We start from the raw sequence: 71,853 nt of genomic DNA, 5'->3' as shown, positions 1-71,853 counted from the left end.
ATAAATTTTTAAGCATAGTCATTTCTTATAATTAACATATGTGAATTTACAAATAAAGTATTAAATATCTGATCACATTTTTTAGTATGCACTTGCAACTAGTTAACTGTGCAATAATTTATGTATTTATAGTAACTGATATTTTTTTTAATTTAATATTAAAAATAACGACAGTTAATCAATGATATATTGGGATTGTATAATTATTGCATAGTTTCTCTGTTATAGTCATTTTTAATCTTAAATTTTAATTAGCGTTAAACAAAAAGTTTTTGTTTGATACTTACTTTTTAATATTTACTTGAAACCACATTATTTACAGAAAAAAAAAAAAAAAAAAAAAAAGCGAACTGCTACACAAGAGGCTTGAAAGAAAAGGCAAAACACAAGGCGACGTGCGAGTTTTTAACTCTGACCACGCCGCTTTTTTTTTTTTTTTTTAAAGAACGTTTTATTCAAACATAGATACAATGGTAAGTAAAATAAAAAGCGTAGAATATGACGTACAAAGAAACGTCTTACAAGGTTGGTTCTTATATACTAATTGGCATAAGTTTATGCTCTACAAGTATTTCTTAGAGTGTTATTAGCTTAATATTTACACTATTACATAGTATGATTTTCTTTATTATATTTAGCTTCTTACTCAAAGGTCAAAAAATTCCAGCTGTAAATGAAAAAATACCTTAACATCAACTTGCACTAGGCAGCTTTTTCGGATTGTGTGAGAAATAGTAACTAAAAATAAAAATAATGAAAGATTTTTTTTTTTTTTTTTTTTTTTTTTTTTATATTAGGTACATATGTATTTACAGAGTTCCTTCCAAACAAGCAAGCACCACACTACGTGAGCTTTGATTATGTATTATGAATCCACCAGTATGCTTTGTTTTTAAAAGTCTTTTCCTTGCTATCTGCATCAGACAGTGCGGTGCTGTACTTGATTGGGGGAGTGTGATCGATATCCCTAGGGATTTTTTTGTTTCTTTGGTGTCTAGACCAATGATAAATTATCGGTATATTGCTGTTGGTTTGTATCAATCTTTGCTTATCTAATAATAGGAACGTTTCTGGCGAGACTATTCCATTAGCTTTGCCTTTTTCTAATAGGTTTATGTCTAAGTTAATTAGTGATTCGGAAATAATAGTGTTATTTGCAACTTTTTTTGCATTGACGAAATAATTTCTACATAACTTTAACATATGTATGTCTATCCGAGGTATCCTGGACAAGTTATAGATGACTTTATTACTAAAATATTTTTGATAATTATGCACTCGATTCCTGTATGTATTTAGACAGGCTCTCAAACATTTTCTTTCGAATGATCTAATTCTTTCCATTGTGGAGGCACTTTGATTAAACCAAACCGGGATTGCATATGTGATTATTGGCCTGATTAATAGACAATAACATATGACCTTGGCTCTTTTATTTAGATGTTTATTGTAAAATAGATTTCCTAAAGATTGGAACGCAAGGTTAGCTTTGTGTAATTGTGTGATGGGGTGTTCATGTAACCTTAACAAGTAGTCAATTTGAACCCCCAGGTATTTTACCGATTTATTGTGAGGTATGTCTGTTTTTTGACCATTATCCCCTTTTATTTGAATCTTAAAATCTCTCCAGTCCCGTCTTTCAGATCTACTGAGTCTACTGTGGTCGAGTCTGATTAAGATCGATTCACACTTAGGTGCACTTATTTTTAGGAACCATTTTTTGTAATAACTATTTACATTATTAACTAGGTTTTCTAGTTTATCTTTTGCCTCAGACGGCTTTTTTGCATTTGTATATAATATTAGATCGTCAGCAAAGAATACTGCATGTTTTCCCAAGTTTTGGTTTAACTCAAATAATTTGGCTAGTCCACTAATATATATGTTGAATAGTATTGGGGCGTTGACAGTGCCCTGCTGGAGACCCTCGAATAGGTCTAATGTATGGGATTTCTTACCGTTCATGTTGACAGTGTAGAGACTTCTATTTTGGAAAGCACTGTAAAGAATTTTGACTATGTGGTCAGGAAATTTTTTTTGTGACAGCTTAAATAGTAAGCCTTCTACCCAGATGGTGTCAAAGGCTTTCTCTAAATCTACAAGGCAAGCTGCTACCATGTTATGGTCGTTTAGGTGTTTGCAAGTGTCTTTTAAAACTTTGTGGAGAGCGTGTACAGTGGAGTGATTGTGTTTGAAGCCGAATTGTTCGTCTGGTATTATACGCTCTGTTCTACAATGTTAATGTATTTGCTGATTAATTAACGCTTCAAATATTTTGCTGATACCGGTAAGAAGGTAAATGGGTCGGTAGCTTTTTGGCTCTTTTGGATTTTTATCTTTTTTAAGGATCGGGACTATCTTAGCTCTTTTCCATGAATTTGGGTAGTACGAATTGTTAACGATATTATTAAGTATGATTTTGTAGTTTATTATTGTTTCTTTGTTTATATGTTTGAGTACAATATTGGGGATTCCGTCTATTCCAGATGACGTCTTGTTATTCAGATTTTTGAAGATGAAGTGAGCTTCGGTTATGTTAAAGAATATTTTTTGATCGTGGTTATTAGGATAGTTTGATAGGTTAGTATCATTAAATGTTGTTATTGATTCGTTATTTTCGTGTATTCTTTCGATTTTATTTTTGATTTCTCTGTATTTATTATTAACAATTTGAGTCAATCTGTCGTTTAAATCTTCCGGTTTTCTTTTACTTACTTGTTGATAATTGCTAGCTAGCGCATTCAGAATGTCTATTTCATTCTTTAGTATATATTTATTATCGTTTGTTTTTTCGAATTTGTTTATATCTGAGGGGGACCTAGCAATGTGCTGTATTTCTTCGTTATTTACATGTAATGTTTCGATTTTGTTAATATTATTTTTCCTGAAAATTTTGTTTATTTGCGGGAAGAAAGAGCCCGAATCCTTATAGTTAATGAGTTTGGCCTTATCAGCCCAAAATTTGTTATAATTTATGGAGTATTGCTTTTTAATCTCATATTTTAGAAGGTTGATATATTTTTTTGTGATTCTTATTTCGTTAGTGATTAGATAATTATTTACGTTATGTTTTTTGTATAATTTTTTAAGGTGTGAAACTAGTAAGTTTTTTTTCCCTAATAATTTGTTTATCAGGTGGTTATTGTATTTTTGCATACTATTATTAGGTTCAAAATTAGGAACAATTTTATCAATCACGTTTGTAATTTGAAGATTAATAGAGTGTAAGTAATTATCTATTTCATTGTTGGTGAGGTTTTTGTTATTTGGTATTATTATTTTGTTTTTTTCTAGTTCTTTTGTGAATTTTCTCCATTTTGTTTGTTTATAATTTTTAACATGCTCGGCTGTAGCCTGTGTAATAAAGTTTTTAATGCTATTTAAATCAAGATTTATTTCTAAAGCCTGATGGTCGCTCTCGTATTCTACTACTGGTAATTTATTGTATGCTGCCTGTATTGTAAGACGGGAGTCGGCTATGCAAAGGTCTGGCCTGGACTGGCCTCTGTCGAAAGTTGCTTCTATTGGGGGGTATATTGAACTTTTATTTTTGATAGAGTTAAATGTGTTCCAATTATCAATGTAGGTGCCCCTAGGATTAGTAAAATGATCGCCCCAATTTTTGTGTCTGGCATTTAGGTCACCTGCCAGGATATAGTAGTTGCTCTGATGGGACAGGTTAAGTTGAGAATAAAGGTGATCTAATTCCTCGATAAAATTGATCCTATTATGACTGTGTGCATAGGTACTGATTATTATTAGATTTTTATTGTTTTGTAGGTTAATATTAATAGCGCAATATTCTAAAGAGTTGATATTTTCTAGGAAGGTTACAGCTACAAGGTCATATGGTATCGATCTCTTGATTAGTATGGCAGTGCCTCCACCTAGGATGGAGTTAGGTCTATCTCTTCTTATTAGGTTATAATCTTTGAACATTATTTTGTGTTTATCATTCAATTTTGTCTCGCTTAGTAACACTATGTCTGGCTGATGCCTGTTTACAAAGTTAAGTAATATGTTTATTTTTTCGTTAGAAATGAGAGAGTTAACATTGACAGAGATTATTTTTAGGTTATTTAATCGTGAGTCCATTGAATGTTGAGTTGTTTGGATATATAATCGATTATTGCTTCTTGTTCTGAAAGTTTATTGCTGAAGACTACAATCTTTTCATCAAAATTACTGAAATGGATAGATAAAGAGCTATTTATGTCTTTTTGCATTTCTTTTAAAAGAGATTTAACTCCTTCCAAATCATTGTTGTCGTTTCTTATTTTTACATCTGTGGGAGCTCCACCACTCAACATGTGTGCTCGGTTGGTTGCATCCACTGCAGGAGGATGGATAAGGCCTGTTTGAATTTTGTTTACTACTTGGGCGTATGACCTTTTTGTGGGGGGGGGGGGGGGTCCCCTTATCAATAAGCCCTTTTGTATTTGTTCTGTAATTTTTTCATTTCTTTTATTTTTAATCATCTCGTCCGCACTCCTGAGGTAGGTGCAACCACGGTAATTAGCTGGGTGGTTCTCGTTACAATTGGCGCATTTGACCTTGTCTTTATTAAGAAGCTTATCTCTAGTGAGAGTACATTTACCTGGTTCATGTTGTTCGCTACATTTTACACATCTGTGAGGTAGGAAGCAATTTCTGCTAGAATGTCCCACTCTTTGACAGTTATAACATTGAAATGCGAAACTTTTTTTGAAATTTTGCCATGTTATCTTTTGGTGAGCAATCAGCTTAATTTTAAATAGTTCGCTTGTATCGCTATTGTTGGTTAGGTGTACTAAAAGGATGTTGTGTTTATTATTTTTTGTTTTTAGTTTTTCTACTTTGTTTATTTCAACATTAGTATAATTCAAACTATTTAGTTCATCAAATATTTCTTTTTCTGTAAAAACATCATTGATGCCTTTTAGTACTACTAACTTGTTTTTATCAGAAGTTGGTGTGTACGTATAATAATTTATTATATTTTCTTTTAGGACTGTTTTTATTTTTTCGAAAGAATCAATGTTATTGGGGTGAATGAGTTGCTCACCATTCCGGTAATGAGAAATGCTAAAATCTTTGATTTGATTTTCTACTAATAGGTTAATTATTTTTTTCGGGTTATCATCATAAACATAAATAGGTGGCATTTTGTCACGTTTAGTTTTGTTATTACTTTTTTTCGCTTTTGTAATATTGTTATTTCTACCTTGGTTGTTGTATAGCTCCTCATCATCATCAGAGCAGGATTGTGAGTTGGCGTCTATTTTTACCTCGAATTGACCATCGATGCGCAACTGACCACGCCGCCGTCTATGTGTACGAGGCGGAAAAGTTCTATAAGCTTAAGTATACCATGTAACCGTACCACGTAGTGCATTAAAAAAAAAACTCTTACCTAAACGAAAAGTATAATCATAATCGTAAAAGTTTAAACAAATTTTTTTTTATATTCAATATGAGCACTATTACTTCGGTTTTTGGCTATTTGTGTGAATCGAGGTGTGAATTTTCAATGTCCAGACCGTAACAATCACATTTTGAATTCAAATATGTATTCTGCGAAATGTAACACAGGATCTTAAATTTTCTGTGGCCATACATAAATCTAAAACATAAGCTGTGGCCAAAAATACTGATTTTTTGACCTGCTAAAGTACTTCCTTCATTTTTCAGAGCATCAAAATAGTTTTTAAAAAATATACAAAAATTTCGAAAGTTTGTATTTTTTTGAGATCTACAACTGTAGTATTCACAACTTGATGTAATTATGTCAACTTTTTACTATACTCTCCAGAAATAAATTTTCAAATTATTTTTAAATATTTATTGCCTTTACGTATACATCAGGATTGTAATTTGAATAAAAGTTAAAGATATAAAAAAGTTATACTTTGATGAGACTTGCATTTTTTCTTACTACTTATACAGTAACACACACCATTAATACAAACTAAAAGATATAGCAAAAAAATGATTTAATTAATGTTTTTCAATGTTTTTAATTTTTCAAACATGAAGATGGTTCTGAAAAAAAATAACTTTAACTTATCAGAATTGTGCAAATCCTGGGGCTGGTAACATTTTTCCCTTCGACGAAATTTTAAACTGTCGGGTTTTGGTATGAATACGAAACTACAAACCAAATCTAAGCACCATCTTTTCAGATAGTTGATTTACATGTCTTTATAAGTGGCGGTTACATTTTTTACTCTGGCAAAAATACAGGGCACTTGTGTGAATCAGTTGTGCTTAAAAACGTGAGGTAATTCTTTTTATCTATTTAATGTATATTTCTTATGTAGTACTTGGCTAAATCATTATTGGTAAGTAACTTTTTTATGTATGAGTATAAGACAATATAGAACTACGAGTGCCATACAAACTGTATATGTTGCGCCTAAAAAACAAGAAAAAACTTGACCGATTTTGAATTGTTATCCGACAACTTTGTGAGGCTGACGATGTATCAAGAAAAATAAAATTTATTGTCACTATTCGATGTAACACGTCTTTGTGTGAGATATCGAGGAAAAAATTATTTATGAAGTACTACCAACGTGTCGCTATTTTTACAAATAAATTAATATATGTTTTTAAAAAATGTTAGATTAGAAAATTTTACAAAAATATAAGAACCAGAAAGAGCTAAACCTATAAAATATTTCGCAAATAATACACCTAACGTGCAAAATTTAAAAAAGCATGCGTCAAGGCTTGTTTTCCCCAACCAGCTAGAGAGAAGTTTTTTTTTTAAATTTAACTACACTAAACAAATCAGGACCATATTTCCTTAAAAAAAAAGAAGTCATATACCATGTTTTTATTACCCACTGATAATGTCACACCTGTGGTGTTCCTCAGTTGGGCCATACGCGTTTAGCGTCAATTTGTATGCTTAAAAACTCGCTTAACATGCGTAAAAAAGTATTTAATGCCAAGGACATTGATAAACATTATCTTAAAGTAAAAATAGAAAAAAAAAGACAAAAGTTGGCAAGAGTTAGGTCCAAGTGTCTACGTATAGACACAAGGATTACTAACTCCTGCACCTTCAAGCTGGTCAAGACGACAGAGATACAGTTAACCGGTCCTCGAAACGAACACATCACGGGCGAAACGAAGAGCACCGAACGGTCACCCATCCAAGTACTAACCGCAGCAAATGATGCTTAACTCCGGAGACCGGCGGAACTGCATTTCTACAATCGAGCCACCGAGAAGGTATTCGTTCACTGATATTTTTGAAAGTTACAATGCCTTGGCTATGCGTTGACAAAACCTCTGTTTTTCTCTCCTCCCCCCCCCCTCCCACATCGTTTCTATCGTTATCTCTTCGGTTTGTCATCGATAATTAGATGTACACTGGCCGGACATTGATTCGTTACGCGCGAAATTTAAAAAGTTTTAGAAAATTTTCAGCACCGCTGTCCCGTAAATACTATCATATATTGTATTATTTGTACTTACTACATACCTATTTATGTAACGGTATAAGTAGGATTATGTAAACCTTTGTTATTTTTTTTAGCATGACGATTCGTCCAGAGTATTTCAGAGTTTTCGTAGTGCAAAACAAACAAAAATTTAGAGTTAGCTAGAGCATGGTCACGGATTTAAAGAGATATCAAAGAAATGTTCTTCTCTCTCGCATTGTCTCTCCATTTATAATTTTAAATAAGATATGCGACAGAAAACTGCGTGGAATGTCACTGTACTGACAATGCAAGAAAAACTTTAAAAACAATTTTTTCTTTTTTTTTAACATGCAGTCATCATTAAAAATTTTGAAAATTTCAAAAAAAAAGAAAAAAAAAAAAAATAATAATAATAATAATAATAATGTCATAAAACCATGGTACATAAGTATAATAAAACGGTACTTGAATTGTTTGTTTTTCAATTACATCACAAAACTGAAGTAGGTAAAGTAAATCATTATATTATATAGCTTCTACATATTTCGAGACGTATCATGTCTTCCGAAATGCACGCAACATAATGAAAATACACATTTTTACGTGACACTTCTTAAATGTGATACATAATTTTTTTATGTCTTTTTGTTTTTAACGTATCAATTGGATTAGTCTTAATTAGATACATTTTTTATAAAAATGTTGTGTATTCATGTGTAATGTTGTGTAATTGTATATGTCATAAGTTACCTGAAATACAATTATAATTTAAAGAAAGTATTTTATGAAAAGGCAAGCACTAAGAAAGTAATTATTAAGAAATTGTAATTTCTGTACACTGGAGGCGCTCTAATTTTGTACATTATATTGTATTATTTAAGTATAGATGATATTCTGTTCTTAAATTGCTTAAAATTAAAATGAGAATTGAAGAACCGAGTTACATGGTTTTTAAGTATATCTGATGAAGTGTGATATTATAAATGTGGTGTGGAAAGGGAGAGAGTCCGCGAGATTCATCGATATAGCGTATTATTGGATGCGATGTATTAGATCGTTATCGATCGTCGAGTCAATGTTGATTCCGCTGTTTGCTGTACCTGGTGAGGATTTAAATAAGTTATTGTGAACTACTACGGCAACGGTAGTGTTCTATATTATCGACTGTATGGTCATAATTTTACACAATATTGTATTAGTATACCTATACCATGTATGTATATGACGGTATGGGTACTGATGATGGAAATCTTCGTTATTTATTAAGCATGACCATTATTCCAGAGTACTTCACAGTTTTACTAGGGCAAAAAACATGCAAATATACAGAGTGAGAGGATGATCACGGATTGAGACAGACAATGGAATGCGAGATGGAACGTTTATCTCTCTTGCATTGTCTCTCTATTATTTTATGATTTCAAAGAAGGTATAAGTGACAGAAAACTGAAGAATGTGACTACTTATAAGTAATAAAATGTACAGCAAAAAAACTTTAAAAAGTAATTTTTGTTTTTCAAACATGTAATCACTATTAAAAATCTAAATATTTTATTGAAAAAAAAAAAATAAATAAATAAATAATGTCATAGAAACATGGGACATAAGTATAATAAAATGGTATCTTTAAAATAAATTGCATCGTTTGTTTTTCAATTACATTGTAAAACTGAAGTAGTTCATTAAAGTACAATATTATATAGCTTCCGCATGTTTCGAGACGTATCATGTCTTCTGAAATACACGTAACTTAATGAAAACACTCGTTTCTGCGTGACACTTCAAAAATGTTATACAGAATGTTCTTATATTTTTTTAAATGTATCAATTTAACTAGTCATAGTTCTATAAATTTAAAAGTTTCTTGAATCTTGTAAAAGAGCATTTAGCTGAACCGTTAGATATTACGATTTATGAAAATTATTTAATATATAAATCCATAAGCGTACGTGTATGCGAAACGCTTGTTCTACGAACATCGCTGACTAAACATTTATAGTCGAAGGGTGATCATTCTCATAAGTTCATCCCTCTGTGGTTCAGAATCGTCAGCTGTTCAGCCGTGCACCCTCTTGAGAGTAGCCGATGGACTACTCTCGAGATTCCCCCGAAGCCGTATCCTTATTAGGTTTCGACCTCAGGGATTAGATCTCCAACTCTATCGAGCGGAGGTCAATTATTTACGGATGACTTTCAATTCAAAATTTCATCTAAAAAACTACGAGTATGAAACAAATACACAAGTCTCGAATTAGTAAACGAAAAAAAATATGCTCAACTAGTTATGAGAGCACAAAAAAAAAACATCTCAAACATGATTCAATTACTGACACAACCACTACATGCTTTGTAGCCCATTAAAAATAGCCACGTAAATAACAACCTTACGCATGTATAATATTAAAGTTAGTACAAGCATTCTATGAAATAAAGTCCGTCATGAATGAAGAAAAATTTTCAACAAGTTAAGCAATAGTCTCAGTAAGAGAAATACAAAATGTAATCAGTAAAAGTAGTCAATATAATAAGCGTTGTACTTTGTGACCTAATTTTATTACCCAAAGACATTGTGTTTTTCTGTAGAAGTGTGGTATGCTCACTGGATAAAAGTAATCACAATAACTCAGATCGTGCAAAACACGATAACCATAACTAGTACTGTTAGAAATATTAATTTACTCACAGCGAACTTTAATTATAACTCCATAATTGTTTTGTCAATAATAAAAGTTAATCGTTTTTTTTTCTTTTTTTATTTTTTTATTTTTGGACGTTCACTGCATCTTCAGCAGAAAAAAGAGAACTCGTACCTCATGGGCAATACAGTGCAGGCGAGTTAGTTAATTTATTGAAAACATCCTTCGTCCACTTTCATGACGTGATAATTATAAAAAAATAGCAGAAATAGCTAAGTACATTTTGGCAAAGTAAATTATAACAGAACATACGGGGATGAAGGTCAAAAAAGTCCGTAAACCACGTTCTTTGCCATTTTCGGTGGGGAGAAAAAATTAATTGGCACAAACAAATAATAGTATGTAGAAGCGTTTAAAAAAAGAAACAATACGAGGTGTTATGCGTCTCAATCGGTCTACAACTTTTTTCATAAAAAATAAAAAACGCTTAAAATGGCCATTTTTTTGCATTTAATTACAGCTACTTAAATGGTCTTATAAACGTTTGTTGAGCTCAAACTGTAGGTATTTGTGTAATACTTTTCTCTCTCTGGTAAAAATTTTGTTAAAAATGTTTTTTAAGTTTTGTCACTATTTGCAAAAATGTAAAAAAGCTGTTTTGTTAAAATGGCGGAGAAGTTGCCAAAATATATAGCTATTTCTGCGATTTGTTAGTAATTTTTCCGTCAAAAAAGTGGACAGAGGACCTTTTTAAAAAAACTAACTCTCCTGCACTCAAACAGAGCAAGCACAAGGTACTTTTTCTATTAATAAAAAAATTATAATTGTCCTATCCACCTACCAAGGAAGAATAAACTTAAATAAGAGTCTTTGTCCACATCAGCTTTTAAAATATGCCGTTTTTTATCGAATGACTTACCTAAAAAGCGCGCAACAACTATGTGAATATTTTCATTCCATACTTGGATGTATAAACATTTTTTTCCTCTTTATTTACGTAAAATCAGATCTTATCCCTCTGCTCCTGTATAAATTTTTAAGCATAGTCATTTCTTATAATTAACATATGTGAATTTACAAATAAAGTATTAAATATCTGATCACATTTTTTAGTATGCACTTGCAACTAGTTAACTGTGCAATAATTTATGTATTTATAGTAACTGATATTTTTTTTAATTTAATATTAAAAATAACGACAGTTAATCAATGATATATTGGGATTGTATAATTATTGCATAGTTTCTCTGTTATAGTCATTTTTAATCTTAAATTTTAATTAGCGTTAAACAAAAAGTTTTTGTTTGATACTTACTTTTTAATATTTACTTGAAACCACATTATTTACAGAAAAAAAAAAAAAAAAAAAAAAAGCGAACTGCTACACAAGAGGCTTGAAAGAAAAGGCAAAACACAAGGCGACGTGCGAGTTTTTAACTCTGACCACGCCGCTTTTTTTTTTTTTTTTTAAAGAACGTTTTATTCAAACATAGATACAATGGTAAGTAAAATAAAAAGCGTAGAATATGACGTACAAAGAAACGTCTTACAAGGTTGGTTCTTATATACTAATTGGCATAAGTTTATGCTCTACAAGTATTTCTTAGAGTGTTATTAGCTTAATATTTACACTATTACATAGTATGATTTTCTTTATTATATTTAGCTTCTTACTCAAAGGTCAAAAAATTCCAGCTGTAAATGAAAAAATACCTTAACATCAACTTGCACTAGGCAGCTTTTTCGGATTGTGTGAGAAATAGTAACTAAAAATAAAAATAATGAAAGATTTTTTTTTTTTTTTTTTTTTTTTTTTTTATATTAGGTACATATGTATTTACAGAGTTCCTTCCAAACAAGCAAGCACCACACTACGTGAGCTTTGATTATGTATTATGAATCCACCAGTATGCTTTGTTTTTAAAAGTCTTTTCCTTGCTATCTGCATCAGACAGTGCGGTGCTGTACTTGATTGGGGGAGTGTGATCGATATCCCTAGGGATTTTTTTGTTTCTTTGGTGTCTAGACCAATGATAAATTATCGGTATATTGCTGTTGGTTTGTATCAATCTTTGCTTATCTAATAATAGGAACGTTTCTGGCGAGACTATTCCATTAGCTTTGCCTTTTTCTAATAGGTTTATGTCTAAGTTAATTAGTGATTCGGAAATAATAGTGTTATTTGCAACTTTTTTTGCATTGACGAAATAATTTCTACATAACTTTAACATATGTATGTCTATCCGAGGTATCCTGGACAAGTTATAGATGACTTTATTACTAAAATATTTTTGATAATTATGCACTCGATTCCTGTATGTATTTAGACAGGCTCTCAAACATTTTCTTTCGAATGACCTAATTCTTTCCATTGTGGAGGCACTTTGATTAAACCAAACCGGGATTGCATATGTGATTATTGGCCTGATTAATAGACAATAACATATGACCTTGGCTCTTTTATTTAGATGTTTATTGTAAAATAGATTTCCTAAAGATTGGAACGCAAGGTTAGCTTTGTGTAATTGTGTGATGGGGTGTTCATGTAACCTTAACAAGTAGTCAATTTGAACCCCCAGGTATTTTACCGATTTATTGTGAGGTATGTCTGTTTTTTGACCATTATCCCCTTTTATTTGAATCTTAAAATCTCTCCAGTCCCGTCTTTCAGATCTACTGAGTCTACTGTGGTCGAGTCTGATTAAGATCGATTCACACTTAGGTGCACTTATTTTTAGGAACCATTTTTTGTAATAACTATTTACATTATTAACTAGGTTTTCTAGTTTATCTTTTGCCTCAGACGGCTTTTTTGCATTTGTATATAATATTAGATCGTCAGCAAAGAATACTGCATGTTTTCCCAAGTTTTGGTTTAACTCAAATAATTTGGCTAGTCCACTAATATATATGTTGAATAGTATTGGGGCGTTGACAGTGCCCTGCTGGAGACCCTCGAATAGGTCTAATGTATGGGATTTCTTACCGTTCATGTTGACAGTGTAGAGACTTCTATTTTGGAAAGCACTGTAAAGAATTTTGACTATGTGGTCAGGAAATTTTTTTTGTGACAGCTTAAATAGTAAGCCTTCTACCCAGATGGTGTCAAAGGCTTTCTCTAAATCTACAAGGCAAGCTGCTACCATGTTATGGTCGTTTAGGTGTTTGCAAGTGTCTTTTAAAACTTTGTGGAGAGCGTGTACAGTGGAGTGATTGTGTTTGAAGCCGAATTGTTCGTCTGGTATTATACGCTCTGTTCTACAATGTTAATGTATTTGCTGATTAATTAACGCTTCAAATATTTTGCTGATACCGGTAAGAAGGTAAATGGGTCGGTAGCTTTTTGGCTCTTTTGGATTTTTATCTTTTTTAAGGATCGGGACTATCTTAGCTCTTTTCCATGAATTTGGGTAGTACGAATTGTTAACGATATTATTAAGTATGATTTTGTAGTTTATTATTGTTTCTTTGTTTATATGTTTGAGTACAATATTGGGGATTCCGTCTATTCCAGATGACGTCTTGTTATTCAGATTTTTGAAGATGAAGTGAGCTTCGGTTATGTTAAAGAATATTTTTTGATCGTGGTTATTAGGATAGTTTGATAGGTTAGTATCATTAAATGTTGTTATTGATTCGTTATTTTCGTGTATTCTTTCGATTTTATTTTTGATTTCTCTGTATTTATTATTAACAATTTGAGTCAATCTGTCGTTTAAATCTTCCGGTTTTCTTTTACTTACTTGTTGATAATTGCTAGCTAGCGCATTCAGAATGTCTATTTCATTCTTTAGTATATATTTATTATCGTTTGTTTTTTCGAATTTGTTTATATCTGAGGGGGACCTAGCAATGTGCTGTATTTCTTCGTTATTTACATGTAATGTTTCGATTTTGTTAATATTATTTTTCCTGAAAATTTTGTTTATTTGCGGGAAGAAAGAGCCCGAATCCTTATAGTTAATGAGTTTGGCCTTATCAGCCCAAAATTTGTTATAATTTATGGAGTATTGCTTTTTAATCTCATATTTTAGAAGGTTGATATATTTTTTTGTGATTCTTATTTCGTTAGTGATTAGATAATTATTTACGTTATGTTTTTTGTATAATTTTTTAAGGTGTGAAACTAGTAAGTTTTTTTTCCCTAATAATTTGTTTATCAGGTGGTTATTGTATTTTTGCATACTATTATTAGGTTCAAAATTAGGAACAATTTTATCAATCACGTTTGTAATTTGAAGATTAATAGAGTGTAAGTAATTATCTATTTCATTGTTGGTGAGGTTTTTGTTATTTGGTATTATTATTTTGTTTTTTTCTAGTTCTTTTGTGAATTTTCTCCATTTTGTTTGTTTATAATTTTTAACATGCTCGGCTGTAGCCTGTGTAATAAAGTTTTTAATGCTATTTAAATCAAGATTTATTTCTAAAGCCTGATGGTCGCTCTCGTATTCTACTACTGGTAATTTATTGTATGCTGCCTGTATTGTAAGACGGGAGTCGGCTATGCAAAGGTCTGGCCTGGACTGGCCTCTGTCGAAAGTTGCTTCTATTGGGGGGTATATTGAACTTTTATTTTTGATAGAGTTAAATGTGTTCCAATTATCAATGTAGGTGCCCCTAGGATTAGTAAAATGATCGCCCCAATTTTTGTGTCTGGCATTTAGGTCACCTGCCAGGATATAGTAGTTGCTCTGATGGGACAGGTTAAGTTGAGAATAAAGGTGATCTAATTCCTCGATAAAATTGATCCTATTATGACTGTGTGCATAGGTACTGATTATTATTAGATTTTTATTGTTTTGTAGGTTAATATTAATAGCGCAATATTCTAAAGAGTTGATATTTTCTAGGAAGGTTACAGCTACAAGGTCATATGGTATCGATCTCTTGATTAGTATGGCAGTGCCTCCACCTAGGATGGAGTTAGGTCTATCTCTTCTTATTAGGTTATAATCTTTGAACATTATTTTGTGTCTATCATTCAATTTTGTCTCGCTTAGTAACACTATGTCTGGCTGATGCCTGTTTACAAAGTTAAGTAATATGTTTATTTTTTCGTTAGAAATGAGAGAGTTAACATTGACAGAGATTATTTTTAGGTTATTTAATCGTGAGTCCATTGAATGTTGAGTTGTTTGGATATATAATCGATTATTGCTTCTTGTTCTGAAAGTTTATTGCTGAAGACTACAATCTTTTCATCAAAATTACTGAAATGGATAGATAAAGAGCTATTTATGTCTTTTTGCATTTCTTTTAAAAGAGATTTAACTCCTTCCAAATCATTGTTGTCGTTTCTTATTTTTACATCTGTGGGAGCTCCACCACTCAACATGTGTGCTCGGTTGGTTGCATCCACTGCAGGAGGATGGATAAGGCCTGTTTGAATTTTGTTTACTACTTGGGCGTATGACCTTTTTGTGGGGGGGGGGGGGTCCCCTTATCAATAAGCCCTTTTGTATTTGTTCTGTAATTTTTTCATTTCTTTTATTTTTAATCATCTCGTCCACACTCCTGAGGTAGGTGCAACCACGGTAATTAGCTGGGTGGTTCTCGTTACAATTGGCGCATTTGACCTTGTCTTTATTAAGAAGCTTATCTCTAGTGAGAGTACATTTACCTGGTTCATGTTGTTCGCTACATTTTACACATCTGTGAGGTAGGAAGCAATTTCTGCTAGAATGTCCCACTCTTTGACAGTTATAACATTGAAATGCGAAACTTTTTTTGAAATTTTGCCATGTTATCTTTTGGTGAGCAATCAGCTTAATTTTAAATAGTTCGCTTGTATCGCTATTGTTGGTTAGGTGTACTAAAAGGATGTTGTGTTTATTATTTTTTGTTTTTAGTTTTTCTACTTTGTTTATTTCAACATTAGTATAATTCAAACTATTTAGTTCATCAAATATTTCTTTTTCTGTAAAAACATCATTGATGCCTTTTAGTACTACTAACTTGTTTTTATCAGAAGTTGGTGTGTACGTATAATAATTTATTATATTTTCTTTTAGGACTGTTTTTATTTTTTCGAAAGAATCAATGTTATTGGGGTGAATGAGTTGCTCACCATTCCGGTAATGAGAAATGCTAAAATCTTTGATTTGATTTTCTACTAATAGGTTAATTATTTTTTTCGGGTTATCATCATAAACATAAATAGGTGGCATTTTGTCACGTTTAGTTTTGTTATTACTTTTTTTCGCTTTTGTAATATTGTTATTTCTACCTTGGTTGTTGTATAGCTCCTCATCATCATCAGAGCAGGATTGTGAGTTGGCGTCTATTTTTACCTCGAATTGACCATCGATGCGCAACTGACCACGCCGCCGTCTATGTGTACGAGGCGGAGAAGTTCTATAAGCTTAAGTATACCATGTAACCGTACCACGTAGTGCATTAAAAAAAAAACTCTTACCTAAACGAAAAGTATAATCATAATCGTAAAAGTTTAAACAAATTTTTTTTTATATTCAATATGAGCACTATTACTTCGGTTTTTGGCTATTTGTGTGAATCGAGGTGTGAATTTTCAATGTCCAGACCGTAACAATCACATTTTGAATTCAAATATGTATTCTGCGAAATGTAACACAGGATCTTAAATTTTCCGTGGCCATACATAAATCTAAAACATAAGCTGTGGCCAAAAATACTGATTTTTTGACCTGCTAAAGTACTTCCTTCATTTTTCAGAGCATCAAAATAGTTTTTAAAAAATATACAAAAATTTCGAAAGTTTGTATTTTTTTGAGATCTACAACTGTAGTATTCACAACTTGATGTAATTATGTCAACTTTTTACTATACTCTCCAGAAATAAATTTTCAAATTATTTTTAAATATTTATTGCCTTTACGTATACATCAGGATTGTAATTTGAATAAAAGTTAAAGATATAAAAAAGTTATACTTTGATGAGACTTGCATTTTTTCTTACTACTTATACAGTAACACACACCATTAATACAAACTAAAAGATATAGCAAAAAAATGATTTAATTAATGTTTTTCAATGTTTTTAATTTTTCAAACATGAAGATGGTTCTGAAAAAAAATAACTTTAACTTATCAGAATTGTGCAAATCCTGGGGCTGGTAACATTTTTCCCTTCGACGAAATTTTAAACTGTCGGGTTTTGGTATGAATACGAAACTACAAACCAAATCTAAGCACCATCTTTTCAGATAGTTGATTTACATGTCTTTATAAGTGGCGGTTACATTTTTTACTCTGGCAAAAATACAGGGCACTTGTGTGAATCAGTTGTGCTTAAAAACGTGAGGTAATTCTTTTTATCTATTTAATGTATATTTCTTATGTAGTACTTGGCTAAATCATTATTGGTAAGTAACTTTTTTATGTATGAGTATAAGACAATATAGAACTACGAGTGCCATACAAACTGTATATGTTGCGCCTAAAAAACGAGAAAAAACTTGACCGATTTTGAATTGTTATCCGACAACTTTGTGAGGCTGACGATGTATCAAGAAAAATAAAATTTATTGTCACTATTCGATGTAACACGTCTTTGTGTGAGATATCGGGGAAAAAATTATTTATGAAGTACTACCAACGTGTCGCTATTTTTACAAATAAATTAATATATGTTTTTAAAAAATGTTAGATTAGAAAATTTTACAAAAATATAAGAACCAGAAAGAGCTAAACCTATAAAATATTTCGCAAATAATACACCTAACGTGCAAAATTTAAAAAAGCATGCGTCAAGGCTTGTTTTCCCCAACCAGCTAGAGAGAAGTTTTTTTTTTAAATTTAACTACACTGAACAAATCAGGACCATATTTCCTTAAAAAAAAAGAAGTCATATACCATGTTTTTATTACCCACTGATAATGTCACACCTGTGGTGTTCCTCAGTTGGGCCATACGCGTTTAGCGTCAATTTGTATGCTTAAAAACTCGCTTAACATGCGTAAAAAAGTATTTAATGCCAAGGACATTGATAAACATTATCTTAAAGTAAAAATAGAAAAAAAAAGACAAAAGTTGGCAAGAGTTAGGTCCAAGTGTCTACGTATAGACACAAGGATTACTAACTCCTGCACCTTCAAGCTGGTCAAGACGACAGAGATACAGTTAACCGGTCCTCGAAACGAACACATCACGGGCGAAACGAAGAGCACCGAACGGTCACCCATCCAAGTACTAACCGCAGCAAATGATGCTTCACTCCGGAGACCGGCGGAACTGCATTTCTACAATCGAGCCACCGAGAAGGTATTCGTTCACTGATATTTTTGAAAGTAACAATGCCTTGGCTTTGCGTTGACAAAACCTCTGTTTTTCTCTCCTCCCCCCTTCTCCCACATCGTTTCTATCGTTATCTCTTCAGTTTGTCATCGATAATTAGATGTACACTGGCCGGACATTGATTCGTTACGCGCGAAATTTAAAAAGTTTTAGAAAATTTTCAGCACCGCTGTCCCGTAAATACTATCATATATTGTATTATTTGTACTTACTGCATACCTATTTATGTAACGGTATAAGTAGGATTATGTAAACCTTTGTTATTTTTTTTAGCATGACGATTCGTCCAGAGTATTTCAGAGTTTTCGTAGTGCAAAACAAACAAAAATTTAGAGTTAGCTAGAGCATGGTCACGGATTTAAAGAGATATCAAAGAAATGTTCTTCTCTCTCGCATTGTCTCTCCACTTATAATTTCAAATAAGATATGCGACAGAAAACTGCGTGGAATGTCACTGCACTGACAATGCAAGAAAAACTTTAACTACAATTTTCTCTTTTTTTTTCAACATGCAGTCATCATTAAAAAAAAAAAAAAAAAAAAAAAAAAAAAAAAAAAAAAAAAAAAAAAGCGAACTGCTACACCAGATGCTTGAAAGAAAAGGCAAAACACAAGGCGACTTGCGAGTTTTTAACTCTGACCACGCCGCCGTCTATGTGTACGAGGCGGAGAAGTTCTATAAGCTTAAGTATACCATGTAACCGTACCACGTAGTGCATTAAAAAAAAAACTTTTACCTAAACGAAAAGTATAATCATAATCGTAAAAGTTTAAACAAATTTTTATTTATATTCAATATGAGCACTATTACTTCGGTTTTTGGCTATTTGTGTGAATCGAGGTGTGAATTATCAATGTCCAGACCGTAACAATCACATTTTGAATTCAAATATGTATTCTGCGAAATGTAACACAGGATCTTAAATTTTCCGCGGCCATACTCAAATCTAAAACATAAGCTGTGGCCAAAAATACTGATTTTTTGACCTGCTAAAGTACTTCCTTCATTTTTCAGAGCATCAAAGTAGTTTTTAAAAAATATACAAAAATTTCGAAAGTTTGTATTTTTTTGAGATCTACAACTGTAGTATTTACAACTTGATGTAATTATGTCAACTTTTTACTATACTCTCCAGAAATAAATTTTCAAATTATTTTTAAATATTTATTGCCTTTACGTATACATCAGGATTGTAATTTGAATAAAAGTTAAAGATATAAAAAAGTTATACTTCGATGAGACTTGCATTTTTTCTTACTACTTATACAGTAACACACACCATTAATACAAACTAAAAGATATAGCAAAAAAATGATTTAATTAATGTTTTTCAATGTTTTTAATTTTTCAAACATGAAGATGGTTCTGAAAAAAAAATGACTTTAATTTATCAGAATTGTGCAAATCCTGGGGCTGGTAACATTTTTCCCTTCGACGAAATTTTAAACTGTCGGGTTTTGGTATGAATACGAAACTACAAACCAAATCTAAGCACCATCTTTTCAGATAGTTGATTTACATGTCTTTATAAGTGGCGGTTACATTTTTTACTCTGGCAAAAATACAGGGCTCTTGTGTGAATCAGTCGTGCCTAAAAACGTGAGGTAATTCTTTTTATCTATTTAATGTATATTTCTTATGTAGTACTTGGCTAAATCATTATTGGTAAGTAACTTTTTTATGTATGAGTATAAGACAATATAGAACTACGAGTGCCATACAAACTGTATATGTTGCGCCTAAAAAACGAGAAAAAACTTGACCGATTTTGAATTGTTATCCGACAACATTGTGAGGCTGACGATGTATCAAGAAAAATAAAATTTATTGTCACTATTCGATGTAACACGTCTTTGTGTGAGATATCGAGGAAAAAATTATTCATGAAGTACTACCAACATGTGTCGCTACTTTTAAAAATAAATTAATATATGTTTTTAAAAAATGTTAGATTAGAAAATTTTACAAAAATATAAGAACCAGAAAGAGCTAAACCTACAAAATATTTCGCAAATAATACACCTAATGTGCAAAATTGAAAAAAGCATGCGTCAAGGCTTGTTTTCCCCATCCAGCTAGAGAGAAGTTTTTTTTTTAAATTTAACTACACTAAACAAATCAGGACCATATTTCCTTAAAAAAAAAGAAGTCATATACCATGTTTTTATTACCCACTGATAATGTCTTACCTGTGGTGTTCCTCAGTTGGGCCATACGCGTTTAGCGTCAATTTGTATGCTTAAAAACTCGCTTAACATGCGTAAAAAAGTATTTAATGCCAAGGACATTGATAAACATTATCTTAAAGTAAAAATAGAAAAAAAAAGACAAAAGTTGGCAAGAGTTAGGTCCAAGTGTCTACGTATAGACACAAGGATTACTAACTCCTGCACCTTCAAGCTGGTCAAGACGACAGAGATACAGTTAACCGGTCCTCGAAACGAACACATCACGGGCGAAACGAAGAGCACCGAACGGTCACCCATCCAAGTACTAACCGCAGCAAATGATGCTTAACTCCGGAGACCGGCGGAACTGCATTTCTACAATCGAGCCACCGAGAAGGTATTCGTTCACTGATATTTTTGAAAGTAACAATGCCTTGGCTATGCGTTGACAAAACCTCTGTTTTTCTCTCTTCCCCCCCCCCACCCACATCGTTTCTATCGTTATCTCTTCGGTTTGTCATCGATAATTATATGTACACTGGCCGGACATTGATTCGTTACGCGCGAAATTTAAAAAGTTTTAGAAAATTTTCAGCACCGCTGTCCCGTAAATACTATCATATATTGTATTATTTGTACTTACTACATACCTATTTATGTAACGGTATAAGTAGGATTATGTAAACCTTTGTTATTTTTTTTAGCATGACGATTAGTCCAGAGTATTTCACAGTTTTCGTAGTGCAAAACAAACAAATATTTAGAGTTAGCTAGAGCATGGTCACGGATTTAAAGAGATATCAAAGAAATGTTCTTCTCTCTCGCATTGTCTCTCCATTTATAATTTCAAATAAGATATGCGACAGAAAACTGCGTGGAATGTCACTGTACTGACAATGCAAGAAAAACTTTAAAAACAATTTTTTCTTTTTTTTTAACATGCAGATAATTTTTTTATGTCTTTTTGTTTTTAATGTATCAATTGGATTAGTCTTAATTAGATACATTTTTTATAAAAATGTTGTGTATTCATGTGTAATGTTGTGTAATTGTATATGTCATAAGTTACCTGAAATACAATTATAATTTAAAGAAAGTATTTTATGAAAAGGCAAGCACTAAGAAAGTAATTATTAAGAAATTGTAATGTCTGTACACTGGAGGCGGTTTAATTTTGTACATTATATTGTATTATTCAAGTACAGATGATATTCTGTTCTTAAATTGCCTAAAATTCAAATGAGAATTGAAGAACCGAGTTACATGGTTTTTAAGTATATCTGATGAAGTGTGATATTATAAATGTGGTGTGGAAAGGGAGATAGTCCGCGAGATTCATCGATGTAGCGTATTATTGGATGCGATGTATTGGATCGTTATCGATCGTCGAGTCAATGTTATTCCGCTGTTTGCTGTACCTAGTACATTCGATAAAAAAAGATTTATAAACGTTATTATAACTGATTATAATTGCAACAATAACAACAAAACTGCGGTATTATTGATCTACGAATGGTCCTCACAGCAATTCGGGGCCTGCCGTACCAACGCTTAACTCAGTTCATCGTTGCCGGTTTCTTTTTTTACCTACTGTCGGTACGATAGAGTCTCATTTTTTCAAATTTGCCTTTCAACCGAGCGCCATCTGGTGTTGTAATTATTGAACTACTGAAGAGTGATGCTAATAATTTTAGGGCTTTATTGTATTATTAGAAATAACTATAACTATAATAACGTGAGATGGCGCTGACAACAAAAAATTGTTGCAGCTACGCTAGCTGAGCTAGCAAATCAGAAATCACCTGCAGAGAATCTGCTATCTGCAGCGCGTCAGTCTTAAATTTAGTCTTATGTATGATCTTCTAATCGTAAGATCTAAGATCGCATACCTATACATATACGTAAGTCGTGGCGTGGACCGTGGACGATTGCGTGTTCTTACTGTCCTAAGTTACGTATATTCCTACAACTGGGGGAAAACGCAAACTCGGGTTTGGTTCGAGGGTTGCTCGATTTGTTTCAAAGTTTTCAGTTACAGCAATGATTGATTGTAAAGAGACGAATTATAATATATTAAGATCGTTCTTACATACAAATATATATCTATACTCCAAAAAAGTACACCTATAAGAAAGAACTCTCACAGAATCCTTGCATTCGGGGGTGTCGAGACACTCGAGACTCGAGACTGTCGAGGGGACACACTCATTTATCAGTGCGGGACTTGCGGAGCAGACGATCGCGAGGGAGAGACACGATCACACGAAACGACGACGACGACGACGACGACGACGACGACAACGCTGCTGCCTGCACCGCCGCCGTCGTCGTTACTGCGAGGTATGTATGGCTGCTGTTGCGATGTCGAGCCGCTGGACGGCCACTGTCGCCGCTGACCTCAACCACGGGAGGGACATGGCGCTTGCGAAGCTCGAGCAGGCCCGAGGCGGTCGTCGGCTGCAGGACAACTGCCCATCGCTGCTCGTCCTTGGTGCCCCTTTTGGAGCAGCGGTCCGCACCGATTGAGCCAACCGCGTCAAGTTTATTAGTGTCAAGTGTGATTGTTCAAGTACTCGGTTTAGTTTGGTACGGAACCATTCGCGCATATACTTACTTACCCACTGGTTAAGTTGGTGTCTAAGATTACTTGAGTAAAGTCGCAGCCGTAGGGTACAGTGTGTAAGTAGTTGACGACGGTCGCGAGTGTGTGTCGCCGCGAGTGGACAGGTTCATTCACCTCTCGGTCGGTCAGTAGCCAGCCGCCGCCGCGAACGGAGCTGGCTAGCCGAGGAGAGCTGGAGGATCCCGGGGAGGAGGGCTCGTCGTCATCCCCGTCGGACGAGGGCGCCGGTGCCCTTGGGGGCGGTAGCAGCTCAGTCGGGGCGATGGCGTCGACCTCGAGCGCCTCGGCCCAGGTGCTCATGAACAAGGGCAAGAAGGGCGCTGCTCAGTACATTCTCGACGAGTGCCGGAGCGCGAACCTCGGCTCCGGCTGTCCGCACCACCTGAATGAGCTGCTCGATATACTGCTCAATCCGGGCGAGCCCATCGACAATTGGGAGACCATTGACTGGTGCAAGTGGCTCATGGCCGGTGGTCGCACCCCCGACGAGTTTGCCAACACAGGTGATAATCATGATGATGATGATAATGATGATGATGCGACGACGACAACCACGACCCTACATACCTGATTCACCGTAACTCACGCATGCCGCACTGGTTTTTCTCTCTTTTTTCTTTTTTTTTCTCTTTTTTTTTTTCTTTTTTTTTTCTTTTTTCTTTTTTTTTCTTTTTTTTTTTTTTTTTTTTTTTTTTTAGTCCATACTCGAGTAAGTAGCTATCCGATTCTCGAACTCGCTGAGCAGCTGACGTCGGGAGGTTAAAACGCTGCCTGGTTCAGAGCTTTAACAGCCTGCAGCTTCTTCCTCCAATGGCCTTTGATGCTCGATTTTGGAGCTGCTCCAATATTTTTCGATCCCAGCTCCGCTTTTACTTTGATTTGTGCTTCTATCGAAATACTCTCTGCCTGTGTCGTGCAATGATTTATCATCAGCTCTGACGTCTGTGCACTAACTTGTGCTTGTTTTGTTGTTGTTACTGAGCATTTGTTCATTTTTATTCTAGTGAGAACTTACGACAATGCAACGACGTGCGGGCTGGTGTGGACCCCTAATTTTGTGGCTTACAGATGCCGCACCTGTGGCATCTCGCCGTGCATGTCGCTGTGCACCGAGTGCTTCAAAAAAGGAAATCACCGGAGTCATGACTTTAACATGTTCCTCAGTCAGGCTGGTGGAGCTTGCGATTGCGGTGACACCTCGGTTATGAAGGAGACAGGGTGAGAATGGTTTTTTTTACTTGCAAACTTGCCCTACGTTCCATTTTGTAAGTGTGTCTAATCAGTGTGTTTACTTTGCTTCATTTTACACAATAGATTTTGTGATAAGCACGGGCCGAATGCTGCTGTGAATCATGCAGCTGCTCCAGCTGATTTGATGTGTGTTGCTGAGGCTATGATGCCAAGGATCATTTTAAGACTCATTCAGCATCTGAGAGAAAATTGGTATGTATAATTTTAATTAAAACAATAGGTTGCTGTTAACTTATCACTAAAATTATTTCTGCTTTTACAACGAAACATTTAGTACGAGTAAAAAGAGTAATCTAAAAGTTTGTTATCACAATGTAATTGCAGTCGAGTTGGTCAACCTGATTACAAAGGTGCAATACAAAACGCTGATTTGTATTTGAAAATGTTGCTCGATCTCAACAACATGGGAGCTTTGATGAGACATGTGATGACAACAGCTCTTACAAATCCCCAAAAGTATCGCGGCTTAATGGATCCATCAATTTTCACGGGCCAGTCGAAATACAGTAATTATTGCAAGGATAGTAATAAAATTTATCAAGATGCAATAAAAACTTTACCAAATCCAGAACCCCCAGATGAATACAAAGGTAAATTTTATCGAGGTGCTCTGAATACTGTATTGGAAATGACGCTTCCTGAAGTTTTCTATGACAATTCATACTGAATTATTTTCAACAGAATGTGCATCGTTGCAAGAACATTTGGAGCACACGACGTTTTTGGAGGAATTGGTTTTTTGGACAGTTGCGTATGAGTTTCCTCAGAAGCTCGTCTGTTTACTATTGAACATGTTACCGGATCCAGATTACAAAGAGGCTCTTACTAGAGCTTTTGTTTTGCACTACAGCAGGATATCGATGATGTTGGAGCGCTCTAACGATCCCGACACCTTGAGCAACAGAGTCGTTCACGTCAGTGTTCAGGTAAGTTTCTCAAACTACACACAGTTCAATTTAATTAGTGTTGAATTCATTAAGTTGAACAAATTAAGTTTGACTGCTCTTTAAATGTACATGAAAACGTTAAAAATTTTCATTTAATGTATACTGGTATGCTTTTTGTTTTAAAAATGTTCTTTCAACCAGCTTCTATTGGCACGAAATTACTTTAGTACTGAAATCTTTGTTTTTTATGTAACTTTAAATTTTTACATTTTTAAAACATCTTCGATAATCTTGGGATATTTAAAACATCCTTCAAATACAAATATGGGTTAAAAGAATGCTTATCTTGCAATTTTTTAAATTTTATTTAATTTATTTATTTATCTGTTATCATCACATAAAATGGTGCTGCTTTATTACTGTTTTACAATCATGACTATCTTAATCTTGATTGGTTTGTGCCAGATTTACGGAAAATTGTCGTGCAAACAAAGCTATTTAACTACTATTTTTTCAAAAAAATTTCTCACTCTCTTTGATCAATTGTGCATGTTTCAAGAAAAAAGGAGACAACAATTTGATTGAAAAATTGAAAGAAAAAAAATTTTTTAACCTATGAATCGCTACAAGCACGATGAAAACTAAATATCTTTGGAATACATGTAGTTATGCATTGCTGTATTAATCATACACCTTACACTAGTAATTAATATTAACATCATTATTGCAGCTATTTAGCAATGAAAGCCTGGCAGTTAGAATGGTCGATCAGTTAAAACTACTACATGTAATGGTGATTAGTTTAAAGTATATGATGAGCAAAATTCTTATACAAAACACTCTTCATGGTAATTTATTGATTATTAAGTTATCTTTACGATTGAATAATATTACGTGTACTAAAATGATCATTTAATTATATAGATCCAGATAAAAATTTCCATTATGTGGTAGACTGTGGACGACAAGTAATGAAAGAGCACTGCTACTGGCCTCTCGTATCCGATTTAAATAACGTTTTGTCTCACAAACCAGTAGCTCAAAGATTTATGAGCGATGACACATTGTTGGAAATGTGGTTCGACTTTTTAGCAATGTTTCAAGGTGAGCAATATTTTGACTTAATTTTTTTTTCAAACAAACGATTGACTCGTTGAAATGTTACCACAGAATTGCCTGATATTATATGCAATTAAATGCAAAATTTCAAAATTGTTTCTTTATTTTTTAGGGATGAACGTTAATCAAAGAGAATTAACCGAGCACGTCGAATTCGAGCCCAACACGTATTACGCTGCGTTTAGTGCCGAGTTGGAGGCAAGTGCTTATCCAATGTGGGCACTTGTGTCGCATCTAAAAGGGCCGGAAAGTGTTTCTTTAAGTCGTCGTGTTTTGAATTGTTGTCTCACAGCATTGCAAGACTGGTTGGATGCCGTCAACTACACTCATCCAAACGTGGTATGTTAAGAGTTTTTTTATTAATTAAATTTTTTTCAAATTACTGTATTCAAAATATACATTATTACTCTTGTGTATGCTTTAAATATAGACAAAACAGCAATTGATAAACAATGAATCGTTGTGTTATCGTATAGTGACACTATTCTTGCTACTAAGTTAAGCAAATTTGAAAAAAAAAATATATATATTAATACAAATGGTTGTATAGTTGTATAGTTTGACTAACTGTTCCCAGTGAACTGGCTCGTTTGAAAAATTTTTTCATAAATTCGATGGTTTGTTACACATCTCAAAGACAATCACAATTTTCATAAAACCACTATTTATTTTTTATACCAATTAACATAAGTACGATAAATAACATGAGAAACGATTGTTCACAGAGTGACAGTCTCCAAGTGTCGTTCCATCTGCCGCTTCATCGGTACTTTGCGGTATTTTTGTGCCAAGCGGTACGCAAGCAAGGCGCGACCCTGAACAAGCTACTCCCGCCCACCGATATGCTACATCTGCTAATGATGCATCCGCTGCGCGTTCAGGTAAGAAACAAACATGAATGTCGCTCGTCTTTTGTCTCTTAGTCAACTTGCTTCCGTGTCATATAGAGCTTTGCTTCCACCTGTTTTGTCAATACTATGACATTTTCTTGGCATTTGTGTCGGTAATGTTTTTCATTGTTGATTCAAGAATTATTATGCGACTGAGAAAGGAAAAAATCAAAAGGAGAGCGATTTATTTGTTTTTCTATTATAAAAATTTTATTATTTATACAATACAAATGTAACTTATAATGTTTCCGCCCCAACATAAGTGGCACGTGGCACTGTGCACATACATTACAGCGTCGTTTTTTTTTGTTTATTTTGTTTTTTTAAAGTAAAATCACAGTACAATCGAGCGCACATACATCTATATATTTCACAGTAACGAAATCTCAACTCACGTCACGTTCAATAGAAAAGAGCCATATTATATAATAATTCAGTGATAACCGCGATACAATAGTAATAACAGAAATAATCGATGATCGCGGAGTGGTAGCGCTATAGAGAGCACCGAAAAATCCCGGCTTCCATGTTCCCTCCCTTCTCCCCCTCTTCTCTTTGGCAAAACAGCTTTCTACTCTCTTACATCGCGTTGACATCATTGCTCATGCCCATGAGCGGGGGCGTGGGTGGCATGTCGGACCTCAGCTTCGGCTCGAAGTTGTAGGTGATGAGCTTGAGTGCGAGGAAGCCGCCGTAACCCTCGCGGCCTTTGTGGAAGATTCCACAGCCGGCTATGGGCACTGGGGGCTTAGGCTCGACCGGCTGAATGTCGATGAACGGCACTGTGTTCTGCGCCACGTCCTTCTTCAAATCGGTTGGCGTGAATAACAAAAACTGGTTGCTCTTGGAGTCGGGCACAGACTGGGCGCTCGAGCGCGTCGGGATGTCCGGATCGTTGATCTTCAGCTCGGTTCTGCCAATAAAAAAATAAAGTCACCCTTTAGCTTCATTCCGTTGCACGATAATCAACAATAATGTATACCCACCTCTTGGTCGTCACCCTAGTCTCGCCGTTGTAGTCGTAAACCTCGCTGGCCTCCGTGGCATCGTGCGAGTGCCAAAGGCTCTTCTCCCCGGCGAGTTCGCCGGTGCTGAAGTTGAACGGCGTGACGCGTATCTCGAGATTCAAGTGGGCACCTACGAGTCTGAACCTCAGTCCCGTCAGCAGGTGGTCCTCCGGCGCGTCCAGGTCGTCCAGATCAACGGCTCGCTTCTCCCACATGATGGTATGATAGTCAATCCCTGACCTAACACCCGCGTCGACGATCGTGTAGTTGTCCACGGGCTTCCAGGCCACGCTCGACGCGTCTATATTACCGTGCGGCATCAGCCGGCCCTCCTGAATCTGGATGTGCACGACCTGGTTGACCTTCTTCAGCCGCACTCCCGTGACCACCCTGTCATTATATTTTGTTTTTGTTTTCAATAGACATTACGCCCAAAAGTCGTTATATATAACAACACTCGACTCACATGTTTTTGCTAACGTCGGAGGTAACGTCGCGCAGGTTGAAGTACCGTTCGGAATTGGCGTTGTGGTCGTCGCAGGTGCACATGCAGTAGCTGCAGTGCCAGAATATCCAGCGCCACCAGCTGTCGACCTTGGTCGGGTTCAGGCACTTGTCCGCGTTCCCATACTTGACGCCGTTTTCGTACTGTATACTGTCGTAGCGCCTGTCGCTGTACCTAGCCTGCGAAAAACCCAAAGTTACCCCATTTTCACCTACCCTAGAGAGAAAGAGAGAGAGAGCTGCAGGCACTTACCGATGGACAAACCCACATGTCCGAGTCGACGTACTGGCAATTGAGTATCTTGCCGTTGCAGCGGCGCTGTCTCGCGCAAAACTTGTTCTTGAAGCACCCGTAGACCTTTGAGTAGCTGTAGTAGCCACAATTCTCTTTGCACGTGCCCTGCGAGTTGAGGTCCACCTCGTTCACAATGAAGCCCTGGAACAGCTGTTTCAGCTCGGTGTACGTCACGTCTGTAAAGGCACAAACCACCCGTGAGACCCTCGCGTTTTGGTTTTTTTTTTTTTTGTTTTTGTTTTTTGTCTCACTTACCGCGCTTGTGCACGCTTGGATCGCACTTCCACAGTTCCCGGGGCGCGAACGCCATGGCCGTCTTGATCGCCCTGAGGGTCTCCGACGTCCGGATCGCGTATTGTTGCTTCAGCTGCTCCGTCTCCTCCGTAAAATTGCCTGCAAGTCAGGGGACAGTTGATTGCCACGTGTATAACGCATTTAAAAAAAAAGGTACCATATAGGCTCCCGAGCTCTCACCGATGTTGTACAGTTTAAGCAGCGCCCAGGAGAACTGCATCATCGTGTAGCCCTTGACCTCCGTGAGGGCGATCGTGTTGTAAAGGTTGTAGAGCAGCTGTTGCGGCGACTGCTGGGTGTCGCAAATTTGCAGCGAGGCCTCCTGTTTTTTTTTCAAAAACCACACGTTAGTCGGAAACTCGTGAAAAGTGTATGCGTCACATCGGAGAGAAAAGGGGGCTTTTACGTTCGAGAGCCGGATACCCAAAAGAGAGAGAAAAAAAAAAAAAACAATCCGCCCACCTGGTACGCCGAAACGAAGATGTTGCCCTGCACGATGGCCCGCGCGATTTTCTCGAGCGCCGGAGCCACGGCTTCGTCCGAGCGTCCAAGCACGGTCCTGGCGAACTTGAGCCACTGCTTGCTCCCCGTGTTGGCCGCGTCGCGCAGCATATTCCGGAAGGTCAGGTAGACACCGTTCACGGTGCCAAGGGCCGCCTGCGCGTTCACCCACTCCCAGTTCGGGCTGTTCAGGGGTAATTGCTGTTGTTTCTTTTCCAGGTGAGAAAACTGTCGGTCTATCTCGTTCCCCAGGTCGCGGTAAACGCGGACCAGCTCGTCGGTGTGTCGCTGTTGGGATTCGGGGTCGTTCCGCCCCGAGAACCAACCGTCGAGGGGCTCGAGAGCGAAGACCGCGTCGCGCAGCCTGTCGATTTGCGTGGCCTCGAGACGCTTAGTGCCCTGGCAGCTGGTAACCGCCGCGCCTACCGCTAGTAGCAGGAGGAGGTTGCCGAGAGCCATCCTCTCGTGGCGATGGGTTCAGTTGGTCTACGCGAGGTGGGCACCTGTTTGGTGCAGAGGGTTTACTTTGTTTAAATCGCGCCTCGGAAAGTCGTGCTCTGTCTCTCTGTTGCAAGTACGTGTCAAACAATAAAACGCTCACTGCACTAGAGACGGAGAGACACGTGCGCTATTTTTTTTATTGCACAGCGTTGAGTCGGAAAAGAAAGAAAGAAACAAAAGGTTTGTGTGTGCAGCATCGTTCCATTGTCGGGATATTTCTCGTTGCGTAACGACGACAAAGGCTCACTCCCCCCGGGGAGGGGGACCGATAATTGACGGGTGTAATTGCTAGGATGAGAGGTTTCGCGCGCGCGTGGGGTACACTTTGTTATTCGGTAATATGTGGGTCGTTGCATTTGGAAACGAAAATGTTGGTAGGTAGGTATATATACGAGAGACAAGAATGCGAGTGTTTGCGATTTTGAAGCGAAACATCGCTGGTGCGCTCCTTTTTGTTGATCCAATTACTCTACCGGTGCGCGCCTGATGTGTTCGCGATGTTCGATACTCCGACACTTTTGCAGGTGTGTGTGTGTGTGTGTGTAAAAACTGCGGAGACAACAAGTAGGGCGAATGAAATTTTTTTATTAAGAATTTAACAATATTAACCTTTGCGTTCGCGATGTCTCTTTTAGTATATAATCGTTTGACCGTTCGTTAATTAGCGGAGAACAAAATTTTATTTCAAAACGAGACCTTGACAGACGCAAAATTGGAGCAAAGTTTTCGTAATGGCATTTTTCGACAGAGTCGACCTGGCGTTAGTGCGATACATTAGACGTTCTCTGGAAGAAAAACACACCAAGGCCGAAATATATGTGGTACAAATTTGTAATATAATTATCATACACACGGGATTCGCGCTCGCAGTTTTCAAGCTCAATTGGCGATCAACGGCCTCCAGGCAGTATTTTCTATACAATGGACCCTCCATACAGCATAAACCACACTGTGCGAACGAGACACAAGAATTTAACGCGCAAAACGTATATATACAAGTATTTTCCCCTTTCCTAAATCGACTCTTCCTCGGCACCCTGTAGGTAAATATTATATTTTTTACTCATCCCCCTCTGTAATCTCGAGTAATGCATCTAACGCGAGCACATGCTCCAAAAACGATCGAACGCTTCTGTCGTTAAATATCCGGTACAAAACAACAACAAAAACAGTAGTAACCAAACGCACTTACTCTCGTGCGTTGCTTCTTCGTCTCTGTATAGGTATACTTTTCGGAGTCGCCGTAAAACAACACCGACAATGGAACGATCGACTGGCAAATGTTTCATACCCACACACTCTGCAGGGCTACACATTTATCACACCTACCTACCTATTATTTATAACAGCCCAAATAACAGAGAGGGATCAGAATGAGGAAACGACCCTCTCCTCCGTCCCTTGGACCCTCTTCACGTGCGTCCGTTCCCCTTATGCGATGCAGTATCAGTGTACACAACTTCAGGCTGACAACAAACAACAAAAACTCCAAATCTGTTGTAATTATGAGCGGGGAGGCACACTGTACGTGTAGTTGGATACGAATCCACGTATGCAAAAGAAAAAGGGTACAGAAGGAAAAAAATGGCGCGTTGACCCGTACCACTTGTATACAAGAGCCTACAGTGCGCGCACGAGAGCAAGGTGCGCGAAAGACTGACCGACTACTACTGGGAGTGAGGCTCGCTCTCTCTCCCTCCGGAGCTCCGGGCGGAGAAGAGAGAGAGAGCTGTTGCCGTGAGCGACACAGCTGGAGGAAACTGGAAATTCCACTACCTATGCTGTTAGGTGTATGTGGATGATGATGTTGTACGTGCACCTCTCTCTGTATGCATATATAAAACTACCTACGTGTGTTTTTAATGCTTTCTCTCTCTGCACATAAAATATATCACAATACATTGGTTGTCGTCCTCTGTTGCCTTTTTTTTTTTTTTTTCAACTGCAGCAGCACCTTTTGTGCGCACGTTTCTTATATGAATGTACGCACGTATGTTTATATTTATGTTGTACATGACAGTCGCACAATGCCAACGCTCGCCACATAATATAATTACAGTTTTACTAGTACCAACAGCTCGTACTCGCGCATAAGCACAAAGTGGTACAGGCATTACTTTTTTTACTAACCATTTTGCGGGCTCATGCGCCGTTTTGTTCTCTTTCCACCCCGGATTACACCCCCTCCCCTTTCGCCAACCCTCTTTTTATATTATCCGTGGTCTAATGTCCGCTGCATACTTTTTCTGCATCACCTCTTGTGCCGCAATTCACTTCGTCCACACCACTCGTTTCCAATGTCAATCTTTCTCTTCGTATCCTATGGAACAAAGTTGGAAACATTCTCGTCGTAGATCCGGTTACACATACTTACTTGTATACGTCCGCCTGTGCAGTTGATTTTAAAATTTTCAAGACCCACACACTCCAATTCGGCATCATCAGCTCTGTTTTTTACTCACGCGTGCATGCAAGCGCGGAATGTCCCGTTCGTCGTCCTCTGAATGTTTTGCGGTTCTTTATTTCTTTCCTCTATCCGCACGCGAGACACTCTGGGTACGTATCTATTCTTTGTCTGCCAGGTACACGCATTTTTTTTTGTTCTTCCTCTCCTTGGTAAAATTGTCTCCGTCGAGAAACTTTCTATCCAAAATCCACTGCGGTGGCGCGTGCAAATTGAGAATCAAAAAAAGTCAGTACACGACAAAGTTTCATCCAAACGATATCTTTGGTGCATCGTCAAAACTTCCGGCCAACTCGATGCCTCGCGGATCGTAATATCCGGTGACGTTATCAGAATCACGCGCCGCAGTGCCATCATCAGCATCACCGTCATCTCCGATATCCCGAGAACAAAGCGCGTCTTTTATCATCAGCCACTACCAGTCGATGCACATATTTGCACCACGTAAACAAATATTGTAAATTTTACTCGGTTGGAGCGAAACGACGTTATCCGTCACTTCTGTTGTGCGTTTGGTAAAAACAAAAAACATGTTGGGGTTGAAAAAATCGTGGATAACAATGGTTAGGTGGTATATGATCTTTCTCTGTGAAGTTCAGCTTTGGTGCACCATTTATTTTCACCCTGAAAAAAAGAAGGTACGACTCGATGGCACAAAAGTACACCAAACTTTCTGGTGTTATTGGAAACGTCGACCGAATCGGCGCTTGTTTTCACACTCTACCAGAGCTCAACTTGAAACAGATAAAATAATATGGTGTACAGCCATCCCCCAAACAAACGTTGTATACGAGTAAAGCTACACTAAACCAAAGCATAGTATAGGATTAAGCTCCCGTGGGACGTCGTGTTCTCATTTCAAGTAAAAACCTTTGTTTTATTTTTCATTTGCTCTATACATCACGTACTTATCGTAAGGCACATTAATTATATGGCACTTCATAAAAGAAATTTCTCATTCTTTCCGAGTGCCCATATACTTAGGTATTTCTTTTCTTTAAGTCTCGCACTCGGTGTATCTACTCGTACGCTCGTGAGTAAGAGAGCGCGCGTTTTTCTCCTAACACGGTCGTATACAATAATCATCCGCACGGATAAATTGATACGTCCACCGAGAGAACAGCTGTACGTGCCCCATCCGCAGTGTTCTTTCCAAACCATCATCGGGGTCAAAGACGAGGTTAAAGATATAGGATGCTGTTGTATGTATCGTGCAGATTCTACGCGCAATGCTGCCTTTTATCTGAGTATATTTTTTGTGAAAATTGATCGTCTGATGAACTTTAACGGAGAGAAAATACGAAAACTCGATTCAGCGAGCGATGGCTCGAGCACATGTGTTGCATAATACGAACCGAACGTGTATCTGTACGTACAATCGTATAGTGAAAAAAAAAAACAAACAAACAAAGAGACGACGATTACATCCGGAAATAATGACACATGTTGTAGATACCTCCAGGGAAATGAGACACTCAGAGCACTGATTACCCCTACCTGCGTGTTAAAAAGTTCGGCTTCGCGTATTTTTCCTTCTTCTCCGTATAATATGTAATCGACGCTCGAAAAAATTGTAGCTCAAGTATCTTTTCGTAGCTCCCATACGAACTATTGTACCTCGGTAAGTAAGACGTATTTTTGATCGAAATTTCATGCAACGAACTTTTTTGTTTGTCTCGATGAGCTTCATTACGTATAAGTGTACACGTGGTACTTATACTCTGTTTTAGCGTCCTTATATATCATAAGAAAAAAAAAAAAAAAAAAAAAAAAAGCGCGTCCTTCCACAAAACAAGGAACATAACATTATCGTGATACGCGAGATCGGATGCAATCGCCGTAACAAACACAATACGCGCAGCCTCTCGACTCGATCGTTTTATCTCGGTAAATTGGTATAAAATACAATCGTCGCGATAGTGAGTGCAATGTATATTGTCTACGAATGTCAATGAGAGTCATTTCCGCGGACTAGAGTTGATTATGCTCTCCGCACCGAGAAACCGTATGGAATCTTGGAAAATCGGTCGTGACCGGTACGTAATGGATTATAAAGAGACGATGATGAGCTCGCGCCGATTGAAAGATTGAAAGGGGGGGACACTTGATTGTTATCGAGCAACAGCTCAGGGTCAATTTTCATCCTCCAATGCGTGGTCTTACTTATGTATTTATTAGAAGAAGAAAAAAAACATATACATAAGAGCACACGCATCGATGTCACCGCGGTGGACGTTGCTGGTCATTCGAGGTACTTGATAATTAAAATCGTCCGAAACCTCCGTTACTTGCGTTATATTGTCTGTTGAATTATAATTGTGTCCTACCACCACCACTGCCCCGCGCCGACTCGTCTATTGGCACGTGCTCAGTCTTACCATAATTTGTGGATGAATCACAACTGTAAGTATACGGGGTTGGAAACGAAAAAGCAAGAAAGAAAGAATTCGAAGCAGCACCGAACCGATCTATATCTTGTTGAGACCTTATTTTATCTCTTTTTCTCGAATACTTTTTCAACTGCACGTGAATGTTACTATACTCTCGATGTAGTACAGTTAAACACAAATATATATATTCAAGTATGATTCAAGTAAAACCGGATGCGAGCCTTGTCCCATGACGCAGACGGGGAAAATCGGTACGAGAGTATATAGGTATACCATAAATAATACACAGCATGTCTTTTCGTTGAAAGATATATACCTATACAGTCAAGTGACAGTTGGTATAGATGTACAGACAAGGGGGAACGGACAATAACAAAATCTCACGTAATATACCAACGGTGTACCATATCGACGTAGACGTCCTTCTCCTCGATACTTACGCTTAATAAAAAATATACCTGTGCACATATTATACATATCAACGCACTCGTTCACCTACATAATGTTATAATATCATGCATAGCTCGTGCTTTGCCGATGAAGCAACGAACGATACTTTCTATAATCTCTCGAGATCGGCAAGCAAACACAAGCATAAACGATTGATCCTGCGTACCCAAACAAGGACGAGAGAAAGTATATCCATTGATCTTTCAAACCATGACGTGACGACGAAACTTTGCACCCAAAGATTGTAAAGTAAAGACTACATATTGTATTCTTGTTATTCACGTGCACGATTAAGTGATAAGCCGGTGAGAGAAAAAAAAAACAGAAAAATGAAATAAATGTACAAAAAGCACAGATCGTAGTACCAAGTCTGTCGCAACGATGCAGATAACGAAGCCACAGCAGTTGATCGAACTCCATACACGGGGCAAAAGGGGAAAGAAAAGTGCAAACAGCCCAACAAGTATACAATATATCTTCATTACGTATATAATATACAGGTCGGTCGAACGTAAAAGCCTCTCGGGGGGGATTTGAATCGTTTGTTGAAAGACGCGTGGCGTGTGTTACCTGCATATTCCTCGCGAGTAGCGTGAGGACGCTCCTGTGAAACACGTCCTCCTCCCACTTGGCCGGGGGCACGACGAGCCGGTGTATCATCTTGAGTACGTCGGGCAGGGCGTTCAAGCCCGAGCTGACCGCGTTCCTCGCGAACTCCTCCATGGTGTACTGCTCGTACCTTTGCCGGGCCCCCGCGTACCTAACGAAGCTCTGATACGTGTTCTCGACCTGGCCCAGGTACTTCCACAGGTCGTGCATGGCTTTTTCGAGCTGCTCGCGCTCGGGCACGCGCTCCAGTATGGCGTCGAGGACCAAGTCCGTGCGCTGTTGCTCCCGCGACTCGTGCGCCTCGATGACCCGTGACACCTGGCTTATGCGCGACATCAGCCGCTTCTCCATCATCTTGACGAAGGGAAAGGTGTCGCCGGCCCCGCTCGAGCCCGGCTCCTTGGGCTTCACCAGCTGGTACGACTCTAGGGCGTCGGTCACGAGCTCGCGGCTGAACTTGAGCACCTCCGTCACGTCGCCCAGGGACACGTCGAACGCCTCGGTACCCAGCACCAGCCAGCCGATTATCGGTGCCAGTAGCCACCTTGGCGACATGCTTACCTATATATGTGCACGGGGATGGGAGGGATCTTTAAACGCAACCTTCTCCGTATGTGGGTGGGCACTGGAAAACAAAGGAGGATAACTTGGGCGGGGTGGGGACAGGATACGCTGCGCTCCGGGGTCGAGCGTCGACTGCGGCTCGCGCACGAGAGGAAACGTCGCGATGATGGCTGCGCGTCGCCCTTCTCTTCTCTTCTCTCTCGTGCTCTTCGCGTGCAAGTCTACGCCTGATGCATCAGACGTTGTATAACCTATATACTTACTCTTGGGCTGGTGATGATGATGCTGCGCGTCTCAAGTACTTCTTTTACGTACAGCCCCCCATTCGTTATGGAGGGGGGGGGTTTCAGTCCACGCGACAGATTCAATGGTGCGCTTCGAGAAAGAGAGAGAAGATTGTTTTGACTCTGATGTTTTATCGTGCGTTTTGGCCCGAAGGGGGTCATTGATCGAGGATACGAATGAGCATAAGAAACGTCCGGTGCAACGTTATTTGTCATATCCCTTGCAACGATGCATTATTTGTAATCGTAAAAAACAAACAACCAAACAAATGAACGTACTTTGCACAGGTGGTCCCACGAAAAGCCGGTCCTCTCGTGTTTACGTAAGGCTTTTCGTCACGCTCTCGGTTGCAATAAAACTTTCCACGCGAGCTCTTGGTTTATTGAGCCATTGCGCGACTGACATCAATAGGGAAGCCCATTATGTAAAATACATCGATGTCCTTTCTCGCTATACATTTATGTATGGGATGTACCGATGCACCTACACCATAGAAAGATCGCTTCGAGTTTCCAAAATACGCTCCGCGTGGGTGTATCGCACGATTTATGCAAAACAACACGCCGCGGTGTCATACGACCGGGGGCACGATGATGTCTCGATATTAAAGTTGGACAACGCTGATCGATCGGTAAATTATTATTCATCATATGTGTACATATTATATTGTGTACGCCTTTTGGCTCTCGTTGATCGATTAGCGCGTCAATTCGGTTCACGGGATTCTTTATTTATTACACTTTGACACCTGGTGCGGAACGATTTTTCAAGTTGTAGGAGGGTATTTATAAATTACCCAATCGTTTGAATTTATCGAGTTTACTCATCTTTTTTGAGCGCGTGTACGTATAGGTACGTCATTTTCTGCAATGTAACTGCACAGGCATCATATTTTCAAACCCGTCAATCACCCAAACGCTTTATTCATACTAAACTCTATGATAAAGACCTGCTTGCTCATTTGTACCGATCTACAAGGTTGAGCGCAAAATTTGGAAATGCGTGGTTTGATGAGTTCAAGGTCAAGGTGTCGAAGGAAAAAAAAATCGTTGTGGTCACTGGGCTGGCATGTGCGTTTTCCTCAAGACTTTCCATTCAGCGAAATCGCATGTGAAATTGCAACATCGACAGGTTTTTTTTTTTTTTTTCCCGTCGAGTATAGGTGAAACAATGACAATAACAACAGGTATTTTTGCACTCACGATTGCAGAACAAAAAAAAAAAAGCTGAAATCCGTGTTCCAAAAGTACGCAAGAAGTTGTAAGCTTCACTTACAATTTATTTCTTTTAACGTTAAAACAATTGATCCCTCGTACAGTTATTTGAAACATTCCGAGCCCCACTTGTCATTCGAACGAGTACCATCACATGGTGTTTTTCCAGCGTATTACTTATATACACGCTGTCCCCTGGAATTGAATATCTATTCTCTTCCATTCCATTGATTTTATTTTTTCCTGATTCAAGTGCATGCTTTTTGCTGAAAAACAATTTTTTGTAGCTTATCACTAATCACAGTGCAACGCCGAGAATACTTATGTTTTTTTTCCGGCAGATACGTGCAATACATTTTACCTATAAAGTTTTACTTGAAACGAAACGCTTTGCAATGACATTGCCTCGGTTTTGCCCTACATTGTTTTTTCGCTCAAATTGTCATTCGAGTATTTCGTATCAATCCAAGCGCATACCACATTACAACATCGACCGGAAAATAAGTCAATGACAATACATCCCCTGCATTAATCGGTCATTCTCAAAGTTTCTATGTCATTTTCCGTGCAAGATGAGCTCAAAAGTTCACAAAAAAACCCTCCAATCAACGTTTCCAGGTGGCGTTCTACGAGATCCTGAACAACCTCTGGGTCCGCAATGGCTTGCAAATCCGGGGCCAAGCCATGACCTACATCCAGTGTAACTTTTGCAACTCCATGGTTGACGCCGATCTCTACCTCCTCCAGATATGTGCCACGAAGCTACAGCCCGACGTCTTTCTCTCAACGATTATCGACAAGTGAGAACTTTTTTTTTTACTCCTCTTGTCCTAGTAGGTTTGTACGTAATCCCAAATAATCATCTCTTCTTCTTAAAAAAAAATTAGGTTCCATGTCAAGGAATGGATGAGCCTGAGCCGCTACCACGCCCCGCAAAACGAGTACCTCGAGGGCGAGCACGACCTCTCGATGCTCGAGAGTTGTCTGACCTTCCTCGCTACCTTGGTCAACGTGCGGACCAATTTGGGTAATTTTTCCTTTTTCCCTGTCTTTTTTTTTACTAATAATTTCCAACTACAGAAAGCAAAAAAACAACAACACAGTCCACTCAATTTAATTAGCATTTAGTAAAAAAATAAAAACAAAACAAACCCAATGACAGGTCTCTCTGACGCCGAGATGTCGTGCCTGGAAATGGTGACGCTGCTGTGTATGGGCGACAAGACGCATAGCCAACTGATGGAGCTGATGCCCGAGCGTTGCGGCACGACCCAAAATCGGGACTTTGACTCTGTGCTCAAGGAAGTAGCCCACTACCGCGCCCCCAACCTCGAGGCCAGTGGCAACATGCAACAGGGCATGTACGGACCAAAACCCCGTGTCTGGGACGAGCTCTTCAATCCCCTGCACGTGCTCCTCCGTGCCGTCCAGCGCAAGGACTTTCAAGTCTCGATGGACCGCTTCACCACCTAGTGAGCACTTAGTTCCTTTTTTTTTTTTCTCCTCTTTTGCCCTTCCCCCTTGAATTCCCTTGTACCGTCTATTATTTATTTATTTTATTTTTTTCTCCTTTCTTTTCCAGCGTGAAGCAGTCCGGAAAACTAAAGTCCAACGCGGCCCCTTGGCCGCCGTTCCGGCACCCAGCCCCGGTCTCGGCCGACTACGACGACCCTCGACTCGTGTTACGCTCGAAAGTCTTCCACGCCATGATCTTCGTCATACTCTACAAGGCGGTCAATGGCCAAAACATATCCGAGCACGTGATGGCCCTGGCAGTCTACCTGCTCGAGATGGCCGTCGTTACCGCCGAGTTGCCCGACAATTCCGTGAGTACTACTGCAGGATACATCTCATGAACCTAACATAATGACGATGACGATGGTTGTGTGTTTTCAGACCCACCCACTGTGCCAGTACAACAGCGGAGGCTCGCAGCGCGTGTTCAAGGACATGGATCTCACGGGCTGGTTCAACAGCAACAACCTGTCCGAAAATCTACGGACCGTCATACCCCGAGTCGTCCTGGTTCAGGAGCCCGATCACAGCAGTTCCGATAGTAATGATGGCTTTAGTGCGTTGATGATTGTCTACTTCTGGAAGTTTCGTTGCTTATCATGTATTTTCTTTTTTGTTTTCCTCCTCCTTCGAAGGCGAACTCGAGTGGGAGGGTTTGATGCCCGAGGTAGCGATGCTGAACGACAGCGCCGACGAGGGTGCCGTCGGCGTGCTGGCTCTTCCCGCGTCCATGGAGAGCAACGTGTCCGACGACGTCAGCATGAGCGCTGCTTCTCTGCCGGCTCTTACCGCCTCTGAAAACGGTATGTGTACAGGCCTCCCTCCGGTACACCTATATTGTAGGCTTCTTTGTTGCTATTTTAATTTACCCTTTATTGAGAAAAAAAAAAAGAAGAAACCCCATGTATTTAGTCTTGTACTTACGTGTCTTGGTAATAATGATTCTTGTTTGTACACAATAAATTACTGTGCTCGGCGGGTCACACGAGACCCTTTGTGTTTGACCGTCATGTTTCTATGTTGGTTTTTTTTCTTTGTTTTTTCCCTGGTGTTTGGTAGTCGAGTATGATATCAGTTATGTAGCCGAAGACGGGGTAGTCGCCATCCCGCGCGGGGATAGCGAAGACGAAAGATTACCGCCGCCAAGAGCGTTGCCGCCGTCCACCGAAGATTCCACGATATTTGCCCTCGAATCACGTCCTTCATTGAACAGTACGTTGTCAACCACTGATCAGTTATTAATCATCACAATATGGTGCATTCACACTAAAATTTATCATCAATTGCTGTAGTCTCATGTATTTTTTCTCTCTCTCTCTCTCTCTCTCCACCTTGTTCTCTAACAATGCGTTCTTGGTATATGGACTAAATACAAATCGATCTTATTTTTTTATTTATTTATTTATTTACTATCGCATCTCAAAAAAATCATGCATACGATGAGCACTTCATCAGCCCGAGTCGTTCATTTGATTCGCATGGACCATTTTATCATTCAAGCCGAAGTAATGAACAACAGTCAGCCCGCTCTGCCGCCAACGATCCTACGTCCTGCCGTGATGGCCGGTAACGAGATGGTATCCGTAAACGCTGCCAGGCGCAACAACGCCGTCTCGATTTCCAATGAAATCGTTCCGTCGACGTCGTCAAATTGTCACAAACAGCTGCGCCGGAGGGATCCTCAGGTAAGACATTCGACGCTTTATCGCGTCATCTGCACTTGGTACATGTTTATGCGTTACGTCACTTGTCAATTTGTAAGCAGACAGGGGCCGTGCAGCCTCAGATGGTGCGAGTCAACGAGAGCATAATATCCCTGCTGCTGAAGCTGCACTCGCAGTTGTCGGGTGCCCCGGACAGTTACACGCCTCCGGAGGCGTTTTCGGCGTCGGAGGCCGAAGCGGGTAGTAGTAGCATGGACACCTCGAGTCCAGAAGCTGCCTCCGAGTCCCGGATCGGTGACGGCCCCTTCTTCATTGGCCAGCTGCTCAACAGGATCGCCAGTTTGGATTCCATGTGCCGCGAAGCCATCGTCGAGACGCGCAACCGGCACTGGCCCCGCATGCAAGAGTGCGAGGATGAACAGCGGGAGCGCGAGAACCGCGAACGCGAGGAGAGACGCAGACGGGCTCGTGAGAGGCAGCAGAAGCTTATGGCCGAGTTTGCGAACAAACAGAAGCAGTTTATGGAAAAAGCCATGGAGTCTGGTTAGTTTTTTTATTAGTTTGTTCGTTTGCTTGGTGCAGCGTGCTGAACTTAAAAATGTCGTTCACTTGCAGACGGAGCCGGCGTTTCCAACATGGATTGGGACGCTGACGAGGGACAAGCGAAGATAGAGAGCAAGAAGGAGTACGACTGCGTCATTTGTAATCAAACCACACCTAGCACGGAGGAAGTTCCCATGGGCCTGGTGGTCTTAATTCAGGTAGTTGCTGCAGAATATTATTAGATCTTTTGCTTCTTATCCCAAAATGTTTATTAATTATATTCTTAAAAACTAAAAAAATAGTCCACCAGCGTGACGGGGCACGAGCGCAAGCACTCGGAGCGCCTTGTGCTGCCTACGTCAGATGACGATCCACCAACCCGGTATCCGAAAGAAGACACTCGTGCAGCTCATTTCGATCTCAGAATAGACGAAATGAATAGGTGGTTTGATCCGGTAAGTCTGACGCTTCGATCGACATTGTAATTTGTACAAGTTGCAAAACACGTGTTGACTGGTTGTTCCCCAAACAGCTTTCTTGGATGATATCGGTCAACCTCGGCTGGGAAGGTGGCGTGCACGTGCAAACGTGCGGCCACCACCTGCACCTCGACTGCCTGAGATCGTATCTAACTTCGCTCCGGGGCTCGCAGAGACAACAAAATCTCGACGTCGACAGGGGCGAGTATAATTGTCCCCTCTGCAGGCAACTGGCCAACTCGGTTCTACCGCTGTCCCCACAGCTGGGCGAATGCTCGGCGGTGGTACGCTCTCGTCACTCGTCCGCCGAAACGATACTCTCGGACCTCACCAATCTGCTACGAGAGACGCGGGCCAGTCCCGTAAGTACATAACGATCATTCCACGTCAGTGTGTATTATGTTATACATGCACGATTCATGCGCGGACAATCATCGTGCAACCACCACGGAAATAATTACTTGCTCCGTTTAATGAGGATATTCGCAAAACAAGAATTTATTTCAGATCTCGTCGAACCTCACCGCCGCCCTCGGCAAAGCGATGGAGGACTTGACGAGCTCGACGTACATGAAGTACAAGCAAAAGAACTGGAACCCTAGTCATCAAAGTCTATTTCTCTTCGTAACTTCGGTAGCGCGCACCAATCTCGAAATCGAGCTTGTGCAGCGTGGAGGCTCGCTTTCATCTGTTTCATCGCACATGGCCGTCCCTCTTTTACCAAAGCGCGGTTGCATCGGTGAGCATTTGTTTATTTGCACATGTGTACCTGTAGAAAAAATTATGCGTTTAAATAAAATTGAAAATATATATTTTCAGTTGCACTGCTGCATGTACTGTCGGTACATGCGAGAGTATTGGCGCATTGGGACATCGATCGTCAGTGGCAGCAACTGTCAGGGCTGCCTGTGGATCCTCTTCCACAAAATGCGCGGGACATTGTTCCTCTCGAGAAAGAAGTTCCGTTCCTCCTGCGAGATCCCACGGCTTTGTTAATTCAATTCATACTTCTACTTCCTCTTCACCTCGATCAAAGTAAGCCAACAATCGGGTACTCATGTCAATAAAATGAACTTTGATTATTATTATTATTATTATTATTTTTTTTTTTTACAAATGTCATAATAAAACTCATTAATTTGTTTTAGCTTATTTCTCTATGGTGGTTAAAGTCATGTATAATTTGTTGTACTACCAAATCGTAATTCAAGTCAGCTGTGAATTGACTCAAGCCCAGAGGAATGCAGTTATTGGTCGAGGAATTTTAAGCGACAGTTCGAGCCCGATTACGTCCGAAACTGTCCTGAGGTCTGTGATCGCTTACTTTCGTGATAGTAAGCTTTACAATAATGACGATATACCCGCGTCATCGATTAATTACGCTAGGATAAGAAGTCAAATGATAGAACAGCTGGTAAATAAAGATGCCTCATAATAACTACGGATCCCAGTATACAAAGCTAATGTCTCAATTTTTGCTCCAACGCTAGATTCGAAATTTGTGTTTGCCTTTTCTGCGAGTGGCTGCACTACTCCGTCATCACTTGTACGAGCAGCCCATACCAACGATCCGTTCAACAGATCAGGAATTCACCGGGCTCGTTTATTACTTGGAGCTAGTGACTGACGGCATGGATTCTGACTCCTTCAACTCGGCTGTGGTTCTCAGTTGGCCGAACAAGGAGGTATCTGTTTCAGCGCCGCGGCTCTGGCTCGATCAGTTGTCTGCCTTCGTCAATAATACCGAGATTGCCGCTAGAAGTTTGATTGGAAACCAACATGTTTCGTGGCAAATGCCAAAACTACTGAGTCTTCCAAGGGAATATGAAAAGATATTCACGGTAAGGATAAATGTGCAGAATGTAATGTTAGTACTATGGAAATTGTTACTTTATGATTTTGTGACTTGCAGTACTATCACGAGAGACAGTGCCGCCAATGTCACTCTGTGCCCCAAGAGATAAGCGTTTGTTTATTGTGCGGTACGATTGTTTGTCTCAAACAGAACTGCTGCAAACAGACAAATGTTTGCGAAGCTGTACAGGTAAGGATTATTTATGGGTGTAACAAAAGTGTAATCTTTTTTTACCCTGACAACACTGAAAATCTAACCTTTGTAATTTACAGCATTCAATCGACTGTGGCGGTGGAACAGGTATATTCCTCGTTGTCACTTCGACTTACGTGATCGTTATTCGCGGCAGAAGGGCTTGTTTATGGGGATCCTTGTACCTTGATGACTTTGAGGAAGAAGATAGAGATTTAAAGTCAGTAATTTTTTCTTAAATTTCCCGTGATGTTAATTTTTTTGTTTGTTATTTTTTCAACAACTATTTATGTGTTTTCAGGCGTGGAAAACCTCTGTACCTGAGTCAGGACAGATATCAGTTGCTGGAGCAGCAGTGGTTGGCCCATAGGTTTGATCATACGAAGAAAACATGGGTCTGGCATCGCGACGCGCTGTGACCTCTTTACAACGAAAACAGGACGTATCCATCCGACGTATAAATAGTTTAAGTTAGAACCACCAACTTATAGGCCGTCATCGTCGAAGCCTCACCTTCTTTACAACGCTTGATGAAGAAAAAAAAAATTATATAGTAAAACTATCTGGCGGAATCTAGATAACTATATTTATTTCGAGGCAAAATAATAAGTGACGTAAACAATTATAGGCTTAAATAATTAATTATTGAAAGTATTAACTACGACGAAATTCTTACAGTGACTGGCTTTCAAAACCATGTCTAGCAAAAATTTGCGATGTTTACTAATACTGGTTCTATTAGAGACCTCAGGTTGTTAACTTTCATTGCGGTATTTACATCGCATTACTTGACGATTAAATTGCAAAGTTCAATGTACGACAGGTTTTTTTTCTTCTTTTTTGATTAATAATCTTGTATTTTTTGGTTGTTTTTGTTTCGAGGGAGTTTGGAAGCTTCGTATCAGTATATTTAAATACTTTTTCAATTCATAGTAAATACGTAAACTAACCAGGCACTTTTGGTACACAAATGTACAATGCAATGTTTGTAATTAAAAAGAAAAAAAAAATTAAATTAAAAAAAAAGGCGCTACCATACTAAGTACTGAAAGAAGCAGACTGGTGTCTCTTAAATTGATCTTGCAAGCACGCTAGATCATGAACTGTAAAATGTTTAAAACCTTAAGCCTGCAGTATATAATACTCTTGAAAAAATAAATGTCAAACATAAGTATTGTTTAGCAGAATATCACGTATTTCTTTTTTTGATTCTTTAAAAATAACATGTTTTAATGAAACAGTTTATATCAAATTTCATTCATTAGTTTATATTAGTATTTTGAATTAGCAAAACGTCAATGACGTCAATTTTATGATTGTAAAATAATATTCAGTGTGATTTTTTTCAAAAATAAATATAAATTTTTAAGAATACGGGAAGGAATAACCACTGCAGAAGAAAAATGTGAAATGGGCTGTGCACGCGTATGATTTTTAGATTTAGAACCACCTTGTAAGAAACAAAGAAATCCGTGCTGTACACGAGTTGTTTTTCTAATTAAAAAAACTCAATAGTAAATGATGCACTCTTTATTTTTGTGTGATGAAAGTTAGTGAAGACTATGAATTCAAGGTTGTAAATATGTATAGACGCAAAAACCTTGGTATGTGCATTGAGGTCATTTGCAAATAATCAACTTGTACATAACTTAGTTTTCTTGAAATTTAATTTTTCTTTTTTCAATTAGAAATGTTTTTGTCTAAGAATATCATATTTTATGAGTAAAAAGTTTATAATAGATGTACTAAATCAATTAATGTTAATGATTGAACAATACAATAAAAATGTGTTTTAAAACTTCAAAATATATAAATAAAACGCTATTGTACCAAAACTCGTAATTTATTTATTATGTACTCAAATTTTTATTGAGTTACACATGACCGTCTTATTAGGTCGTCTTAAAGATGTGAAGTTCTTAGCTTCTACATTTAAATTTCAAGTAAATATTACAAAATGTATGAACTTAAAGATTCATAGATAAAAGTGAGCAAATAAATCTGTGGTGTTTGTAGTCAAGTGTACTTAATGAACAAATTTTTAAATAAAAGAAAATGGACTACAAAATGAATAATATAAAATGGTTTTGTCCAGTATTTATTTGTGTTTTTTTTTACTTTTTTTTTTTTTCTTTTTTAATAAAGAGTAATACATAGTGAACTTAAGATAGCTTGCACTTAAATACTTTTAAAAAAAATTTCCAATTCATACAAACGAGTGATTGTTAGAACTTTGGTACTGAACAGTTACATGATAATGAATATAAACAGCAAGCATAGTTGCAACCAATAAATTACTGTACAATTTTAATACGGGTACTTTTGAAATCTTATAGATCATCTTTTTATGCAATCTGGACAAAAACGTAAATGTTAAAAAATTTAATATCAAGTTCGTAACGTTTGCTGAATGAAAATTTAAACATCGAGTGAAAACATTACGCCAGTAAAGAATACGTAATTAATCGCATGATTAAAATTTTCATGTACATAAAAGAAAAGACTTTTCTCGTTAATTGCGTTTTATTGTTTGAATGCAACACTTTTTTTGAAACTAGCATCATTAATGGTCGCTGTTTAATATTTTTACAACATAACAAATGATTTATTACTAGAAGGAATTGTCTTGAAATAATTCGTTAACTTAAATCTACAAATGCGCAGTGTTAATTTAAATATTAATCTATGATTGATATCTGTACTATGGTGGCACAGTTTTTAAAGTATCAAATAGAGTTTTTTCAATACACATACTGCAGTATCATCAAAGTAGAAATATCAAAGGAAGATTAAACAGAACTGCATGTTGGTGGAAAGAAATTAAAATTTTTCTAAATAAAAATTCAGTTCTCTTTTTTTTTTTTTTTTTTTTTTTTTTTTTTTTTTTTTTTTTTTTTATATAATTTTTTTTTCTTTTTTCTTTTTCATAATTATGGATGAATGTGTGTGAAATAATAATCTGGATGTGGTGTTCAACATTCCCATTGTATACAAATGGATCATAATTACTTACTCCATCTTAATAATCTGGTTATAGTGTTTTACATCCCCATCGTATACAAATGGATCATAATTACTTAAGATGAAAATCAAACTATTATTAGGTTGTTAATACGTCGTATATGACGATTTTTTTTCACTTCTTTGTATCAGCCACTTACACAGAGTAAAAAATAGGATCAAGAAACATGGCTTCTGTCGGAACTTTAAACACTCTCAATGATGTTTTCCTCCCGTTTGTTCTTGATATACTTCAATTACATCGTCGTTTTCCATCTCCAACTTGAAAAAACAAAAACAAAATAGGAATTTAGAGATACGTAGGTAAGTAATGTTAAGCAATTTGGACGACACTAATACAGAACTACACTGATTATGTTCAATAAACTACAAAAGTATGCAGTAACACCACCACCGCCGCCAACAAAAAATTAAGTTATGGCAGAAATTAGTTCAAGAAATAATTATTTCAATGATAAAAGGCAAATTAAATACTTGAGACATGGTAGCTTTGGGTCATTAGAATTGAAAAACTTCTAAGTAGTAGAATTTACTGAAGTTACATGATTTTATCAACCACTGAAGTAAAAACAAGCGAATTTATATGATATTCAATTAGTTCCCTATATTTAAAGCATTATGAGTTTATCGGTAATTGATTGTTTACTAGTGATCACGGTCTGATTTAGCAGATAAATTTAAGAGGGATAATGAGTTTCGGCATAGTATACACCACATACCTTATTTTAGATTGGTGTTGTGCAAAGACAATATGAACGTACAAAAATTATGGCACTGCCATTATTTAATTATACATAGTAATAATATATTACATCTAGGGAGCACAAGTAAAGAATGTTCCAGAACTAACGTATCTTTTGAGCAAAGTTGCGGATGACTGACATGAGGCTAGAGGTATTTTTTTCGCAGGGTGTAGACATGTCGTTTTGAAGAGAAAAGATTACGTTTTTGCTCTACATAGAATAAAGTATTAAGATTTCAAATAACACACCCCCCTTTGAAGTGTTAAAGAAGTATAAAAGCTCTTGTCACTAATTAGCCAGATTGTGGTGTAGGTGGATCTTACAAGCTTCCTCTACATGCATTTACTACTGACTCTAATCATTGTCATTAAAGTTTAAAGTATATAGGACGTTAATTTTATTTATTTGACAAACTTTATTTTGACAGTACATTACATAAAAGCACGATGACGACGACGACGTGAGAGTCGAAAAAGATGTGTAAAAATATGTACTACACATCAAAAATTCGGAATTCACTTTTTCTCACAATAGACATACATGCAAAAAACTGACCTAGTGGAGTTATAAAAATATATCCTAAAATTTTATGAATGGTACCAATCAACAATGCTCTTAGATAAATAAACAAGTCAACGATTAAAATGGATATAAATAATTTTTGGAATCAAATGTTTCGAGATAACTGTAAGTAATGTATTTAATTAAACTAATTTCATTGGTCACGTGGATTTCGATTTTTCAAATTGTTAATTGTCATAAAATAAATGTAAGCATACATTTTAATTACAAAAGAATTACAATTTATTGTAACTTTGCAATGTTAATAATGAAGCTTATTGCAGTCTTCTAAGACTATCGTACAATTCATATTTCAGCTTGCCAAATTTTAGATTGGTTGCATGTGAAATGAAAACGATGAGGATTTCTTATGCCTTTTGTACAACATCATAATACTAATTTTATAGAATTATAAAGAAGGTATTCATAGGAAATTTAAGTAATGTGATAACGTGGAAGTCATTAATTTGAAGGGATGAATAGTGTTAGAATAGCTTCCATTGTTTGGAAACTTGATTCATGCACTTGTTACAACAATATAGATGTGTTGGGTAGTTTAAAGTATAATTTCAAGGTACAAGTGAGACGCTTACCTGCTTTGGCGTTTCGTCGTCGTTAATTCTTTTGCCATCAAAGAGAAACCTGAGCGACGTCATTGGAACACCCTGAAACAAAAAATTCGAAAAAATTTAGAATGATAGACTTAAGATTCACAATGACACTGCAAGTCTTTGTTTCATTAACTTCTTTGGAAGCCAATTCTGAACTCAGAGTCTCAGAAAAAATGCATCATGCTAATTCAGTAACGGGCACGCGTTTATCGACGACCTTAGACACCAAATCCTATCGATGGGCCTCGAGTCGAAATAAAAAAAGGCTGGAGGCATTCAGAAAATTACTGAACATGCACGTGGAGGCGAGATACAACTGCAGTGATTAGGAGTGTGAAGATTTTAAGAGTATGTTATTGTACTTACCACGCGATCACTGTATGATTTTTTAAGTTTTCCCATCTGCGTCGTCATTTTCACCCTGAAATGGATTTCGTTGCTGTCCTGAGGGTTGCAACAGAGAAAACAGTAAATGAGATAAGGTACACTAGAATTAAATGAGGGGAAGAAAAAACTAGAAATGACGCGAAGGAATCACGGGAAAGCATCGGATGCAACAGTTCATCCGAGAGGCAGGTGGCCAGGTGCAAGCCGAGACGACGACGAGGAAGTGCAATCGGCGAAAAAAAAAAACATGGAAGCAGGGTAAGGTGAGCTAAACAACGCGGGAGGGGGAAAGGCGGCAAGGAATACGTGAGCGAGTGCGAGAGAGAGAGATAAAAAAAAAGAGCTGGGTATATCCGCAGCCCTATAGACTCACATTTCCGACGACTTTGAGTTTGATGTACTCTGAGTTGGCGTCTCCGGTTCCTGAATCCACCTTCTGTTCCTACGGAGCATCCAGCGCACAGGTTAGTGTAAATCGTGCGTGTGCGTCGCGCGCGAGGGAAGCCGGGCGGCACGCGCGGGCTCTTCCCTGGAGCTCCCACTCGCAGGCGACGAAAACCAAGAGGAAGCGAATACACTCACCTGATTATCGGCCATGGCTGCAATTGAGGATCCTCGGGAAAGCTGTCGCTAGTTTATTTGGTTGAAACGCTTGTACGCTACGTCAAGACACGCGCCCACACTACGTTCCGTCTCGCCTGGCTGCGGCGGAGGCTAGGCTATCCAAGTTTCGTTGAGAGAGCAGGCACTCAAGGCAGGCAGGCACCCGTACGTTGGGTTGCGCACGCACAAGAGAGAGAGAGAGAGTGCAAGAAAAGCAATATGGCGTTGCACCGCGGTTTTCTTGTATACAGGCGATGTTGCAATGTTGCACCTCCAGGCGATAAACGTGGGCAAAAAGATCTCCCAAGACTCTTGTCGACGTTGTAGGGGTTAGGATTTGTGACCGTGCACTTGCTTCTGGACACGTGAAATTACACCGATTTAATGACTGTAGGTTAGTTCCGTAACATTTATTTCGACCGCTTCGCTGCGCGTACAAGTAGAACACGGGAGATGAAGTTCAACAACGCCACGCAATACCTAACCAAGTCAGCTTGCAACTGCAAAAAGACTCAAGTTAATGTGGAAGAGACACTCTCAACTCTCAATCCTCGGTATACTTATCCCTACTCTCGCTCGTTGTGATCGCCCACACGCGGTTATTCCAAGTATAACATATAACAATAACTCGCAATTGAGTCAGAGAATTTCAACCGGAAGTCATTCCACTAGTCTCGCTTTCTCATGGGTGAATGGGTCGTTAAAACTTGTCCAGTTTTCAAATGTAACAATGGTAAATAGCGGTTAGTTCGAGAGTGGGGAGTTTTTTGTCCAGAATACGCCGGTCACCGCTTGCCATCTTGCCATCACAGTTTAGGAGCCTTAACAACTTTAACCCATCACTGATTAGCGTAGTCGCCAGTCGCCACCGACGCCACTGCTAGCTGCTGCTAGTTTAACTCGGGATCCGGGATAATATACCTATACATATGGTTTTACTTAGCGTCCGGCGTCGCGTCGCAACATGCTGACGTGCGAAGATTGTGAATTACGCCTCCTGTTTCCTGTACCCCTAAGGGTCATCTATTTTTGCACTCGTTGAAGAAATTTCTTATTTTTTGTAATTTTATGTACTTGAGAACGAGAAGTTAAAAAAAAAAAAACAAGTAATCTTACTTGGAATAAGCGAGCTTAAATTACTTGATTTAATCAATAATATGACAAATAACCTTAAAAACCGTCATTACTTTAGTTTATGAAATATTTAATAATGCTCGAAAATGTCAAACAAATGGCCGTGTATTTCATGATTTGAAATAGGTAATATAACCCCGAGAGTCACCAAGAGTGGAACAATCATTAGCATTTTTATGTGTGACTTGATCATTTTGTTATGTACCAGTATATATGTGATACTTGAGTATTACATTTCATCACGCAACATGATTTACAAAATGAAAGCGTGATGGTTTTACCCATTACATAACAATATCAGATATGTACAACGTAAGTCAAGCAATGTTTGTCAGAAGTTCCGGTCCACTCCACAGTCCACTACGTATCTCTTTGCTACCGTACTTTTCTCACTCAATCAGTATTTATAAAATAACAAAACGCCTTTTTTTATTAAAATAATCGTTGTTTTAACCTGTTTAAAAAAAGAATGGGGAGTTTATAGTTTATCAATTCTAGTTTGTTTTTATGAAAGTAGATCGACGGCTCCTACGAAGAATCGTACTCCAGAGGTTCCTACGAAGAAACGTACTCCCCAAGCCTTTCAACGAAGAATAGCCTACGTCGATATATTCCAGATTCCAGCGAAGAACCGTACGCGCAGATCAGCGATGGGATATAGTTCCGGCCAGATTTGGGAATTCTCTAGGACCCAACCTCTCTGACGTGGGAAATCACTAGATCAAAAAAAAAATAGTACCGAAGGTGACACGCAAGATTCAAATAAGGTCCAATAACACAAGCGCCTATCACCCAATAACCCGGGGCGCTTACTGGCCACTCTTTTAAATAAATAATTATTAGTAAATAACACAAGCGCCTATCACCCAATGACCCGGGGCGCCTACTGGCCACTCTGTTAAATAAATAATTATTAATAACACAAGCGCCTATCACCTAATGACCCGGGGCGCTTACTGGCCACTCTTTTAAATAAATAATTATTAACAACACAAGCGCCTATCACCTAATGACCCGGGGCGCTTACTGGCCACTCTTTTCAATAAATAATTATTAACAACACAAGCGCCTATCACCTAATGACCCGGGGCGCTTACTGGCCACTCTTTTCAATAAATAATTATTAGTAAATAACACAAGCGCCTATCACCTGATGACCCGGGGCGCTTACTGGCCGCGCTTTTAAATAAATAATTATTAATAAATAACACAATAATTATTCATAAATATGTCAAGCACCGTCTTCCTGATGATCCAGGACACTTATTTGCAACACTATTAAATGATAAAAAGTTGATCGATAACATATTAAACATATCACAATTTCGATTGCTTATCTAGTACGACAAAGATCTTTTTAATTGGCGCTCTTGTAATTACTTGATAATTTAGTACTCAATAGTAGCCAGTAAGCGCCCCGGGGTATTAGGTGATAGGCGCTTGTGTTATTTATTAATAATTATTTGTTTAAAAGAGTGGCCAGTAAGCGCCCCGGGTTATTAGGTGATAGGCGCTTGTGTTATCAATAATTATTTATTTAACAGAGTGGCCAGTAGGCGCCCCGGGTCATTGGGTGATAGGCGCTTGTGTTATTAATAATTATTTATTTAACAGAGTGGCCAGTAGGCGCCCCGGGTCATTGGGTGATAGGCGCTTGTGTTGTTAATAATTATTTATTTAAAAGAGTGGCCAGTAAGCGCCCCGGGTCATCAGGTGATAGGCGCTTGTGTTATTAATAATTATTTATTTAAAAGAGTGGCCAGTAAGCGCCCCGGGTCATTGGGTGATAGGCGCTTGTGTTATCAATAATTATTTATTGAAAAGAGTGGCCAGTAAGCGCCCCGGGGTATTAGGTGATAGGCGCTTGTGTTATTTATTAATAATTATTTGTTTAAAAGAGTGGCCAGTAAGCGCCCCGGGTTATAAGGTGATAGGCGCTTGTGTTGTTAATAATTATTTATTTAACAGAGTGGCCAGTAGGCGCCCCGGGTCATTGGGTGATAGGCGCTTGTGTAATTAATAATTATTTATTTAACAGAGTGGCCAGTAGGCGCCCCGGGTCATTGGGTGATAGGCGCTTGTGTTAATAATTATTTATTTAACAGAGTGGCCAGTAGGCGCCCCGGGTCATTGGGTGATAGGCGCTTGTGTTATTTACTAATAATTATTTGTTTAAAAGAGTGGCCAGTAAGCGCCCCGGGTTATAAGGTGATAGGCGCTTGTGTTGTTAATAATTATTTATTTAACAGAGTGGCCAGTAGGCGCCCCGGGTCATTGGGTGATAGGCGCTTGTGTAATTAATAATTATTTATTTAACAGAGTGGCCAGTAGGCGCCCCGGGTCATTGGGTGATAGGCGCTTGTGTTAATAATTATTTATTTAACAGAGTGGCCAGTAGGCGCCCCGGGTCATTGGGTGATAGGCGCTTGTGTTATTTACTAATAATTATTTATTTAGAAGAGTGGCCAGTAAGCGCCCCGGGTCATCAGGTGATAGGCGCTTGTGTTATTTACTAATAATTATTTATTGAAAAAAGTGGCCAGTAAGCGCCCCGGGTCATTGGGTGATAGGCGCTTGTGTTGTTAATAATTATTTATTTAAAAGAGTGGCCAGTAAGCGCCCCGGGTCATTGGGTGATAGGCGCTTGTGTTATCAATAATTATTTATTTAACAGAGTGGCCAGTAGGCGCCCCGGGTCATTGGGTGATAGGCGCTTGTGTTATTTACTAATAATTATTTATTTAAAAGAGTGGCCAGTAAGCGCCCCGGGTTATTGGGTGATGGGCGCTTGTGTTATTGGACCTTATTTGAATCTCGCGCGTCACCTTCGGTACTATTTTTTTTTTTAACTAGTGATTTTCCACGTCAGAGAGGTTGGGTCCTAGAGAATTCCCAAATCTGGCCGGAACTATATCCCATCGCTGGCGCAGATATATTCCGACGAAGAATCGTACGCGCAAATATATTCCGACGAAGAATCGTACGCGCAGATATATTCCGACGAAGAATCGTACGCGCAGATATTTTCCGACGAAGAATCGTACGCGCAGATATTTTCCGACGAAGAATCGTACGCGCTGATATATTCCGACGAAGAATCGTACAGGCCACTTCTTTCCGACGAAGAATCGTACGTGCACCAATATACTGACGAATAATCGTACAGGCCGCTACAATAACATTTACATAAAAAATACAATAAGAATAACTATGGTACCATTATCGTTATTTAGCCACATATTACCCAATTATATCACCCAATAACACAAGCGCCAATCCCCACACAACTAAGTGCGCTTCCTGGTCCCTTTATTTATTTAACATAAATTAAATAACACAAGCGCAAATCCCCACACAATCCGGACCGTTTACTGGTCCATTCAATTATTTAAAACAAATTAAATAACACAATCACCAATCCCCACACAACCCAGATCGCTTATTGGTCCCTTTATTTATTTAACATAAATTAAATAACACAAGCGCCAACCCCCACACAACTCAGTGCGCTTAACAGTCCCTTTATTTATTTAACATAAATTAAATAACACAAGTGCCAATCCCCACACAACCCGGGGCGCTTACTGGCCGCTTTGTTTATTAATTGAATAAATAAAATAACACAAGCGCCAATCACCACACAACCTGGGGCGCTTACTGGCCGCTTTGTTTATTAATTGAATAAATAAAATAACACAAGCGCCAATCCCCACACAACCCAGGGCGCTTACTGGCCGCTTTGTTTATTAATTGAATAAATAAAATAACACAAGCGCCAATCACCACACAACCCGGGGCGCTTACTGGCCGCTTTGTTTATTAATTAAATAAATAAAATAACACAAGCGCCAATCCCCACACAACCCGGAGCACTTACTGGCCGCTTTGATAATTAAAATGATAAATAAAATAACACAAGCGCCAATCACCACACAACCTGGGGCGCTTACTGGCCGCTTTGTTTATTAATTGAATAAATAAAATAACACAAGCGCCAATCCCCACACAACCCAGGGCGCTTACTGGCCGCTTTGTTTATTAATTGAATAAATAAAATAACACAAGCGCCAATCACCACACAACCCGGGGCGCTTACTGGCCGCTTTGTTTATTAATTAAATAAATAAAATAACACAAGCGCCAATCCCCACACAACCCGGAGCACTTACTGGCCGCTTTGATAATTAAAATGATAAATAAAATAACACAAGCGCTAATCCCCACACAACTCAGTGCGCTTACTGGCCGCTTTGTTTATTAATTGATTAAATAAAATAACACAAGCGCCAATCACCACACAACCCGGGGCGCTTACTGGCCGCTTTGTTTATTAATTAAATAAATAAAATAACACAAGCGCCAATCCCCACACAACCCGGAGCACTTACTGGCCGCTTTGATAATTAAAATGATAAATAAAATAACACAAGCGCTAATCCCCACACAACTTAGTGCGCTTAACAGTCCCTTTATTTATTTAACGTAAATTAAATAACACAAGCACCAATCCCCAAACAACCCGGGGCGCTTACTGGCCGCTTTGTTTATTAATTGAATAAATAAAATAACACAAGCGCCAATCCCCACACAATCCGGACCGTTTACTGGTCCATTCAATTATTTAAAACAAATTAAATAACACAATCACCAATCCCCACACAACCCGGGGCGGTTACTGGCCGCTTTGTTTATTAATTGAATAAATAAAATAACACAAGCGCCAATCCCCACACAACCCAGGGCGCTTACTGGCCGCTTTGTTTATTAATTGAATAAATAAAATAACACAAGCGCCAATCACCACACAACCCGGGGCGCTTACTGGCCACTTTGTTTATTAATTAAATAAATAAAATAACACAAGCGCCAATCCCCACACAATCCGGACCGTTTACTGGTCCATTCAATTATTTAAAACAAATTAAATAACACAATCACCAATCCCCACACAACCCAGATCGCTTATTGGTCCCTTTATTTACTTAACATAAATTAAATAACACAAGCGCTAATCCCCACACAACTCAGTGCGCTTAACAGTCCCTTTATTTATTTAACGTAAATTAAATAACACAAGCACCAACCCCCACACAACTCAGTGCGCTTAACAGTCCCTTTATTTATTTAACATAAATTAAGTAACACAATCACCAATCCCCACACAACCCAGATCGCTTATTGGTCCCTTTATTTATTTAACATAAATTAAATAACACAAGCGCCAATCCCCACACAACCCGGGGCATTTACTGGTCCATTCATTTATTTAAAATAAATTAAATAACACAAGCGCCTATCCCCACACAACTTAGTGCGCTTACTGGTCCCTTTATTTATTTAACGTAAATTAAATAACACAAGCACCAACCCCCACACAACTCAGTGCGCTTAACAGTCCCTTTATTTATTTAACATAAATTAAATAACACAATCACCAATCCCCACACAACCCAGATCGCTTATTGGTCCCTTTATTTATTTAACATGAATTAAATAACACAAGCGCCAATTCCCACACAACCCAGAGCACTTATTGGTCCCTTTATTTATTTAACATAAATTAAATAACACAAGCGCCAATCCCCACACAACTCAGTGCGCTTACTGGTCCCTTTATTTATTTAACATAAATTAAATAACACAAGCGCCAATCACCACACAACCCGGCCGGCTTACTGGCCGCTTTGTTTATTAATTGAATAAATAAAATAACACAAGCGCCAATCACCACACAACCCGGGGCGCTTACTGGCCACTTTGTTTATCAATTGAATAAATAAAATAACACAAGCGCCAATCCCCACACAACCCAGGGCGCTTACTGGCCGCTTTGTTTATTAATTGAATAAATAAAATAACACAAGCGCCAATCTCCACACAACTCGGAGCACTTACTGGCCGCTTTGATAATGAAAATGATAAATAAAATAACACAAGCGCTAATCCCCACACAACTCAGTGCGCTTAACAGTCCCTTTATTTATTTAACATAAATTAAATAACACAAGCGCAAACCCCCACACAACCCGGGGCATTTACTGGTCCATTAATTTATTAAAAATAAATTAAATAACACAAGCGCCAATCCCCACACAACTCAGTGCGCTTAACAGTCCCTTTATTTATTTAAAATAAATTAAATAACACAAGCGCCAATCCCCACACAACCCAGAGCGCTTATTGGTCCCTTTATTTATTTAACATAAATTAAATAACACAAGCGCCAATCCCCACACAACTCAGTGTGCTTACTGGTCCCTTTATTTATTTAACATAAATTAAATAACACAAGCGCCAATCACCACACAACCCGGCCGGCTTACTGGCCGCTTTGTTTATTAATTGAATAAATAAAATAACACAAGCGCCAATCCCCACACAACCCGGGGCGCTTACTGGCCGCTTTGTTTATCAATTGAATAAATAAAATAACACAAGCGCCAATCACCACACAACCCGGGGCGCTTACTGGCCGCTTTGTTTATTAATCGAATAAATAAAATAACACAAGCGCCAACCCCCACACAATCCGGAGCACTTACTGGCCGCTTTGATAATTAAAATGATAAATAAAATAACACAAGCGCTAATCCCCACACAACTCAGTGCGCTTGACAGTCCCTTTATTTATTTAACATAAATTAAATAACACAAGCGCCAACCCCCACACAACCCGGGGCATTTACTGGTCCATTAATTTATTTAAAATAAATTAAATAACACAAGCGCCAATCCCCACACAACTCAGTACGCTTACTGGTCCCTTTATTTATTTAACATGAATTAAGTAACACAAGCGCCAATCCCCACACAACTCAGTGCGCTTACTGGTCACTGTAATAATCGATAAAATTTAACAACCCGGGGCATTTACTGGTCCATTCATTTATTTAAAACAAATTTATTAACACAAGCGCCAATCCCCACACAACCCAGAGCGCTTACTAGTCCCTTTATTTATTTAAAATAAATTAAACAACACTAGCGCCAATCCCCACACAACCCAGAGCGCTTATTGGTCTCTTTATTTATTTAACATGAATTAAATAACACAAGCGCCAATCCCCACACAACTCAGTGCGCTTACTGGTCACTGTAATAATCGATAAAATTTATTAAAGAACAACGCGAGTGCTTATCACCTGACTATCTAGAATTATTATTCAATGCTTTTTAATAATAATTAATGCTACTAGTAAGCGCCCTGGCTTATATAGTGATTATCGCTTGCCTTATTACTTTATTGATTGTAAAATAAGTATGCGACACGTAAGCGCTCTGGGTTGTGTGGTGATTGGCGCTTGTGTAATTTAATTTATTTTAAATAAATTAATGGACCAGTGAATGCTCCGGGTTGTGTGGGGATTGGCGATTGTGTTATTTAATTGGTTTTAAATAAATGAATGGACCAGTGAATGCTCCGGGTTGTGTGGAGATTGGCGCTTGTCTTATCATTATATTTATTTTCAATAAAAAAAGGGACCAGTAAGCGCTCCGGGTTGTGTGGGATTCGGCGCTTGTGTTATTTGATTTATATTAAATAAATAAAGGGACCAATAAGCGCTCTGGGTTGTGTGGGGATTGGTGCTTGTGTTATTTAATTTGTTTTAAATAAATAAATGGACCAGTAAACGGTCCGGATTGTGTGGGGATTGGCACTTGTGTTATTTAATTTATTTAATTAATGAACAAAGTGGCCAGTTAACGGTCCAGGATTGTGTGGGGATTGGCGCTTGTGTTATTTAATTTATGTTAAATAAATAAAGGGACCAATAAGCGCTCTGGGTTGTGTGGGGATTGGCGCTTGTGTTATTTAATTTGTTTTAAATAAATAAATGGACCAGTAAACGGTCGGGATTGTGTGGGGATTGGCACTTGTGTTATTTAATTTATTTTAAATAAATAAAGGGACCAGTAAATGCCCCGGGTTGTGTGGGGATTGGCGCTTGTGTTATTTAATTTATGTTAAATAAATAAAGGGACCAATAAGCGATCTGGGTTGTGTGGGGATTGTCGATTGTGTTATTTAATTTGTTTTAAATAATTGAATGGACCAGTAAACGGTCCGGATTGTGTGGGGATTTGCGCTTGTGTTATTTAATTTATGTTAAATAAATAAAGGGACCAGGAAGCGCACTTAGTTGTGTGGGGATTGGCGCTTGTGTTATTGGGTGATATGATTGGGTAATATGTGACTAAATAACGATAATGGTACCATAGTTATTCTTATTGTATTTTTTATGTAAATGTTAGTGTAGCTGCCTGTACGATTATTCGTCAGTATATTGGTGCACGTACGATTCATCGTCGGAATGAAGTGGCCTGTACGATTCTTCGTCGGAATATATCTGCGCGTACGATTCTTCGTCGGAATATATCAGCGCGTACGATTCTTCGTCCGAATATATCTGCGCGTACGATTCTTCGTCGGAATATATCTGCGTGTACGATTCTTTGTCGGAAAGAAGTGGCCTGTACGATTCTTCGCTGGAATATATCTGCGCGTACGATTCTTCGTTGGATATTTTGTGGAGTACGATTCTTCGTAGGAGCCGTCGAGATGCTCATGGTTATGTCCTGGAACAGGAGTGTGAATGGGCCTTTACACGCCACATGCAAGTAGGTGATGAAGGAGATATTTGCATGTAGAGAAAATGGACATTATGATACACGAGATTTATTATGAATGTATAATAAATGTACACAAATGTCTATGTGCATGAATAGCTCTGTCATAAGAGCAAATAATAAGAAATAAGGTAACGGGAATGGGCGAAATATCAAGCGGGAATAAGCAAAAGAATGTATTGATGTACATACATACTTTATTTTATCCTTATTGTATTTGCGTGTAAGGGCCCTGTGGCCAGGTGTAGGAGCTATTCACGTAGACATTTTTTGCTTATTTCATTGTGAACGTTCATATTGAAAAGGGGGTTCCACTGTTCCGCTAAACTCAAAGTGAGTGAACAGACTGAATAGACCTATACTGTGTTCTCTGGGGCCGTACCATATAACTATTTTTCTGTACATCGGCCTATGTTATAACATAAGCCCGCGAAGCTGAAAAAAGTTATATGGTACGGCTCTTGGGGCCGTACCATATAACTTTTTTTTGCTTCACAAGCCTAAGTATATGTTATAACATAGGCCGATGTACAGAAAAATAGTTATATGGTACGGACCCAGTCAGTCAACATAGTTGCGACCATAGGCTTTGTTGCCTCATGGAAAAAAAGGTATTGGTCTGTTCAGTCTGTTCACTCACTTTGAGTTTAGCGGAACAGTGGAACGCCCTTTTCAATAAGAACGTTCACAATGAAATAAGCAAAAAATGTCTATGTGAATAGCTCCTGTGGAGCTGAGAGACGCCATTATTTGTCGGGATCTAGAGTATTTTCGTGATTTTTTTTCTTGGTCACGAGTTATACGGTAGTATAAAAAGTGCCACATGGTCCAATGGACATTATTGCCGCAACCTAGTTCAATTGATAGAAAATAACAAGTGGTCAACAAGGATTGTCATTTACGGCAGAATTGGGACTCTTTTGGCACTCGAAAATGGCCCCGTGAAAAAAATACCCTTCCCCCCCGTACAAAAAAAAATGAATGCCGCATCTTTGCGAAACGTTTTTTTAAGATTATTATTAAGTTCACGAAACTAAAGTTGGATAGAAAATAAACTTTTTTTCGTCGTTCTTTTAACGCGTATCTTATCTATGTTACATTATCTATAACATTAGATGAGTATACATAGATAAGATTAGCCTTAGATGAGCAACGGAAAAATAGTATATTACATAAGAGGTACGAGTTTGCAAAGGATTTCGATTTACGGCACGAGCCGAAGGCAAGAGCCGTAACGAGGTTCGTAAATTTGAACGAGTTTCGTAAACTATTTTTCGCCTAAGAACCCAAAATCAAGCGAAGAAGGAGCTATTTTGAGGTTAGAAAGCGGAAAAGGTTATTTTTCCATCCCCAGAAATTCAAAAAACAGCTGCGACTGTGATCTCTAGCATAAATTTTTATAAAGAAACGTTTGGCAAAGTTGCGGCATGAATTTTTTCTTGTAGGGAGTACATCATCGGGCACTATCAAAAGAGTCCTTATTCTGCCGCAAATGGTATCAATCTCTTTATTTAATGACTTTTCTATCAATTGCACCAAGTTGTAGCAATAACGTCGGTTGGATTATATGGTACTTTTTATATTACCGTTTAACTTGTGACCAAGAAAAACGATAAATACTCTGGATCTCCATGAATCATGACGTTTCTCAACTTTTGTAGAAGTTGCAGCAGTAATTCTTTCGACTAGTACTTCTTTTCTGCCACTGTGATCTTTATCTAACTTTTACAAACTCCTCTGGGGTTGAATTCACTAATTTTTCTTACATTGTGTGAGAAAGCTAAATCAGAAAATTTCGATTCATCAAGTAGACTCCTTCAGCCTTGTATCAATTTTTTTTTTTATACAATAACAAAAGTTGGTAAATTAGGTCTCGGTCACCCCACATAGAACGCGTATTGTAGAGGAAGAGGCTAATTTTTTTGTTATCCCTCGTTCCTCGCGTATTGCGATGTGTCTTTGGATACGTTTTTTTTTTGTTCGGTCGGTCGGTCGTTTGATAGGATCGCATACAATGTAAGGTGTAATAAATAAGGATTGATAAATAATCGCTGTTGTTGGAATATTTCTTTGTAAAATTTGCTTTGGACCTCTTATATATACCATTTCATGCTTTCATTCGTTTCTTCGTAATACTCAGTTCGATTTTCTCTGCTCATATTCCCGGTTGGAAATCGTACCTTGGCTGTAACCGTGTAACGGGGGCCTAGCGCCTAGCTATTGGCATAATCAGCGATGGGATGCACTACTAGCTTACCCCCGTTACAGTCAAGGTACGATTTTCAATCAGGTTATGTATCTATTATTATTGAAGTAAAATTCGTATATTCCTAGAAAATAATACATAGGACGTGGTACATTACGTCCCTAGGGTACAAAGTACAAACATGAGCTCCCGAAGGGCGCGATTGTTGTATGTTGGTGATTGGTGCCCGAGTCACACGTATAATGTTTTTCTTACCAAGGGCGCAAAGTGCAGTTTTGCGCCCAGCAAATCACTTTGGGCCCATGTTAAGAAAAATAAAAAAAAACTTAATATTTCTGAGAACTTGTGATTTCTTACTTGAATAAACAAACTTTTGAGGGATTAAAATTTTTTTCCTACCTCGAGCGTTTTTGAGAGGCTGGTGTGCCCTGCTTCGCAAGTCCCTCGGGCCGCGACATAGCCCTGGAGATAACAACACTTACCCAACGAAAAGTACCATTAGGTGTCAGAAGTTTTCTTGGAGGGCTTCGCTCTTCTAGGAGGATCATAAAACCTACTTTTTTGAAATGCGTGCATTTACTATCGTTTCTTTATTCCAATAAATAACGAATACTTACTTCCTTTTAAAAACAAATTAGGTTCTCTTTTACGTAAAAAGTCATAACAATCATGATTGTCGTATTTATGTCCTCCAATAATGTGTAAGCTATTGACATGGAATTTTGCAAGTGAGATTCGTTATGAATTATCCCTCATTCGACGACAAAAATTGGAGTACTGTGCAATACTTAATTGTTCTAATAATATGTTCCGTCACAACCTATAGCTTGCTGTACTGCACTGGGTCTGTTTGTCACTTTCTAGTTTCTAGACCAATTCTAATATATAACAGAAAATGAGAGGGAGAGAGAGAGAGATACTCTCTCAGAGTACCCTCATACCCTGAAGTTAGAATTAAAATTAATTATAAGTACGACACGTGTGTAAGGGAGCCGTTCGTCCGTTTTTACGGAGTTCTGTCCCGGTTACCCCCAACGAAAGCTTCGGAACGCCAAATTGTCCCGTTTTTCCGATTGATGTTCCGTAGATGGTATATATATTATTATATGTCACCTTATTTGTTGATGAGATGTAGTAGAGGCTTGTTGGACATAATAATAAAATAAGAAGGAAAAAAATTATGAGCACTTTTTCTCTTCGTGTGATATGGTATATCCTTACTAAATAAAATATGGAAGGTTGAGGGTCTTTTTGAAGAAAAGCAAGAATTTCGAACGGAACACAAATTAGAACTTATTAATTAACGACTTAATATGAATAATTTATGGGATACATTGTTAGTTCGAAAACAAAGTTTGTTTTTGGTAAAACGGCAAAATACCGATATTTTTTTACGATTTCCAAGATGCGTCGAGCAGTTGAATTTCATGTATTTAAATGTACCAGCGTCTAAACTTACTCAATCACAATCTAGTTTTTAAAATTCTTAATGAAAATAAATTCAGAATACTTAGGATCTAAATTTTTGGCCTTGTACGGCAATGCAACTAAATATACTGAATTTCTAATTGTTATTTTTTACATTTAACATTTAAAAAGTAACCATAAATGACAAGTCAATTAATTGCATAAAACGACTTTATTTATTCATTGATAGTAAAACAACACGAATAAATTAAAATACTAAATGATTCGTTTGATAAATCCCGTGAGAAAATGAGATTTAGATTTATATTTTTAGATAAATTTTTAAAATGTTTTGTTACCAAACCTATGCATGCATCCACTATGGTTACTAACGTAAGTTACCTCTGTAAAATGCTACTGGTAAATAAGTAATAATATAAAAAAAAAAACTTTTAATCATTATTATAAAAATTGCATTTGTTTCCGTCTAAAACATTTTATAAAATCTTGGCAACCATTGATATAGGTTGTACAAATATTATAAAGTATAACGAGAAAAAATATTTTCACAGATACCCATAAAAGTAAAAAATTATAAATTCATAAAAAATTGAAACTGGATAAAATAGGATATTGTAGGAAATAAATAATGTTTAAGTATAATTACAAGTCTATGCTACAATATGCACATTACTTTTTTCTTTTTAACAAGTACAATACAATTTTCACATTATTTCTGTAAGTAAAAAATATACTTCTAACAAAACTTTTTTACAAATATGACTATTTAGTTGCATCGTACGTAGTTTTTTTTTTTAACAATCTGAATATCAGTTAATAAATATTATGTACTTCAAATGTCAAACAATTTAAAACTGCAAATAGAAAGTCACTTTTAATACTCGGCACGCAAATTAATTAAAAAGGAAGATTTTGATGATTTAATATTTGTAAGATACATCTGTTACCTTTTCAAATTTATTCAAAATAGAAAAAAATTTGACAATTGCCAAGTAAAAAAAAAGATGCAGCGTACGTCATTTGCAAGTGCTTGTAAATGTACAAATCGATCTCATCAGCCATTTGATTGATTTGAAAATGAAAATGATTAAAAAATGAATTTATGTTAATAAACGCTTTTCACTCAAAACGTTAATTAGAATACTTTGTACAATTGTCTTTAATAATATGCCACAAGTGATTTTCTCGAAAATAATTTTAAAAACTATATTTTTTAACCGCATGATTATCTAATTGTACGATTTCAGAGTAAATTGAAAATCAAGTTGTAGAGCATAATATACAAACTTCATTTTCCACACACAAGCTTAGTATAGATATTGTTAACTAGGAATTTTTATGTATATTTATACACATTATGAAATTCATTTGAATTAGTGCCAATGAATAATCTGTGTATTTATGGATAAGGTCTCAATTGATACTGGAAGATATACTAACGAATTGTCCGATGAAAATAAAGCATACATATGTTGATGTTGTTTAAATTAAATAGTGTGATGATTAACTGTGATTACTTTGACAAATTCAATTTTATAAAAGTAAACCGTTAAAATTCTATAATTTCTCAAAATCATACAATTATTATGTGTTTATAATACAATTTCGTTGTCACTCATAAGTGACCTTTGTCAGTTTTGATAACGCGTTGACTTATTAATATAATCATACTTCTCATTAAACCAGTTAACTTTGATATTTGCATAGTTGTAATTAGCTACAAACATACATTACGTTCACTCTGGATCACTTTGCATCTCGCCATTAGTTATAACCAGAGAGTCCTCGTCACCTCCCTCGCTGCACTCGAGGGACAGAAGACTGCCCCTGCGTTTCTTTTTGTGAATCCTTTCATCGTCACTACTTAGCACACTTTTGTCCCTCTTTGATTTATCCCTTCCCCTTGTCGTCCTTGTTAACACTTCTTCCCCGTTAGTCTTGCCACTGCTCCTGTTATTACTCTTAGTCCTTAATGTCCTTTTACTGGACCTCGACTCGTCTTCCTCTTCACGCTCACTCAACAGTTCGCTTTCCACTTTAATAATCAAAGCTGCAGAGTCACTCGAGCTCTCGTCATTTTGTTCCGTTTTGTTTTCTGTTCTTTCTGGCTTAATATCTACACTCGCACGCTCACTTGGAGTCGAACTCTCGGAAGGTAACGGAGGAGTCCTAGCACCTTTATACCTGTCACTGTCTTCGATTTTTATCGGCTTCGTTACCTCTGGCGCTACGTTCTCTTCAGCTTCGTCTTTTTTAATCGGTGGTGTATGCGGTGACAAGCCATTTGTCAAATTGTTTTCACCTACAGAAGATCTTAAAGTCGCGTTTTCTAATTGCAACGTGGTTACAGAGTCACGTGCCTTGCGTAACTCTTGTTGCAAAAAGTAAATTGTGCTCTGCATACCTTCGACGTCTTCATCAAGATCTTGAAGGAATTCGTCTAGTTCTGAAAATAATCATTTTAACATTATTTAATACATTTTCATTGACGTTCACAAAATAATTTTAGTCTTTAGTATGAGTAATGAGTCTTTGATAAAGTACATTGATATTAAAAATGCATTACTGATCGTATCACGAAATTCGATATGTAATAAAAAAGTTTTATATTTTATGTTATTCTATATTTCCTCATTTAAGCAGAATGAGGATGTTGCTTTTATTAATTTCCTTTCAACTTAAACCTATTCATTTGAAAATTTTTTGTAATTGTAACGATCGTGCTTTCTTAACTACAGTGTGGATCTCCATATAAGTAAAACCGCTAGTTTTCTTCGTCTTTCAAGTTTTTTTTGTTGCAAGGATGCATGAATGAATAAAGAAAGTTTGCTTATATAGATAGATTTAATGTCTTACCGGATTGGGACTTCTTCATTTCTTCGCTGTAACTCTTTTGAAGTGCTAGTTCTCCTTCTAATTTAGCTATACGTCCACTAGATATCATACGACCTAATTCTTCGTTCTCTTGATACAATAGTCTACATTTGGCCATTAATCTCTTTCCAGTATTACTAAATGTAAAAATTATTTTTTTCAGTTTACATATAAAAAGTTTTGTAGATTTTTCAAGCATATGTATATATATATTAAAAAAAACTCACCTGTCTGGAGTAAATTTCCAGGCGCTCAATTCATTTTGTGTGTCTTCTAATTTAGCTTTTGTTGTTATTAATTCTTGCCGTAATTTTTGTATAAGTATATTTACAGCTGGATCAAGAAGAGTAGACCTTAAAGCTGCAGCGGACGGTGCATGGGTGGCTTTCATTTCAGTCAATTGATTCTGTATGTAAACAGCATAAAATGGTACGAATATTTTTAATTGTCATTTGCACGAAAATTAATTAAATTGTGATAAGTCAATCGGATTACTAACCGCATATTCTTGCAATTCTTGTTCTTTTGAAGCCAATCTTCTTACTAAGATTTTTTCTCTGTGGGAAGCTTCTGCATACTGCTGTCTGTATTTTTCTTCCGATTCTTTCAATGAAACAGTATCCCCTAAATATAAAAATTTTTACACTATATTTTTTGATCAATTATCATATTCTACTGAACGTTCAGACTTGTATGAATCATTACATCTAGACTTTTTTACATGAGTGAAGTATATGATTATTGGTCAGGTTAAAAAAAGTTTAACTAAAAAGTACATATTATTAGAAAAAAAAAATCAATAAATTAATAATCCATATGAGGGAACTATTGATTTTTCTAGGCTGTTCACTTATGTTGGAAATAATGAATCATGAGTGTTTAATATTCTATTTCAGTGAACATTCTCTAAGTAAAGGTATTAGAGACTGGAAATCATGTATTTATATTAAAAAAATATAAAAAAATAGTGTCAGTATTGCAAAGATGCATAATCTTCAAAATATTGAAGAATGTAACAAAGTTATTATTCAAGAGATATACTGGATATTTGCAGTGTGCATATGTATAAAAATTTGTTTGGATATAGTGATTTTAAAAATTGTCCAACAAATGACATCTTAATTGACGCATACTTTGATCATGTGTACTGGCGATACTTCAGCCCTTTGGTAGCATCATGGTGAGGTGCTGTGATCTTTGTTTCTGTTTCAGCAGATCGTTCCAGGAGATGCTTTAACTCTTCCAAGGCTTTAAAGTGCTTTGTCCACTCGAATTCCAGCACAGTCAATTCATTTTTCTCATCAAAGGAATGATAAATTTAATTAGGATGAGTGGGATTGCTTTGAAAACACTTGGGATGCCAATGATGGAGAGGGAAGACTATTTTTGTGGGTCGGATCTAAAAATAGATGATACGATATTAAGGAAAAGTTTAGAGAAAGAACAGACTTGTGCCAAGTGATACAGTGATCAGTGATCCAGATGTTTTAAACCGTTTGCTGGTGCCTTGCAGCAGTAGTTTCAAAGATTTTCTATTGCCCGTTCAGTATACACAAGGCTAACATATATACTTTAATAACACCAATTTTTCCACCATTTTAAATTACTTTCCATACAAAGTAAAAAAAAAAAAAAAAAAAAAAAAAAAAATTTCAACTAAAATTTAGCACTGACACTTGTAGGCATCAATTGCAAACGACGTGTAAATTACGCACCAATGGAGTGAGGATAAAAAAAGAGAGAAAAAAAAAATTTTCACTAAATCACAGACTAAAAAGCACTTCTTCATATAAAATCACAAATGGCCATTGCACAGCACATCACCTTGAAAACTCCAATAATAAAACAGCCTGAGTGTAATGTAATAAGATAGAATGAAAATTATTTGTAGCGATCTTAAGCCTATAATCAAGTAAATGAATCGATTTGCAGCATCAGAAAAGACACTGGACAACAAGTAGTAGGTACATATACATGTCTGGCGAATGACGCTTGACGACAGACAGCTCCAAAAGACGGACCAACCTCAATATCATTTCCCTCATATTTTTATTACAAGGAGCACAAAAGTCCCAAGACTGTCGGCTCGTTTGCATAAGTATGTAGGTGTGGCCTTTATTGACCTTTTGGGAGCCTCAACATTAAAGAAATGTAGGAGGCAGTGTGTTGTGGTAGATAAGAGCTCTCGCTCACGATTGATCTCCGTACCTTCCAGGGTCGTCGCCTGAGACTCCAAAAAGTCCACATAGGAGTCCTGCTCGCGCCACTTGGCCGCCAGCTCGTCCTTGCTCAAGCCGTCCAGCTGATGCTCGCTGAGCTTGACCCTGCGCGGCTGCCGGGGCGAGCGAGGGCTACCACTGGCCTTGGCCGACCCGTTGCCAGGGTTCACTGGTGCTGAGCTGCAGGCACTGGTACCGGTTGCTGTTGCTGCTGGTGCACCAGCTACAGTAGCAGCAGCAGCAGCAGCAGGATTATTGTTGTTGGCAGCAGCGACGTTAGTAACGGTAATAGCAGCAGTCGTAGCGGGGACAGCAGCAGCAACAACGGTTCCGGGTACATGGGGACTTCTGGGCGAGGAGGGACCTGCCGACTTGGCCTCGGCGCTCTCCTCCGCCATGGCTTTAAGGTTACTGCCGGCAGCTGAGCTTCCCCTCTCTTTCTCTCTCAGGAGTACAGCAGTCCCAAAAGGACGGGTTGTGGTTGTTGAGTTGAGTGATAATTATACTTCAGGTACGTGTACAGCTGGCGCGTGTTGTCACTTGCACGCACTCCTCTCTCTCTCTCTCTGCGAGGCCCCCCCCCGCGCGCGGCGTCACTTGCTTGCCTCGGTGATCATGGGGTTGCTGATGCAGTACTGGTCCTGATGATGACGCCTGTAATTCGAGTACGTACAAGTTAATGATGATACACTTATGATGATGATGAGCAACACGGGAGATATGAGGGTTACGCGAGCCGTCATGAGGAACATGAGTATGGTTTCGGAGCAGGCAAGAGACAGTGTACATATAAGTCAAGTATTTACTTATTTATTACTCGTGGTAAGACTGGTAAGAGAGAAAATAATAAAACGTAGCAGGAGCTGGGCAAGTAACGGTATCGCGGTGATGGTCGTCGGCGACAAGTACAATTAAGTAGGTATGTATACCTAATGTTTAAAGTGCGAGAGACTGAGAGAGGATTTATATTGAGAATACTCTCACACTTGCACACACCACACAGTATCACTCAATCACTGTTCCCGAGGGTAAGTAAGAACTGAAGTTGACTGAAGAGTGCTGGTGAAAGAGTCTTTCTCAGCTAGGTGTGGGGGGTGGAGGGTTAGGGGTTAGGGGTGATGAAAATATGTGTGTGTATATAGAACTGTGACTGTGGTCAAATGGGACACCCGCCTATAGCGGCAAATTCAAACGTTCTAAAACCAATCAACGTAAATTCAAGTTATTCTTAACCCCCATAATACCCTTTACACCATAACCCTGTACTTTTAATCCCTTAAATAAAATAACCCTGAGTGTGGAGTTCAGTTAGATGATAATTTCATTTTTTTATTGACAATAAAAGAGCCACTTAAAACAAAAAAAGGAAATAACTTGTAAATCATTAAAATAGTACTGTTAGGGAGAAAAAAAAAATTAATAATTGAAATAACTCGGTTAGCTAATAAATAAAAATTATTAACAAGCATAATCTTCCACTTTCGATCTCTTGAGCTCCTAATTCTTCACCCCAGTTGCTTACACCCCGTAACCCTGTACTATTAAGCCCTTAAACAAATTAACCCTGGGTGTGGAGTTTAATTTGTTAATAATTAAATTTTCTTATCAACTATAAAAGAGCTACTTAATCATCACAAACAAAGGAAATAATTTTTAAATCATTTGAATGATTTTTGTAAATTGAAAAAAGTATTAATTATTTATACAACTTGGTTATCATATATTAGTAAAAATTATTAACACATAAAATTTCTCATTTTTAAGCTTTTAAGTTTCTAGCCTTTTACTTCAAGTGATTCTACCCTAGAAAGTGACGTAGGACAAAATAGATCATAATTCGATTTTTTTTTTTAATAAGAATATATCTATAAAATTATGGCAAACTAATATTTTAATGACTTGCACATTTAAAGATCACTCTTCTAAAATAGTTCACTGGACTTATAAGTCATTTATCCTTGTACAATACAACTTCAGTAGTTTTAAAAGTTTTAAAGTTGTGACATTCAAAGTTGTAAGCACTTTTTGCATAAAAATTGTAATGAATTAGTTATTAGTGATTAGTAGTTTATTAAAGTTAACTAATATAACTGAACGCATCAGTTTATTACGTTGGAATTGCATAGAGAATTACGGGATTTAAGAGGACATTTATCACACATAGGTTTTTCTGATAGATGTTTTTGAAACTTTGAACGTATAAGTATACACAGGAAAAAACACACTACACGATATTTCACATTGTTGTACTGCAATTGGGGTGAAGAGTTAGGAGCTCAAGAGATCGAAAGTGGAAGATTATGCTTGTTAATAATTTTTATTTATTAGCTAACCGAGTTATTTCAATTGTTAATTTTTTTTTTCACCCTAACAGTACTATTTTAATGATTTACAAGTTATTTCTGTTTTTTGTGATGAGTAGCGCTTTTATTGTTAATAAGAAAATTAAATTATTAACTCATTGAACTCTACACCCCGGGTCATTTGGTTTAAGGGCTTAAGAGTACAGGGTTGTAACGTACGATAGTATAGGTGACGTCGCTATACGTAACAGGATTATGGAGTTAAAGTACTTGGGGTAAAGGGTTAAGAGCTAGAATTTAAGTTCATTGGTTTTAGAACCAATTTGAATTTGCCGCTATAGGCGGGTATCCCGTTTGGTCACGCTGTAATTGTCTTGGTTATCGATAACGGATGGACACAGCAGCATTGTAAATGCTGAGTTGATAGTATAACTGAATCTTCGACCGCGTGGCGGCATGACTCGTTCCCGCATGTGGCGAAAAAAGAGTCTGGTTAGTATATATAGACCAAATTGACAGAAATCGTTCAGTGATGTGTGCACACT

General features: G+C 37.7%; 4 protein-coding genes across 9 annotated transcripts; 1 reads left to right on the top strand and 3 right to left on the bottom strand.

The window, feature by feature from the left end:
- The first annotated feature begins 22,373 nt into the window (after positions 1-22,373).
- Positions 22,374-46,419, top strand: Ubr3 (Ubr3 ubiquitin ligase). Of its 2 annotated transcripts, none has more exons than XM_089595833.1 (28): positions 22,374-23,620; positions 24,122-24,335; positions 24,432-24,560; positions 24,693-24,958; positions 25,050-25,294; positions 25,986-26,103; positions 26,180-26,359; positions 26,487-26,713; positions 27,100-27,255; positions 38,961-39,142; positions 39,230-39,369; positions 39,505-39,814; positions 39,925-40,168; positions 40,239-40,407; positions 40,493-40,660; positions 40,917-41,069; positions 41,358-41,542; positions 41,623-42,064; positions 42,137-42,282; positions 42,367-42,519; positions 42,597-42,905; positions 43,051-43,282; positions 43,363-43,578; positions 43,692-43,957; positions 44,034-44,384; positions 44,456-44,587; positions 44,671-44,810; positions 44,892-46,419. In XM_089595833.1, the coding sequence occupies exons 1-28, from the start codon at positions 23,380-23,382 to the stop codon at positions 45,007-45,009; spliced, it is 5,832 nt and encodes a 1,943-aa protein (XP_089451959.1). In that variant the 5' UTR covers positions 22,374-23,379; the 3' UTR covers positions 45,010-46,419. The 2 variants fall into 2 exon arrangements, with proteins under 2 accessions (XP_089451959.1, XP_089451960.1); XM_089595834.1 differs by having other exon boundaries at positions 25,986-26,108; positions 26,179-26,359; positions 40,239-40,398.
- orion (chemokine-like protein orion) lies at positions 27,308-36,961 on the bottom strand. Of its 2 annotated transcripts, XM_014360861.2 has the most exons (9): positions 31,970-32,035; positions 31,700-31,832; positions 29,827-30,368; positions 29,545-29,686; positions 29,326-29,463; positions 29,029-29,246; positions 28,738-28,955; positions 28,251-28,661; positions 27,440-28,177 (listed from the first exon to the last, which is right to left on the bottom strand). In XM_014360861.2, exons 3-9 carry the CDS (start codon positions 30,322-30,324, stop codon positions 27,844-27,846), a joined length of 1,959 nt encoding a protein of 652 aa, XP_014216347.2. In that variant the 5' UTR covers positions 30,325-30,368; positions 31,700-31,832; positions 31,970-32,035; the 3' UTR covers positions 27,440-27,843. The 2 variants fall into 2 exon arrangements, with proteins under 2 accessions (XP_014216344.2, XP_014216347.2); XM_014360858.2 differs by lacking the exons at positions 29,827-30,368; positions 31,700-31,832; positions 31,970-32,035 and adding an exon at positions 36,241-36,961 and having other exon boundaries at positions 27,308-28,177.
- On the bottom strand, positions 46,240-51,154 carry LOC106645088 (small ubiquitin-related modifier). Of its 2 annotated transcripts, XM_014360852.2 has the most exons (6): positions 51,087-51,154; positions 50,496-51,016; positions 50,287-50,355; positions 49,893-49,970; positions 49,509-49,580; positions 46,240-47,872 (listed from the first exon to the last, which is right to left on the bottom strand). In XM_014360852.2, exons 2-6 carry the CDS (start codon positions 50,508-50,510, stop codon positions 47,807-47,809), a joined length of 300 nt encoding a protein of 99 aa, XP_014216338.1. In that variant the 5' UTR covers positions 50,511-51,016; positions 51,087-51,154; the 3' UTR covers positions 46,240-47,806. The 2 variants fall into 2 exon arrangements, with proteins under 2 accessions (XP_014216338.1, XP_014216339.1); XM_014360853.2 differs by having other exon boundaries at positions 50,287-50,349; positions 50,496-51,154.
- Positions 51,155-64,476: 13,322 nt separating this feature from the next.
- Positions 64,477-70,065, bottom strand: fl(2)d (Pre-mRNA-splicing regulator female-lethal(2)D). 3 transcript variants are annotated; one of them, XM_089595986.1, is made up of 6 exons: positions 69,935-70,065; positions 68,995-69,659; positions 67,286-67,410; positions 67,014-67,192; positions 66,769-66,923; positions 64,477-66,358 (listed from the first exon to the last, which is right to left on the bottom strand). In XM_089595986.1, the coding sequence occupies exons 2-6, from the start codon at positions 69,401-69,403 to the stop codon at positions 65,649-65,651; spliced, it is 1,578 nt and encodes a 525-aa protein (XP_089452112.1). In that variant the 5' UTR covers positions 69,404-69,659; positions 69,935-70,065; the 3' UTR covers positions 64,477-65,648. The 3 variants fall into 3 exon arrangements, with proteins under 3 accessions (XP_089452112.1, XP_014216335.2, XP_089452113.1); XM_014360849.2 differs by lacking the exon at positions 69,935-70,065 and adding an exon at positions 69,812-69,922; XM_089595987.1 differs by lacking the exon at positions 69,935-70,065 and adding an exon at positions 69,823-69,922.
- Between the last annotated feature and the right edge of the window lie 1,788 nt (positions 70,066-71,853).

This window comes from Copidosoma floridanum, unplaced genomic scaffold, assembly GCF_036245765.1.
Source record: "Copidosoma floridanum isolate Cflo_tuat_1 unplaced genomic scaffold, Cflo_Japanese_pri ptg000029l, whole genome shotgun sequence".
In the NCBI taxonomy this organism is placed as follows: Eukaryota; Metazoa; Arthropoda; class Insecta; order Hymenoptera; family Encyrtidae; genus Copidosoma; species Copidosoma floridanum.
The sequence above is the reverse complement of the archived record's forward strand: the minus strand, read 5'-3'. Positions and strand labels throughout refer to the sequence as shown.

Excerpts from the sequence above, each read along its gene's own strand:
- Ubr3 (XM_089595833.1), top strand. The coding sequence starts at position 23,380 with ATGGCGTCGACCTCGAGCGCCTCGGCCCAGGTGCTCATGAACAAGGGC. Across the intron at positions 24,561-24,692 it reads CAGCATCTGAGAGAAAATTG|TCGAGTTGGTCAACCTGATT; the intron begins GTATGTATAATT and ends ATGTAATTGCAG. Across the intron at positions 39,370-39,504 it reads CAACGTGCGGACCAATTTGG|GTCTCTCTGACGCCGAGATG; the intron begins GTAATTTTTCCT and ends ACCCAATGACAG.
- orion (XM_014360858.2), bottom strand. The coding sequence starts at position 36,834 with ATGTCGCCAAGGTGGCTACTGGCACCGATAATCGGCTGGCTGGTGCTG. Across the intron at positions 29,464-29,544 it reads GCTTAAACTGTACAACATCG|GCAATTTTACGGAGGAGACG; the intron begins GTGAGAGCTCGG and ends CCTGACTTGCAG. Across the intron at positions 28,662-28,737 it reads TCCGACGTTAGCAAAAACAT|GGTGGTCACGGGAGTGCGGC; the intron begins GTGAGTCGAGTG and ends ATATAATGACAG.
- LOC106645088 (XM_014360852.2), bottom strand. Across the intron at positions 49,971-50,286 it reads AACTCAAAGTCGTCGGAAAT|GACAGCAACGAAATCCATTT; the intron begins GTGAGTCTATAG and ends TGCAACCCTCAG. Across the intron at positions 47,873-49,508 it reads ACGACGAAACGCCAAAGCAG|TTGGAGATGGAAAACGACGA; the intron begins GTAAGCGTCTCA and ends TGTTTTTTCAAG.